The sequence below is a fragment of the Oncorhynchus clarkii genome, chromosome 7 (genome assembly GCF_045791955.1).
Source record: "Oncorhynchus clarkii lewisi isolate Uvic-CL-2024 chromosome 7, UVic_Ocla_1.0, whole genome shotgun sequence".
NCBI lineage: Eukaryota > Metazoa > Chordata > Actinopteri > Salmoniformes > Salmonidae > Oncorhynchus > Oncorhynchus clarkii.
In genome coordinates this window covers 59,063,122-59,135,210 of record NC_092153.1, presented here as the reverse complement: position 1 = coordinate 59,135,210, position 72,089 = coordinate 59,063,122, and the positions used below count along the sequence as shown (strand labels likewise).

Here is a 72,089-nt window from a genome sequence, read left to right as displayed (position 1 = left end):
CTGTTGGTGCGGTATGCAAATTGGAGTGGGTCTAGAGTTTCTGGGATAATGGTGTTGATGTGAGCCATGACTAGCCTTTCAAAGCTTCATGGCTACATACGTGAGTGCTACTGGTTGGTAGTCATGTAGGCAGTTTACCTTAGTGTTTTTGGTCACAGGGACTATGGTGGTCTGCTTGAAACATGTTGGTATTACAGAGTCGGACAGGGAGAGGTTGAAAAAGACACTTGCCAGTTGGTCAGCGCATGCTCGGAGTACACGTCCTGGTAATCTGTCTGGCCCAGCGGCCTTGTGAATGTTGACCTGTTTAAAGGTCTTACTCACATCGGCTGCGGAAAGCATGATCACACAGTCGTCCAGAACAGCATGTTTCAGTGTTACTTGCCTCGAAGTGAGCATAGAAGTTATTTAGCTTGTCTGGTAGGCTAGTGTCACTGAGCAGCTCTCACTGAGCAGCTCTCTGCTGTGCTTCCCTTTGTAGTCTGTAATAGTTTGCACGCCCTGCCACATCCAACGAGTGTCAGAGCCGGTGTAGTACTTTTCAAACTGAATCCTGTATTGATGCTTTGCCTGTTTGATGGTTTGGCAGAGGGCATAGCAGGATTTCTTTTAAAACAGTCCTGTAATTTAGCATCTACTTCATCTCACCACTTTTTTATAAACCGAGTCACTGGGCTTCTTGCTTTAATTTTAGCTTGCAAGCAGGAATCAGAGTTATGGTCAGATTTGCCAAATGGAGGGTGAGGGAGAGCTTTGAACAGGTCTCTGTGTGTGGAGTAAAGGTGGTATCGATTTTTTCCCCCACTGGTTGCACATTTAACATGCTGATAGAGATGTTGTAAAACTGATTTAAGTTTCCCTGCATTAAAGTCCTAGGAGTGCCGCCTCTGGATGAGTGTTTTCCTGTTTGCTTATGGCGGAATGCAGCTCATTGAGTGCGGTTTTAGTGCCAGCCTCGGTCTGTGGTGGTATGTAGACAGCTACAAAAAAATAGAGATGAAAACTCTAGGTACATGGTGTGGTCTATAGCTTATCGTGAGATACTCTACCTCAGGCGAGCAAAACCTTGACTTCTTTAGATATCATGCACCAGCTGTTGTTTGCGTATATGCATAGGCCCTCACCCCGTGTCTTACCAGAGGCTGCTGTTCTGTCCTGCCAATAGAGTGTATAACCCGCCAGCTGTATGTTCTTAATGTCGTCGTTCAGCCATGACTCTGTGAAACATAAGATATTACCGTTTTTAATGTCCTGTTGGTAGGATATACGTGCTTTCAGTTTGTCCCATTTATTTTCCAGCGATTGAACGTTTGCTAGCAGAACGAAAGGCAAGGGCAGATTAGCCACTCGTCGCCTGATCCTCACAAGGCATCCTGATCTTTTTCCGCGAAACCTACGTTTCCTTTTCCAGCGAATCACAGGGATCTGGGCCTGGTCGGTGTCTGTTGTATATCCCTCGCGTCTGACTCATTGAAGAATAACCCCTGGTCCAATTTGAGGTGAGTAATCCCAGTTCTGCTGTCCAGAAGCTCTTTTCGGTCATAAGAGATGGTAGCAGCAACATTATGTACAAAACAAGTTATGAATAACGCGTAAAAACAAACAAAATAGCATGGTTGGTTAAGAGCCGATAAGACCCTCCTGCGCCATCTTTAGATCTCGAACACAGCTACTCTTTCCATGACATAGACTGACCAGGTGTATCCAGCTGAAAGCTATGATCCCTTATTGATGTCACTCGTTAAATTCATTTCAATCCGTGTAGATGAAGGGGAGGAGACAGGTTAAAGAATGATTTGTAATCCTTGAGACAATTGAGACATGGATTGTGCATCTGAGGCATTCAGAGGGAGAATGGGCAAGACAAAATATTTAAGTACCTTTGAATGGGGTATGGTAGTAGGTGCCAAACATAGGGGTGTTGTGGTGATGGATTCAAGACAAGGTCGTTTTTATTGATCTCAGATTCTTAGTTTGTCAGTGTCGAAGTAGCCTGTCATTTCGATAATTTGTGCGATATTAAAAAAGACTTTGCCTGTCTCCAGTTATCTAAAATGACTTGCTTGAAATGCGTTTATATAAGGACACATTTTTCCGGTATCCTAGGCTACTAAAAATGTTCCCCATGTGTGTAACTTCTGTAAGTGCCTTAACTCTACTGTTCTATGCCATTATGCAAATGCGATGATATGCATGCAATGCTTCATTATAAAGGAGATTTTTTTTAAATCATGCATTCCGCTCCCCAGGTCACCCCCCTCTTGAGCTCACTTTTTGTTAAAACATTCTTGTCTTAAAACTTCTTGATTCTACTTGAGACGCATATGTCTCAAGTAGGCACCTGGAAATGCAAATGCGCTACGCTAAATGCTAAATGTACTCGTTAAAACTCAAACCTTGATCAAAATTCACAAGCAGGGTATTGAATTAAAGCTACACTCGTTGTGAACCTAGCCAACAAGTCAGATTTTTAAAATGCTTTTCGGCGAAAGCGTGAGAAGCTATTATCTGATAGCATGCAACACCTTAAAATGCCTGAATGCGACGTAAACAAAGACTCTGCTTATCCGACGCAGCACAAAACGCAGAAATAAAAGATAAAACATTCTTTACCTTTGACGAGCTTCTTTCTTGGCAATTCCTATATGCCCCATAAACATCACTATTGGGTCTTTTTTTCGTTTAAATCGGTCCATATATACCCAAAATAGCTTTCTATGGAAGCTGTGTCATTCAGAAAAAAACATTGTTTTTAAACGCTGCGTCATTTTTTAAAATTAAAAAAGTCGACGATAAACTTTCACAAAACACTTCGAAATCCTTTTGTAATCCAACTTTAGGTATTAGTAAACGTTTATAATCTATCAAAATGATTACAGGGCGATGTATATTCAATAGCTCCTCGTCTGCAAATCAATGGCTGCCAATGTCCAAATTCCCAGCATCCTGGTGGAGACTGGAAGAAACGGAAGCCAGATAGTTGGATTTTCCAACAAAAAATTCAATTGAAAATGACGACAATGGCGACATCGTGTGGAATTTGTATGAATTGCATGCAGGTCGATATTAAATTTTGTCCCCTTTTAACAACCCATGGAAGTGACTTATGGAAATTATTTTTAGCTTTCAGAGAGCAGTTTTTCTTGCGTTTTTCAATGAAACACACAATCTGTTATAGTCACAGCCGTGATTTAACCAGTTTTAGAAACTTCAGAGTGTTTTCTATCCACACATACTAATCATATGCATATACTATATTCCTGGCATGAGTAGCAGGACGCTGAAAAGTTGCGCGATTTTTAACAGAATGTTCGAAAAAGGAGGGGGTAGAAGCAAGAGGTTTTAAAAAAGTATTGTCTCATAGCTGCAACTCCCGTACGGACTCGGGAGAGGCAAAGGTTGTGTTCAAAAATGCTTTCCAGTCTCTCTGATTCACCCATTGATGCGCAGCTCACTCGCTGGTGATGGCCGATGCGTATGTGGCAAAAGCCTATCTCGCTCTTCTTTTACTTAAAACAATATTTGGAACTTGATCAAAAATGTTGGTAGCCTACAGCTTAAGGATTAGAGTCTTCTCTTTTCAGCAGGAGTCATTGCTTTTCAACCTGTGTTTTCCCGCGATTGTATTTGAACTATTACCTGTTTTGTCTGCATGCTGTTCACTTACTGATTTTCACATTATGTGTCAGGAGGACTACTGGAGAGGCAACTCGAATAAACTTAGATTTGCTTTATTATAATTTTTACATTGCAAAAAGTGAAAATTATTTTTCATGTATTGTGAGGTACGGGATCCGGCCAAATAGATTCTGGAACGAAACAGTCCAAAACGGAGAGGTGCAGCGACCTGTTCGGCAGGATCCGGCTCAAGTAAGTACTGGTAAAGACAAGATCAAATTGAGAATAGTCTGAATGGTGAGAATATTATCACTTGTGGATGATACACAGCCCATGCATTTCTTTTGTGACTTTTTCAAATCATAGTCATCATGTAACCTAGCCCATAAGCCTATTTGTTTTGCTACGGTTTGTATCACACCTGAAGTGGCCAAATAACTCCAAACGTAGCCTATAGGCTCAAGACCTCTGGAACATGGTTGGAGAGCCCATAGCCTGCAACAGTGTTTTCCAAACTCGGTCCTGGGCTCACTTTTGTTTTTTGCCCTAGCACTACAGAGCTGATTCAAATAATCAAAGTTTGATGATGAGTTTGAAATGGCTGTGATTAGGGCTTTTGTGGTGATGGTATTACCACCACACCGGCGGTCACGAATCATGCAGTCAAATTCCATGTGACCTTTTAGTCACAGTAATTAGGCTTCTTTAAGATCTGATGCTGATGGTCATTAGTAGCCTACCAAATGTGATAACTGCCTGATACTCAGCACTCTATTGTCTCTAATCACTGTGACATCAATGCAAATGTATTCGAAAATCTAATCAAACACTTCATGAGAGCCCATGAGCTCATGTTGTGCAACATTTCAATAAGCTATGCAATTGCACAAGAAAACAGAAGGATGGCCTCTACTAAAAAGAGGAGGATCAGCTTTCTATAGGCTAAGCCTACTATATTCATGCTACCTGGCTGGCATGAAAATACACCACAGGGAAAAGTGTCCTCCTGTCACGCACTGGCCATAGAGAGGCTTTTATTCTCTATTTTGTTAGGCTAGGGTGGGCATTCTATGTTCCTTTTTCTATGTTTTTGTATTTCTTTGTTTTTGACCGGGTATGGTTCTCAATCAGGGACAGCTGTCTATCGTTGTCTCTGATTGAGAACCATACTTAGGTAGCTCTTGCCCACATGGGTTTTGTGGGTAGTTGCTTTCTGTTTTGTGTTTTGCACCTGACGGAGCTGTTTCGGTTGTTATTTTTGTTACTTTGTATTTAGTGTTCAGTTCTATTTATTAAATGACGAAAACGTGCCACGCTGCGCTTTGGTCCTCACCTTCTTCCACCAACAGCCGTTACACCTCCATTTGCCATTTAAGTGCATATATTTTGTTCCCGCCACCCGTTTAGATACAGGTGCATGATAATGGTCAATTCTAAATCAAAACAAATTTCCCACATATATTATTTAATATATGTAAAGACAAGATTAAATCAAGAATAGTCTGATGCGTGACAATATTAGCCTATCAGTTGTGAATGATATATTATCAATGATTCCCAGCATAAGAAACAATGCCTTTTTCCCCAACTTTTTCAAATCATAGTCACACACCTAATGTAGCCTGGCTCATAGATCTAAATGTTTTAATAAGGTTTGTATCACAACTAAAGTGGCCAAGTAACTTCTTAAAATTAAGCAAATTAATCAGCTTTACAAAGGGTGTAGAGCCTAACTGGCATACATAAATAGCGTGTGAGATTCAAGTTTTGGGAAGATCATTTTCACCATAAACATGCACCTTTATAATAAAAGCATTACATGCTAAATTGCATTATCATTCACTTTTGATAATGTTTTTTTCTGCTAATGGAACATTCACACGTATGTAATAATTTCATGCCAAAATGCATATCAAATTAGATTTTGTTTTACTACAATGTAAAAACAATTTAAACCTGCCATGGTTTAAAAAGCTGACTCTTCCAAATGAAAATTGATCACTTGCGTATAGCTGCACTAATAATGTGAAGAAATAGACAAATAGTTTATCAACATTTTAAGTTAAACGTTCTGATCTATTGCGTTAGCCACATTGCGTAAAAACATTTTTTTTTTATGCTAGTGGTTGTGTTCCTTTGGGATCTATCGCATCCCACAACTGTGGAATATTTGGGATATTTATTTCTCGCACAGAATAGAATATGTCGACCTTTGTACTATGGGGGATAGTAGATTGACATAGGCTAGTGCTTTTGCTGTTTGTTAGGCCTCCTCATCTTGTTGGCTGACGAAAAGTAAATGTGGACAGTTTTTTCCGATATCTTCAATATGCACCTCGGAATTGCATAAGGACACGGGTAGTTGCGTCCCTGATGTGTCGGTCTTTACTTTGTAACCTGTGAGAAAGACCCGATCACCTGATGGAGCGCACAGCACTCAGGGAGAAGGGCACAACCGCCACTGGCCGCAAACAGCATGGATTTTTTTGTTGTTGCATGCATGCATTACCGCCACACAAAGGGGATGCTGCTGTGAAATTCTAGGCATTATCAAGTTACTGTCAAATTGTGAATGAGTGACTAATGTAGTGTGTCACACCTGCTCAGAAAACAAAGCAGAGCTCATGCCTTTCAAATTACATCATTAGAGTCGCATCATGCAGCCCTACAATGTATTAAAAATCAGAACATATAGCCCAACGTTTGTACAACAACTAAAGTTACATTAATAATACAAAATTAAACATATAGGAATACCTATTTCTTTGTTAACCGTTTAACACAGAGTACAGAACACAGAATGTGCGCACTCACTCAACTCATTTGGAGAAAATGTCATTTTTATTTTATTCAGCTATGTTCAATTGTATTCTTCATACTATAAAATAATGCCACGGAATTCTAAGCACATCCTGTCTGCTAAATGAACTAGTGTAGCCCACAGCCATTTGGCATAGCCAGATCCGGACCTAACATAAGGACATCTAAGAGTATGCTATTCTGTTCTTCTGAAATCAACTACATTTTCTTTAGAACTGTCTAAAATAAATAATGGATTTATTGTGATGGTGTAGGCTATATAACATGGATTTACTAGACTTTTTAAAATGAAGATGTTCCAAAGATCTGCATCAGCGGCTTGTAGGCTAGGTGTGGAAGCCAGGAGATGCTAAATGTGTTTGTGTTAATTAACGGTCATTTACCGTGAGACCGACAGTGACAGTACCAGTCAAAAGTTTGGACACACCTACTCATTCAAGGGTTTTTCTTCATTTGTACTATTTTCTACATTGTAGAATAATAGTGAAGACATAAAAACTACGAAATAACACAAATTGAATAATTTAGTAACCAAAAAAGTGTTAAACAAATCAAAATATTTTTCATATTTGAGATTCTTTAAAGTAGCCACAATTTGTCTTGATGACAGCTTTGCACACTCTTGGCATTCTCTCAACAAGGTTCATAAGGAAGTCACCTGGAATGCATTTCAATTAATAGGTGTGACTTATTAAAAGTTCATGTGTAATTTATTTTCTTCTTAATATGTTTGAGCCAATCAGTTGTGTTGTGACAAGGTAGGGGTGGTATACAGAAAATACCACTATTTGGTAAAAGACCAAGTACATATTGTGGCAAGAACAGCTCAAATAAGCAAAGAGAAATGACAGTCCATCATTACTTTAAGACATGAAGGTGAAGAAATGTCAAGAACTTTGAAAGTTTCTTCAAGTGCAGTCGAAAAAACATCACGCGCTATGATGAAACTGTCTCTCATGAGGAAAGGAAGAGGATAAGTTCAGAGGATACAAGTTACCAGCCTCAGAAAATGTAGGCCAAATAAATGCTTTACGGAGTTCAAGTAACAGACACATCTCAACATCAACTGTTCAGAGGAGACTTCATGGTCGAATTGCTGCAAAGAAACCACTACTAAGTACACCACTAAGAAGAAGAGACTTGCATGGGCTAAGAAACATGAGCAATGGACTTTAGACCCGTGGAAAACTGTCCTTTGGTTTGGTTAGTCCAAATTTGAGATTGTTGGTTCCAACCGCCGTGTCTTTGTGAGACGCAGAGTATGTGAATGGCTAATCTCCACATTTGTGGTTCCCACTGTGAAGCATGGAGGAGGAGATGTGATGGTGTGGGGATGCATTGCTGGTGATATATTTAGAATGCAAGGCACACTTAACCAGCATGGCTACCACAGCATTCTGCAGTGATACGCCATCCCATCTGGTTTGCGCTTAGTGGGACTATAATTTGTTTTTCAACAGAACAATGACCCAACACACCTCCAGGCTGTGAAAGAGCTATTTCACCAAGAAGGAGAGTGATGAAGTGCTGCATCAGATGACCTGGCCTCCAAAATCACCCGACCTCAACCCGATTGAGATGGTTTGGAATGATTTGGACCGCAGAGTGAAGGAAAAGCAGCCAACAAGTGCTCAGCATTTGTGGGAACTCCTTCAAGACTGTTGGAAAAGCATTCCAGGTGAAGCTGGTTGAGAGAATGCCAAGAGTGTGCAAAGCTGTCATCATGGCAAAAGGTGGCTACTTTGAAGAATCTAAAATATATTTTGAATTGTTTAACAGTTTTTTTGGTTTCTACATGAATCCATACGTGTGTCATTCTGGAATTTTCCAAGCTGTTTAAATGCACAGTCAACTTACTGTATGTAAATGTATGACCCACTGGAATTGTGATACAGTGATTTATAATTGAAATAATCTGTCTGTAAATAATTGTTGGGAAAATTATTTGTGTCATGCAGAAAGTAGATGTCCTAACCGACTTGCCAAAACTATAGTTTGTTAACAAGAAATTTGTAGAGTGGTTGAAAAGCTTTAATGACTCCAACCTCAATGTATGTAACCTTCCGACTTTAACTGTATATATTTTTTTAAATATATTTTCCTTCTTTATTATTTCCCCCTAACCCTGCCACCCTTACCCTATTTGGAGTAAACTAATGGACCACAATACTTCTACTTCCAGCTTATACATACTATACATTTTACAGGCACACTGTATTTTACATTAGTTATCTTTTGTTTGTTTTTAGTCCCAGCCTTCAGCTACCCTCAACCCCTCCCATTTATCTCTGAACACCATCCAGTTTTAGCTGCCATATATGCTTCCACTGTGCTGTGATGTTTAATTAACACAAGTTCAGAATCTTTCTATTCTCATAGTTGCTACAGATAATAAAATAAAGATATATTTTTTTCTAAGAGTATTATTATATTATATTATATATATATATTATATATATCGATCATTGACAATGACTTTTCAAATCTTCCAACAGTGCTATTTGCAGAGTTAGCTCCAAGTTAGCAACTAAAAACAAGCTACATATGAGCAGTACCAGAACAAGTGATCTAATGGTTCAGTCCCTTCGCATTAAAATCTGCAGAGCTGGGATGGTTGAATCCCCCATATATATAGAACATTATATTGGTTGCCAGAATCCTGTATAATAATTAAAATAGAAAAACTCAAAGTTTTGAATCCGGGCATTGTTTTGTGTATCAGTTCATAAACCATGTGCCATGGAATGGGTACATCAAAAATCTCCTGCCAATTATTTTGCAACCTGTATGGCACAGCTGTACTTTTTTTGGTCCTTAAATGGAACTGGTATACTTTTTTATTTAGCACAAATTTAGTCTTTAATGCCGACAGACAAGTTCCTTACCTTCTACCCTTTCCACTTTTTGCAATAATGCTGCAATCAGTTGGTTGTAATTTTGGGATTGAGCAGACATTTCCATATATTTCTGTTAACTGCATGTGTGAGGGAATCAGTTAGTATATTTTAGTTTAACCATAATATTTGTTGTAATATTTTTTCTGTCTTTTCAGGTGGATTAAACTGAAATATTAACCAGCTTTCTATTGCTTGTTTTAAAATTGGCAATATTTTGGAGCTCATTTAATTTTCAAATAACCAAAAGTGAGAGGATGTAATCTGAATGAAGTGAAAAGGGCCAGTCTTGAACACGGGGTGAGCCATTCTTACTAATCCGCTGGAGAACCAGTTTGGATGTAAATATAGTTTGTGTATGACTGAAGCCTTTAGTTAGAGGTCCAATGCTTTAATATTTAATCATTTGTGCCCTCCAAATTCATATTCATTATATAAATATGCCCGTGTTTACATGTTATGTTTATCTTTGGTCTATTAAGGGGGCTCTCGGCACTGCTGCGGGAGGGATCCCTCTCCATACATACAGTGTGAGGAGATTTATTAGGTGATGAAAGGGAACGGAACATTGAGGTTCACATTTCTTTTGAGGGTTTGGAGACCACGCAACCACAACTTCCCTCAGAGAAATACACATGTTATAACGCAGATGTCCAGAATGAAAGTGTGAATTTGTCTTGTGCTATATTCCTATAGCCAGACCCAGGATTACAGTCAGTGATGAGGTCTAGGTTAACATTTTATGAGTGTGAAATGGATATAATTTCAAAGGTGCACAGTGGCGTGCCTGTCTGCTCTGCTCGTTGGACTGGCTGAGTGCTGAGCTGAGCGCTGACAAGACCTGATGTGTATTAAAGAGACCTGATTCTTTCCCATCTCCATAATTCTATTCCTGTCTGTGGAGCCATAAGGAGCCATGTTGGGTCCTGTGACAGAATGTGAAATGGAGAGGGTGAGATATGTTTTTAACGGACCTCTCTGATTAGGGCACCTCCAGTTGTCATGGGGATTGTAAAGGAGCGTAATAAGATGAGGGATAAAGGAGCCATCAGCACTTTTGTGAATTAGTATTGAACCGAACATGGAGCCTGTAATAATTCCAATGGCTGGGAAATTAAATGGGTCGCTGGCGACAGCACATTATGTTCACAAAGTCGAAGCTGCTTAACTGCAAGGCTGCTCAGCTCACCAGAGACAGGTCCTTATAGTGCTGTGTGTTCTTACTATGTAATAACCACTTTAGCTCCTTCACATGTTATTTACTGGATTAGATGCCAGCACTATATAATTCAAGAGGAGGGAATGAGATGGGCTAAGAAAGATTGAATTTCCAGGACTGACAGATGATGCATGTGGTAGAGGTATAATTTCCACCTGCAAATGACTACTACTGTATATCTTCCTACTTACCACATATTAGGTGTGAAGTCACATCCGTAAATCCTCTGAACTAATATGCACCTATCAACATGCCGATGCATCAAAGCATGCAATTGACAAATCCCATGTCTTCACTGTTCACGTCTCTTTTCTCCTTTGCTTAGTTATATTCAAGTTGGGACCTCTCTCCAGCATTGAGTGACAGTTCCACTGCATATTTCAGAACAAACATCCATTCCACCATTCAGGCTGCACCATAGATATAGAAATATCATTACATTTCTATGGACCGCAAACTGGGAGCTGTACTCCTGTGGGAGGTTCTAACATTCCAGTCAGAACCTGAGGAATGCCCCAGGGTGGAGTTTCCCGGACTGGACCCGCAGTTAGGCTTCCGTCCCTGGGCTTTGTTGGGCCAGACATCCAGCTACAGGCTGTGGAAGTCTCTTCCACTGGTCTGACTACAGACGGATGTAGACAGAGTTGTAGGATAAACAGTGCAGACAACATTCTGTTAGGCCAAATGTTCTCTGCTGCATGCTGCAGTGCAGCAGAGCAAACGTTCCTGGCTGTAGCGGCTGGTCCGGAGTTATTACTGGCCTCTGTGGGCCTCATTAGCACCTCTGAAATGAGCCCCATTACCTTTACATTTTCACTCTTTACACCCTCTCACTCTCTCATTTTGATATGATACATATCACCTCCCTCTGCCCCTAGGGATGTGTATCCATGTCCACAGCCAGTTTCCATGTCAAACTAGCCAACTCTGCAGGGTCACACTGGCTGCGGACATGGCTCTCTGGTGACAGAGTATGGATGATGACATTCCTCATCCATCACGACTGGCACTGATGATGGACCGTAAGGGCTTTGTTATCTTTAGGAAACACAGAGTACGGGGGAGTGGTGGTGTAAAAGTCCTTTAGTCCCATATGAAAAACTAACATTCATTCCAATTTCCTATGGGGGTATATACTGTAGTTAAAGAACCCACCCTCCTCTTTCATTTGTACTGAGGAGGCCAGGTGAATGTCATTTGTCATCATAGTGCTATATCATCCCATTCTTACAGGCAACATGGGATAGAGAATACACATTAGTGTGAGAGAATATCCGGGATAACATCCATGATCTCAGTCACATGGGATGTACACTCAAAAGAAAATGTTCCTGAAGGCACCTTTAGGGGCTCCTCAGATTGCAACACCGGCAGAACCCCTAAAGGTGCCTTCAGGAACCTTTTCCCTGAGGAACCTTTTTAAAAAGGTTCCTCATATAACTTTCTAGGGTTTAACATTTCTGTAGGAACCTTTTATGTCCCGTGTATTCTATTAATAATAACAATAATACTTAACAATAATAATACAAACATTGAGAGGCAAACTTGTAAAGTCACAAATTAATTGTATTAACTTTGAAAGTGACAGAAATCCAAATATGCAATCAATAAATAAAAACACAATAACAATTATTGTTATTAACTTTCCCAATCAAAAGACCCCATCTTACAGATACAAATGATATGTTTAGATACATAAAAAATATTTCACAGGCCAATAATAAAACCCATGTAGAGACACTAAAAGCATTAGCACATTGAATAACAGCTTCTAAGTGGTTTCTAATTTGAGTAGTTTGGCTGTTACAACTGACCTCCCTTACTTCGTGCTCTGGTCTCCCCTATCCCTTTCCGCAGCAAAAAGTTTGCCATTCAACTTTTATTTAGCAAATTTACCTCCCTCATCGATTCCCACAGAACATTTCTGAATGCACAGCATAGTGCTTTTCACTGATGCTGCATACTAAATATGAAAAAGGAAATGGACCCCCATTGCCAGTCCCAATAATATGGAGATGTCCTCAGGCTCTTCAGTGAGTAGCTCCTCTCCATCCAGGAAGACTTGGACGTGGCTCTCATCCTCAAAGGGATTCCCAACTATTCTTATGGTAGGTGATGGGAACTTTACACACTGTAAGAATAATAAAAAATATATAAGATTAAGGTTGCTCAAGTCATATTTCTAAGTAAGTTAACAACGTAGCACATCGAGAGCATCCTGACTGGTTGCATCACTTTCTGTTATGGCAACTGCTGGGCCTCTGACCGCAAGGCACTACAGAGGGTAGTGAGTATGGCCCAGTACAACACTGGGGCCAAGCTTCCTGCCATCCAGGACCTCAATACCAGGCAGTGTCAAAAATTGTCAAAGACTCCAGCCACCATAGACTGTTCTCTCTGCTACCGCATGGCAAGAGGTACCGGAGCGCCAAGTCTAGGTAAAAAAAGGCTTCTTAACAGTTTCCACCCCCAAGCCATAAGACTCCTGAATAGAATCAAATGGCTAACCAGACTATTTGCATTGCCCCCCCCTCCCCTCTTTTACGCTGCTGCTACTCTCTGTTTATTATCTATGCATAGTCTGCATAGTATATAGCCTCCACATTGACTCTTTACCGGTACCCCTTGTATATAGCCTCCACATTGACTCTGTACTGGTACCCCCTGTATATAGCCTCCACATTCACTCTTTACCGGTACCCCCTGTATATAGCCTCCACATTGACTCTTTACCGGTACCCCTTGTATATAGCCTCCACATTGACTCTGTACTGGTACCCCCTGTATATAGCCTCCACATTCACTCTTTACCGGTACCCCCTGTATATAGCCTCCACATTGACTCTGTACCGGTACCCCCTGTATGTAGCCTCCACATTGACTCTGTACCGGTACCCCCCTGTATATAGCCTCCACATTCACTCTTTACCGGTACCCCCTGTATATAGCCTCCACATTGACTCTGTACCGGTACCCCCTGTATATAGCCTCCACATTCACTCTTTACTGGTACCCCCCTGTATATAGCCTCCACATTGACTCTTTACTGGTACCCCCTGTATATAGCCTCCACATTCACTCTTTACCGGTACCCCCTGTATATAGCCTCCACATTGACTCTGTACTGGTACACCCTGTATATAGCCTCCACATTGACTCTGTACTGGTACCCCCTGTATATAGCCTCCACATTCACTCTTTACCGGTACCCCCTGTATATAGCCTCCACATTGACTCTGTACTGGTACCCCCTGTATATAGCCTCCACATTGACTCTGTACTGGTACCCCCTGTATATAGCCACCACATTGACTCTGTACTGGTACCCCTGTATTTAGCCTCCACATTGACTCTGTACTGGTACCCCCTGTATATAGCCTCCACATTGACTCTGTACTGGTACCCCCTGTATATAGCCTCCACATTCACTCTTTACCGGTACCCAATGTATAAAGCCTTGCTGTTATTTTACTGCTGCTCTTTAATTATTTTATTTTTTTTACATAAAAAAAAAAAAACGTATTTATTATTTACTTAACACTTATTTGTTTTTATACTGCATTGTTGGTTATGGGCTAAAAATTAAGCATTTCACTGTAATGGTAATACCTGTTGTATTTGGCACATGTGACAAATAAAATGTTACTTGATTTGATTTGACCTTACACAGTATTACTTCTAACTTTGCATTTGACCGAGGTCAGAGGAGCAGACTCAGTCAATTACATAGCTTGCGATTGTCTCGTTATGCTGCTAAAAATGTGATGGAATAAACAATGTGAGAAGAAAAAATCCAAACCAGCACATTATGATCTGGGTAGGCACAATGTGGTGTAAAAAGGTTATTAGTGTGTGAATAATGTGAGAAGGACAATTGAAGAATTCTTACAAATCCCTTCACCTTGTGGTCTCTCAACGAGGAGTACTTCTGAATGAGTGCTGTGCACACATCCATGTATTTCTGGTTAGAGGGGTACCTAAAGCAAAATAGAAAAATATAAGATTACATTTAGACTAACAATTATGTTTGGAATACAAATGACATTGTTTGATGGCGTTGAGTATTATCAAGTAAAAGTTGAATATGTGCTATGCTATCAGCTGCAGTGATTATGACAAGACAGTATGGAGAGGAAGAGTATGGAGGACAGAGACAAGAGTAACATAATACACAATAATTACACTGTAAATACATTCTTTCACCATTCAGTTAGTATTGGAAAAGACAAAGGAATAACACAGAACACACTTTAATCACACTTCAAATACATCCAAAGACTTCACAGAGGCTAACCTGTTTGAAGATCCATAGTGAACTTTAAGAATGGTCTTGTTTTGGTCTGAAATGCAGAAGACAGAACAGGCCACCCAATACACCAACCTGAAAGGCATCAATAAGAAATAAACACAACATAAACAACATGAGTATTCAATATCAAATGCATTTAACTAATTTGATGTGTTTTATTTATTCTTCTTTTTGTTAAGTTGAACATAACATTGGGTCATCGCTCTCTGTATGCATGTATGTACTGTGCATTTGGAAAGTATTCAGACCCCTTCCCTTTCTCCACATATTGTGACATTACAGCTTTGTTCCAAAAATTAATTTAAAAAAATGTTTCCTCATCAATATACACTCAATGCCTCATACTGAAAAAGCAAAAACAGGTTTTTAGAGATTTTTGCAAATGAATGTACTAAATAAAATTCCCAGAGATGGCCTCTTTACATAAGCATTCAGACCCTTTGCTATGAGATTAGAATTTGAGCTCAGGTGCATCCTGTTTCCATTGATCATTCGTGAGATGTTTTTACAACTTGATTGGAGTCCACCTGTGGTAAATTCAATTGATTGGACATGTTTCAGAAAGGCTCACACTTGTCTATATAAGGTCTCACAGTTGACAGTGCATGTCAGAGCAAAAACCAAGCCATGAGTTTGAAGGAATTGTCCGTAGAGCTCCGATTCAAGATTGTGTCAAGGCACAGATCTGGGGAAGGGTACCAAAACATTTCTAAAGATTTGAAGGTCTCCAAGAACACAGTGGCCTCTATCATTCTAAAATGAATTAAGTTTGGAACCACCAAGACTCTTCCAAGAGCTGGCCGCCCGGCCAAACTGAGCAATTGGGGGGAATGGGCCTTGGTCATGGAGGTGGAAACATCATTCTTTGGGTATGCTTTTCTGCAAAGGGGACAGGACGACTGCACCGTATTGAGGGGAGGATGGATGGGGCCATGTATCGCAAGATTTTGGCCAACAACCTCCTTCCCTCAGTAAGAGCATTGAAGATGGGTCGTGGCTGGGTCTTCCAGCATGACAACGACCCAAAACACACAGCCAGGGCAACTAAGGAGTGGCTCCGTAAGAAGCATCTCAAGGTCCTGGAGTGGCCTAGCCAGTCTCCAGACCTGAACCCAATAGAAAATCTTTGGAGGGAGCTGAAAGTCCGTATTGCCCAGCGACTGCCCCGAAACCTGAAGGATCTGGAGAAGGTCTGAATGGAGGAGTGGGCCAAAATCCCTGCTGCAGTGTGTGCAAACCTGGTCAAGAACTACAGGAAACGTATGATCTCTGTAATTTTAAACAAAGGTTTCTGTACCAAATATTAAGTTCTGCTTTTCTGATGTATCAAATACTTATGTCATGCAATAAAATGCAAATGAATTACTTAAAAATCACACAATGTGATTTTCTGGATTGTTGTTTTAGATTCTGTCTCTCACAGTTGAAGTGTACCTATGATAAAAATTACAGACCTCTACATGCTTTGAAAGTAGGAAAACCTGCAAAATCGGCAGTGTATCAAATACTTGGTGTTCATTGACTACAGCTCAGCATTTAACAGCATAGTACCCTCCAAACAAAGCTTGAGATCCTGGGCCTCGACCCTGCCCTGTGCAACTGGGACCTGAACTTTCTGATGGGTCACCCCCAGGTGGTGAAGGTAGGAAACAACATTTCCACCTCGCTGATCCTCAACACCGGCGCCCCACAAGGGTGCGTTCTCAGCCCTCTCCTGTACTCCCTGTTCACCCATGACTGCGTGGCCATGCATGCTTCCAACTCAATCATCAAGTTTGCCGACGCACTAGAGTGGTAGGCCTGGTTGCCAATAACGATGAGTGGTGAGGGACCTCGGAGTGTGGTGTCAGGAAAATAACCTCTCACTCAACGTCAACAAAACAAAGAAGATGATCGTGGACTTCAGGAAACAGCAGAGGGAGCACCCCACCCATCCACATCGACGGGACAGAAGTGGAGAAGGTGGAACGTTTTAAGTTCCTCAGCGTACACATCACGGACAATCTGAAATGGTCCACCCACACAGACAGCGTGGTGAATAATGTGCACCAGCACCTCTTCAACCTCAGGAGGCTGAAGAAATTTGGCTTGTCATCTAAAACACTCACAAACTTTTACAGATGCACAATCGAGAGCATCCTGTTGGGCTGTATCACCGCCTGGTACAGTAATTGCACCGCCCTCGACCACAAGGCTCTTTAGAGGGTAAACAACCTGCCCTCCAGGACACCTACAGCACCCGATGTCACAGGAAGGCCAAAAAGATCATCAAGGACAACAACCACCCGAGCCACTGCCTGTTCACCCCGTTGTCATCCAGAAGGCGAGGTCAGTACAGGTGCATTAAAGCTGGGACTGAGAAACTGAAAAACAGCTTCTATCTCAAGGCCATCAGACTGTTAAACAGCCATCACTAACATAGAGAGGCTGCTGCAAACATACAGACTCAAATCTCTGGCCACTTAAATAAACAGACTTAATAAAGGTATCAGTAGTCACTTTAAATAATGCCACTTTAATAATGTCTACATATCCTACATTACTCAACTCATATGAATATACTGTATTCTATACCATCTACTGCATCTTGCCTATGCTGCATGCCATTGCTCATCCATATGTTTATATGTACGTATTCTTATTCATCACTTTACATTTGTGTGTACAGTGCCTTGCGAAAGTATTCGGCCCCCTTGAACTTTGCGACCTTTTGCCACATTTCAGGCTTCAAACATAAAGATATAAAACTGTATTTTTTTGTGAAGAATCAACAACAAGTGGGACACAATCATGAAGTGGAACGACATTTATTGGATATTTCAAACTTTTTTAACAAATCAAAAACTGAAAAATTGGGCGTGCAAAATTATTCAGCCCCTTTACTTTCAGTGCAGCAAACTCTCTCCAATGATCCAATGTTGACCTAAATGACTAATGATGATAAATACAATCCACATGTGTGTAATCAAGTCTCCGTATAAATGCACCTGCACTGTGATAGTCTCAGAGGTCCGTCAAAAGCGCAGAGAGCATCATGAAGAACAAGGAACACACCGAGATACTGTTGTGAAGAAGTTTAAAGCCGGATTTGGATACAAAAAGATTTCCCAAGCTTTAAACATCCCAAGGAGCACTGTGCAAGCGATAATATTGAAATGGAAGGAGTATCAGACCACTGCAAATCTACCAAGACCTGGCCGTCCTTCTGAACTTTCAGCTCATACAAGGAGAAGACTGATCAGAGATGCAGCCAAGAGGCCCATGATCACTCTGGATGAACTGCAGAGATCTACAGCTGAGGTGGGAGACTCTGTCCATAGGACAACAATCAGTCGTATATTGCACAAATCTGGCCTATATGGAAGAGTGGCAAGAAGAAAGCCATTTCTTAAAGATATCCATAAAAAGTGTCGTTTAAAGTTTGCCACAGGCCACCTGGGAGACACACAAAACATCAGATGAAACCAAAATTGAACTTTTTGGCAACAATGCAAAACGTTATGTTTGGCGTAAAAGCAACACAGCTCATCACCCTGAACACACCATCCCCACTGTCAAACATGGTGGTGGCAGCATCATGGTTTGGGCCTGCTTTTCTTCAGCAGGGACAGGGAAGATGGTTAAAATTGATGGGGCCAAATACAGGACCATTCTGGAAGAAAACCTGATGGAGTCTGCAAAAGACCTGAGACTGGGATGGAGATTTGTCTTCCAACAAGACAATGATCCAAAACATAAAGCAAAATCTACAATGGAATGGTTCAAAAATAAACATATCCAGGTGTTAGAATGGCCAAGTCAAAGTCCAGACCTGAATCCAATCGAGAATCTGTGGAAAGAACTGAAAACTGCTGTTCACAAATGCTCTCCATCCAACCTCACTGAGCTCGAGCTGTTTTGCAAGGAGGAATGGGAAAAAATTTCAGTCTCTCAATGTGCAAAACTGATAGAGACATACCCCAAGCGACTTACAGCTGTAATCGCAGCAAAAGGTGACGCTACAAAGTATTAACTTAAGGGGGCTGAATAATTTTGCACGGCCAATTTTTCAGTTTTTGATTTGTTAAAAAAGTTATATCCAATAAATGTCGTTCCACTTCATGATTGTGTCCCACTTGTTGTTGATTCTTCACAAAAAGATACAGTTTTATATCTTTATGTTTGAAGCCTGAAATGTGGCAAAAGGTCGCAAAGTTCAAGGGGGCCGAATACTTTCGCAAGGCACTGTATTTGTTGTACTCAACAAGTCTAAAGAAGCCCAGTTGTATTACTTCTTCAATCAGCACAACAGTTTTCAGCTGTGCTACCATAATTGCAAAAGTGTTTTCTAATCATCAATTAGCCTTTTAAAATGATAAACTTGGATTAGCTAACACAACGTGCCATTGGAACACAGGCGTGATGGTTGCTGATAATGGGCCTCTGTACGCCTATGTAGATATTCCATTAAACGTCAGCCATTTCCAGCTAACGTAAACTCACCCCATTCCATACAAATGTGCGCAACCGCAACATTAAACGAGGCTACAAAGAAAACTAATGGGACTGTAGCGACTGTGTTGACTTCAAAATCAGGGGTGTGAATTAGGTTTCTATTCAAGCGTTGATCAACATGGTAATGGCTCTACAGTATTGGAGAAAAGTTCCTCCTTTACATCTAGACATGTTATGTCGTAACGTTCAGCACGCATAAAGCAACTATTTCTGTCTTACAATCTCTCTCCACCAGGTGTAGCACTTCTCTCATCCTTTAAAAACAAGAAATGGACAGTGACGGGGGTAAAGGGGGTGATACCTAGTCATTTTTTGCACCATCATTGCATGCGATCATCATTCTCAAAGCTGCTGTTAACTTCTAAGATCACTTTAGCACCGCCCTAAAAACCCGATTCAAATTCGACACAAACCTTCAAATAGGTATGTAATGACACATTATATAAACTCTTTATAGTGTTTTATTTACATTTTAGAGGCGCTAAGGTGATAAGTTGGACAGATCAAGTGAAAAAAAGCAATTTTCCTACACAACATCTCTCCTTCTCACTATCGCGCATTAGTTTCGCTTCCCCACCCGCCATTTTTAAAAGACGGGGCTCATTGCCTGCTTGAATTATGCAGAAACGGGCAGCGTTTAGGTCATGTAATTGATTCTTTTGGAAAGGGGAGAAATTGTGCTTTACAATGGTTTTGACATTACAGTTGATCTGGAAGTATTATGTTTTGGGGCGCTAAGAACCTTAAGGTAAATGTTTTACCTTAAAATTTCCAGAAGGATCCTGCAGGAACCATTTCTTTTTAGAGTGTAGTACAGGTTTGTGCAAATTTCATTAAAGACTAACAGCAACACATTGGCACTAAGACAAAACATCAAAAGAAGCGGAACCGGCATTGTCTTTCAAAATGCAAACTGAAATCCAATATGCCCAGGATTTCTCACTTTCTTCCATTCCTTTTGGCAGCAAAGCAGTTTTCATTAGTCACAGATCATATTGAATGTTTTATTTTATAACAAACAGATTTCTATCAGATTAGCTGTGTAATGGCTTCAGTTTCACAGTCTTACCGTTCTAAGAGTTTCTGAAGTGGTTTTGATAAAGCTATCATTTTCAAGCCATCCCCAATTCAATTTCGACTCAACTGTTGTAAATAATTAAACGCCCAATGCAGACATATTTTTTTTTTTTTTTACATCCATATCAAATAATTTCTGGCTAACAATGAAGTACCTTATTGTAATAGATTTTCATTAAAATGGGCATAAATACTGAAAACTAGATTTTATTGGCAGAGAGGTTGGGAACAACATTTTTATTGGTCTAATAACCAATTTACCGCATGGTGATGTAACCATGGAAAGCTGAACCTCCCGCCCATGAAAACCTGCTGATTAGAAGGTCCTGTGTATATTGTATTTTCAACCAGAAACTAACAGGACATTGTTTCACACTATCACAGTGTTAGTTTCATCAGCTCCTGTAGAATATTATACAAACACAGGAAAAAAATATTTTGACTGCACTGGGTCTTTAATCGTGTAGCCTGTCAAAAATATGCTGAATTTCCCAGTGTAATGGAAATACCATGGGTTAGAAAGCAGGAGGTTTTGTCAAACAATTTTCCTGCGAATTAGAAATGGATACTTTCTTTCTAGAATGTTCTTATGACATTGCGATTTGTCTTTTAAGTCGACAGTATTTTCAATGGTTTGAACATCCTATCCTCTGCCTGGTCATTCAAGTATCAATGGAAGATAAATTGTGCCATCCAGTTGTCACACAGTATTACGTTTACTACTTTTAGACTTCTACAGTAATGGTCAATGTCATTGCCAGACATGTTCTTAGTGGAGCCGCTCTGACACACTCGTTCTATCCTGTCATAGAGATTGCATGTAGCTGATTGGGACCCATAACATTGAATTTCACTTTAGTACTCTATCACTTGTTTATGTTCCTTTCTGTGTCAAACCAGTTTTTGATAACTCACTTATGAACCAGATTTCCTATTACAAATAGGGCCTTGAACATTTAAGAACACCATGTTTACTTGATTGATTAAGTGCTCTTCATTATCCTGGCATGACATAATGCGTCAATCTGAAAAGTCCATTAACAATTGCCCATCATGTAAAGAGTATCAATGTAGACGATAATCTGAGCAAACTCCATATTTGAGCATGCACCAAGCTTGGCTGTTTTCTACAGGTTGATGAGGTATTTCAAATGTAGACCTGCAGTTCTGTTTTTTTTTATCAGCAACTGTAACATCCAACGTAATCAGTGCTTTATGTTTCAGGTAGACCACTACATTTGCCTGGAATAAATCTAAGTAATCACAAGGAATCTAATCTAGTATAATCTTATTTGAGGTCCATTTTATAGATTATACAGTGAATTAAAATGATCTGGCAAGCTGCAAATCAGATAAATGATCAAATAGTTGCTTTATAAAATCACAATTACACTGAGATCTACTTTAAGATCTCCTGTGGGGTCTTAAATTCCAACCTCTGATCAGAGTACACACAGTGCAGTACAGCACATTATAAATGGTAACTAAATATTAGTGTCATGGCCAATATTTTCTTACTTTTATTCCTGTCAGATTTAGTTCAATAGATTAATTTTATTGTATTTGATAGAATTCAGTGATAAAGTGAGCCTTCAAAGTCTAAAGCCTTCAAACTCAACTCTGGACCGCGAAGCCAGTTCCCCTGAATCATTTTATTGTTTCCCTCTAATCAGGGACTGATTTAGACCTGAGACACCAGGTGTGTGCAATTAATTATCAGGTAGAACAGAAAACCAGTGGGCTCCGGACTTCGTAGGGTAAGAGTTGAATACCCCTGGTCCTGAGTCTCTGTATTTTCTCCTGCTAATTCCTCCGATTACTTTCTTGGAGTTCCCGACACGTTTGACCCATGTTGCATCCAAGCAGGATATTAGGGAAAGTTATTTAGTTCATCTCTAACATCAGTGCATAGGCATTAATGTATTTTTATTTGATGGGATCCTCTTCATTGAACTGATATCATGTCCTGTAATCCAAATTGGTCCAGTAATTGGAGAGGCTATGTCTATGGCGACCGACGGGCGTGGGCAACCAAGACGAGCACCGTGTGATAACAAACATTGCCTCTGACGAGACCCGGCGTAGAGGAGAGAAGGAACAAACAAACAAAATAAACAATAATAGGAGGACAGGGAAGTGAAATGGGATTAGTAAACCAGACAGGAATGTTGGGTGAAACTGAAGAGGAAGAGGAGAAACTGGGAAGGATTAAACACAGACAGCTTCAAAGCATCACCTTGGTTGGGACTGCCTGACAAACCGTCAGATATTTTCTTCATCTGAAGAATCCCCTTTACTCTCATTCCTTTTCTAGAATCAACTTCCTTGTGTCTTGTAAAGATTGAAGGAGAAGCTGGAGTGAAAATGGATTGACTGGAGTTGCCTTCTCTGTAGTCAGATAACTGCCCAGCTGTAACATTGCCTGTGAGGTAATGCCTTGGGCATGTAACAAACCACTGATTCTATCTCACTATGTGGTTATTTAGCAGTAGGCTATGCATATAAGGTATATTATTATTTTCTCTCACCTGTAAAGTGTGAATGGAGTGAAAAACTCAAACTAGCTTGACAAATGTTTGTAGGCTGACCGACAAACTGAACAAAAGAGCAGGGAGAGTTTTAATGGGCTCACCCTGCCTTACTAATAAGCTACATTTCAAGAGCTAAGAGGATTATGTTTTGTTTCAAGTAAATGAGATTTATCAGACAGTGATTTCATGCTCTTGGTGCTGAGATTGGGAGTGGGGCAAAAGTTCACTCCTGTAGTTCCCACCTACTGCCCAACAATAACATAATTAAACTCTTATGACTTCTGACACATGCAGAGGCTTTTGAGCTACAGTTCTTTCTTAAAGCTACTAAGAGCAGTCTCCTGCACGCTATGGCTTTCTGCAACTGTATGAGTGTTACGCAAGCTTCCGCAATCTGCTAGGCAGATATCATCCATCTACAATCTAAACAGCCCATGGATTATTCAAAAGAGCTTTTTTGGATGTACCTTACTGTTAAGTTTTGTTCTTAACCTTAAAATATGGGGAAATAGTTTTATATGAGCCTATAAATTTTCATATTTCCCATTATCTGACATTTCTGTATAGTCCTCCTGAGGCCTTCTGTCTCTTACCTCACCGTACTGTCAAAACAGTTGAACAATAACCTTGTGGAGAGGTGAGGTGAGAGGGATTGAGGGATAATAATACAGTCTCAGGTGCTCCAGTGCATTGTGGGCCAAGCCAAACCTTCAGATGCTTCCTCTGAACTGACAGCACTTAGTCTATTCATTCCATCTATGGCTGATCAATCACAATCTGTCCACAATCCAATGGATTTTAGTTTGATTGAAAAGAAAGTGTACTGTGTTTTTTATGTTCCCTCTGTTATTTCATTTTGTCTTTATAAGAAGCTCTGCTTCCAAAATCAGTGAAGTGAGAAACGTCTTTATGATGCAGCCATAGCAAATTTTGCCTGCTGGGATACGATAATGACTAGCATTTTTACCAACTTCTTTCCCATCCTAACTCAAAACATAAACATGCTAAAACATATTTCTCACGAGAAAGAAACATAACTGGAGTTGTTTTCCTGACTGTGAGTTCCCTTGTGGTATGCTAACTCACCATGACGTTGTGACAGATAGCAGAGTTGGTCTGACATGAATTAAATCTGAAATGAGAGCCAAAAGCTAAACCCTTGCCAAAGAGCAGAGCCTTGGACGCCGTCCCGCTGGTGTGAAATATGAGAGCCCCAACTAACCCCCTCCAGTCCACACATACCCAACCCCACAGTGATCAGTGACCAGTGACCAGGTGTATTGGTCATGATAAACACAAACACATTTTTTTTGTCACAATGGACAGATTTTTCACATTGTTGGCTTGGGTATTCAAACCAGAAACCTTTTGGTTACTGGCCCAACTCTCTAACCACTAGGCTATGTGCCCCTTCTGGGAAGGATGATTATCCTCCCATACTCTTGCACACACACAAGCATACACACACATACATATACTATACACACACAAGCATGCTTCTGTTGGGTCTGTTCGGACTTATAACATGGGAGTCCAATAACCTGTTTCTTATCCTCCTCTCTACATTACCTGAGTAGTGATGGAGAGCAGTTAGATGGTAGGACAACAGTTGGGCTGGACAATACCTTTTAAATCCTAATTTAGAGACTAAATATGAACAGGGTAGAGCAGTCTTACCTTGGTCACATGGACAAACTCTAAATTAGTCCAAAAAATATAAACATCATTCAGTAATCATGACTTATTTTTGTCTTCCCACATCAATGCAGTGCATTCGGAAAGTATTCAGATCCCTTGACTTTTTACAATTCTTTTTAAGTTACAGCCTTCTTCTAAAATGGATTAAATCGTTTTCCCCCTCATCAATCTCCACGAAATACACGTTTTTTTTGCTAATTTATCAAAAATAAAAATTGATATCACATTTGCATAAGTATCTGACCCTTTACTCAGTAATTTGTTGAAGCACCTTTGGCAGTGATTACAGCCTTGAGTCTTCTTGGGTATGACGTTACAAGCTTGGCACACCTGTATTTGGGGAGTTGCTCCCATTCTTCTCTCTGAAGATCCTTTCAAGCTCTGTCAGATTGGATGGGGAGCATCGCTGCACAGCTATCTTCAGGTCTCTCCGGAGATGTTTGATCGGGTACAAGTCCGGGTTCTTGCTGGGCCGCTCAAGGACATTCAGAGACTTGTGCCGAAGCCACTCCTGCATTGTTTTGGCTGTGTGCTTAGGGTCGTTGTTCTGTTGGAAAGGTGAACCTTTGCCCCAGTCTGAGGTCCTGAGTGCTCTGGAACAGGTTTTTATGAAGGATCTCTCTGTACTTTGCTTTGTTCATCTTCCCCTCAATCCTGATTCCCAGTCCCTGCCGCTGACAAATATCCCCACAGAATGATGCTGCCACCACCATGCTTCAACGTAGGGATGGTGCCAGGTTTCCTCCAGGTGTGACACTTGGCATTCAGGCCAAATAGTTCAATCTTGGTTTCGTCAGAGAAGTCCTTTAGGTGCCTTTTTGGAAATCTCCAAGCGGGCTATCATGTGCTTTTTTGTGTGCTTTTTTTTACTGCTTTTTTACTGAGGAGTGGCTTCCATCTGGCCACTCTACCATAAAGGCCTGATTGGTGGAGTGCTGCAGAGATGGTTGTCCTTCTTGAAGGTTCTCCCAACTCCACAGAGGAACTCGGGAGCTCTGTCAGAGTGAGCATCGGGTTCTTGGTTCCCTTCATGACCAAGGCCCTTCTCCCCCTTTTGCTCAGTTTGGCCGAGCGGCCAGCTCTAGGAAGAGTCTGGGTGGTTCCAAACTTCTTCCTTTTAGGAAAGACAGAGGCCACTGTGTTCTTGGGGACCTTCAATGACGCAGAAATGTTTAAGCATTGAAGGTCCCTTCCCCAGATCTGTGCCACGACACAATCCTGTCTTGGAGTTCTATGGACAATTCCTTCGAACTCATGGCTGTGTTTTTGCTCTGACATGCACTGTCAACTGTAGGACCTTATATAGACAGTTGTGTGCTTTTCCTAATCATGTCCAATCCTTTGAATTTACCACAGGTGGACTCCAATCAATTTGAAAAAACATCTCAAGGATGATCAATGGAAAGAGTATACACCTGAGCTCAATTTCGAGTTCCATAGCAAAGGGTCTGAATACTTATGTAAATAAGCTATTTCTGTTTCAAATTTTGGATAAATTTGCAAAAATGTCTGTTTTCGCTTTGTGATTATGGGGTATTGTACACACAAGATTGATGAGGAAAAAAGTTATTTAATCCATTTCAGAATAAGGCTGTAATAAGGCTGTAATAAGGCTGTAATAAGGCTGTAATAAGGCTGTAATAAGGCTGTAACGTAAAAAATGTGGGGGAAAGGAAGGGGTCTGAATACTTTCCGAATGCACTGTAGCAATTACTGCTATAATGACTATGTTTTTGGCTGGGCAATTTTCATAACCATTAACTTCAATTTAAGAAACCTTGATTTCCCTAGTGATAGTGGAATGTCCATCTCACAGTGCATGTCTCTCTGCTGCCAGTCAGTTTGCTGTGAATGTGACATTGACAATCCAGTGGTGGTGAGTCAGACTCTGTATCATGTGACTTTAGAAGGGTATCCAGTCCACTCCCGATCAGGGCCACAGTGCCCTTGGCTCAGCCTACACACGGTCCATTAGCAAGCATTACAGCCCTACAAGGCTCTTGCAGCTCCCTCCCAGCTCCTAGCCTATCCTTGCATTAGCTTAGGCTTCAAGGTCCTTCTGCTTTTACAGACAGAGGAGAGCCCTGCTTAGAATGGTGGTGTTCTGAAGGTCAACCTGCACTTCATTGATTGTTCAATGTTATTGCACTGGATGGATTGGATTCTAACTTTTGAGCTGACGCTGGTCCATTGTGGGGAAAAAACATACATTTATCTGAAATAAAGGTTCAGAGGGTAGAGCCTACAGCTCTCTAACATAAATCAGTAATTTAATTCATTCATTAAAATGTATAATCCCAGAGTGGTAATGGGAAAGAGAGATTATTTCTGAAGCAGACGAACAGAGCTGTGTGTGATTGTCGATAAAGACAAACAACATTAAGCTGCCAGGTGTGATAGGGTGATCCCTAAACCCTGGCTAATGTTGATACTAGACAGGTAGAGGACCAGTGGCTGAGACACGTGTGGCTATTGACTGGACAGGATCAGTCATGAGCTATAAACTGGTTTCCACAAGACGGCTTCACTTCCAAGGCAGTTATAGTCAATGAACTAATCACTGATCATAATCTTCATGTGATTGGCCTGACTGAAACATGGCTTAAGCCTGATGAATTTACTGTGTTAAATGAGGCCTCTCCTCCTGGTTACACTGGAGACCATATCCCCTGCGCATCCCACAAATACGGAAGTGTTGCTAAGTTTTACGATAGCAAATTTCAATTTGCCTCCCAAAAAATTACTGCGTTTTTGTCTCTTGAACTTCTAGTCATGAAATCTATGCAGCCTACTAAATCACCTTTTATAGCTTCTGTTTATAGGCTTCCTGGACCGTATACTGCGTTCCTTACTGAGGTCCCTGAATTCCTATCAGATCTTGTAGTTATGGCAGATAATGTTCCAATTTTTGGTGACTTTAATATTCATATGAAAAAGTCCACAGACCCACTCCAAAAGGCTTTTGGAGCCATCATCAACTCAGTAGGTTTTGTCCAACATGTCTCTGGACCTACTCACTGTCACAGTCATACTCTGGACCTAGTTTTGTCCAGTGGAATAAATATTGTGGATCTTAATGTTTTCCTCATAATCCTGGACTATCGGACCACCATTTTATTACGGTTGCACCTACCCAAGGACGTCAGAGTACAAAAATTGGTTAACTACCTAACTGAGGAACTAAATTTAACCTTGCGTAATACCTTAGATGCAGTCGCACGCCTAAAAACAAAAAACATTTGTCATAAGAAACTAACTCCCTGGTATACAGAAAATACCTAAGCCCTGAAGCAAGCTTAGAGACATTTGCAACGGAAATGGCACTACACCAAACTGGACTGTCTTCCAACATTTTTTTCACTGCTGCTCGATCATCCTATTATTTTAATTGAGGAGAATAAAAAACTCCTACATTTATTTTTGATACTGTCGCAAAGCTGACAAAAAAGCAGCATTCCCCAAGAGAGGATGGCCTTCAATTCAGCAGTGATAAATTCATGAACTTCTTTGACGAAAAGATCATGATCCTTAGAAAGCAAATTACGGACTCCTCTTTAAATCTGCATATTTCTTCAAAGCTCAGTTGTCCTGAGTCTGCACAACACTGCCAAGACCTAGGATAAAGGGAGACACTCAAGTTTTTTAACACTATATCTCTACACGGACAAGTTCTGGCCTGGTTTAGATCTTATCTGTTGGAAATATATCAGTTTGTCTCTGTGGATGGTTTGTCTTCTGATAAATCAACTGTACATTTTGGGGTTCCTTAAGCTTCCGTTTTAGGACCACTATTGTTTTCGCTATATATTTTACCTCTTGGTGATGTCATTTGGAAACATCATTTTAACTTTCTCTGCTATGCGGATGATACACAGCTGTACATTTCAATGAAACATGGTGAAGCCCCAAAATTGCCCTCCCTGGAAGCCTGTGTTGCAGACATAAGGAAGTGGATGGCGGCAATTGTTTTACTTTTAAACTCGGACAAAACAGAGATGCTAGTTCTAGGTCCCAAGAAACAAAGTGTCATGACTCCTACCGAAGGTGGCTCCCCTTCCTGTTCGGGTGGCACTCGGCGGTCGTCGTCACAGGCCTACTAGCTGCCACTGATCCCTTTTCTGTTTATTAGTTGCACCTGTGTTTAGTTTAGGATAATTGGTTGGGTTTTAGGGTAGCGGCAGGGTAGCCTAGTGGTTAGAGCATTGGACTAGTAACCGAAAGGTTGCAAGTTCATATCTCCGAGCTGACAAGGTACAAATCTGTCGTTCTGCCACTGAACAGGCAGTTAACCCACTAGGCTGTCATTGAAAATAAGATTTTGTTCGTAACTGACTTGCCTAGTTAAATAAAGGTAATATGAATAAAACATTTACCAGCCGGCCCGCGGGATTGTTTTCAGTGTACATGTTGTACACGGCTGTAGGTCACTGTTGTCCGTGTATTTTGTATTTTGCTGGACTGTTTAAGTTCCTGGTGTTTGGGGCATTTGTTTGGGTTGGCGTCATTTCACCGTTGTGGTGCAAATAAAGTAGCGCTACCCTGAACTCTCTGCTTCCTGCGCCTAACTTCTTCCTCCACTACACCCCGGGCGTTACAGAATCCCGCTCCATTAAAGAATGGAGTCAGCAGGAGCAGCTGCCAACCCCCTCCCATCGATGGAGGAACGTGTCCTCCACCATACCACCGTCCTCCATCGGATAGGATCTGCGATGGACCAGATGATGGAGAGATTGGACCGATGGGAGAGGAGTGGTCTCCTCTCTCCACCTTCGGTTCCTCCAGCTCTGGATCCCCCTTCTCCTCCCTCCCCCTCCGGCTCCAGCGCTCTCCGTCTTGCGCTCCCGAGGGACTATGATGGAGCGGCGGCAGGGTGTCAGGGGTTCCTGCTCCAACTGGAACTGTACCTGGTGACCATGAGGCCCACTCCCTCGGGAGCGGAGAGGGTGAGTGTCCTCGTCTCTTGCCTGACGGGTCGTGCTCTGGAGTGGGAAAACGCAGTCTGGAATGGCCCAGACTCGGCGAAGGAGCACTACCCGGAATTCACCCGCCGCTTTCGTGCCATGTTTGATCACCCTTCAGAGGGCCGAGCGGCGGGTGAGCGACTGTTCCACTTTAGGCAGGAGAAGAGGAGCGCACAGGATTACGCGTTGGAGTTCCAGACCTTGGCCGTTGGGGCTGGGTGGAACGACAGGGCCCTGATAGACCACTACCGGTGTAGTCCGCAGGGAGCTAGCGTGTCGGGATACCGCTCTCTCCCTTGATGAACTCATCGACATGTCTATCCGGCTGGACAATCTGCTGGCTGCCCGTGGGCTTTCGGGGAGGGTCCTGTTTGTTCCACCACCCAGCGCCCCCGCTCCCATTCCTATGGAGTTAGAGGGGGCCGTGCCGAGGGGTCCCGGAGGAGGAGGCCCGTCTGGGAGTCGAGAGGGCAGGCGGAACGGTCACCCCAGGTGAGTCAGCACCAAACTCACCCAGAACCCCCTGTTGGTCACGTATGTCTTGATTTTTTTCCCTTATGTTTTTCCCCTCTTCCCAGCATAAGGCGCTAGTTGATTCAGGTGCAGCTGGGAACTTTATGGATCGCGGACTCGCCATCAAGCTGGGTGTTCTGCTCGTGCCGATTGATTCTCCCTTTCCCGTGCACTCCCTAGACAGCCGGCCGTTAGGGTCAGGGTTGGTCAGGGAGGCCACGGTTCCACTGGACATGGTGACGCAGGAGAATCATAGGGAGCGAATTAGTCTGTTCATTATCGATCCACCTGCGTTTCCAGTGGTGCTGGGGATTCCCTGGCTGACTAGTCACAATTCTAAGATTTCGTGGAGACAGGGGGTTCTCCAGGGGTGGTCAGAGGAGTGTTCTGGAAGGTGTCTGGGAGTTTCCATCGGTGCCACGTCGGTGGAGAGTCCAGACCAGGGTTCCACGGTGCGCATCCCCCCTGAATTTGTCGATTTGGCAATCGCTTTCAGTAAGAAGAGAGCGACTAAATTACCACCTCATCGACAGGGGGATTGCGCGATAAATCTCCAGGTAAACGCTGCGCTTCCCAAGAGTCACATGTACCCATTGTCCCAGGAGGAGACGTTGGCTATGGAGACATATGTCACAGAATCTCTGGGGCAGGGGTACATTCAGCCTTCCATCTCACCCGTCTCCTCAAGTTTCTTTTTTTGTGAAGAAAAAGGAGGGAGGTCTGCACCCGTGCATTGATAATAGAGGTCTAAATGCCATCACAGTGGGGTTTAGTTACCCACTACCGGTCATCGTCACCGGCCTGCTAGCTGCCACTGATCCCTTTTCCCCCTTTTCTGTTTATTTTCTGTTGCACCTGTGTTTAGTTTAGGATAATTGGTTGGGCTTTATTTACCAGCCGGCCCGCCAGCTGGTTGTGCGGGATTGTTTTCAGTGTACATGTTGTACACGGCTGTAGGTCACTGTTGTCCGTGTATTTTGTATTTTGCTGGACTATTTAAGTTCCCGGTGTTTGGGGCATTTGTTTGGGTTGGCGTCGTTTCACCGTTGTGGTGCAAATAAAGTAGCGCTACCCTGAACTCTCTGCTTCCTGCGCCTGACTTCTTCCTCCACTACACCCCGGGCGTTACACAAAGAGATCTTCTGTTGAATCTGACAATTAATCTTGATGGTTTTACGGTCATCTCAAATAAAACTGTGAAGGACCTCGGCGTTACTCTGGACCCTGATCTCTCTTTTGACGAAGGACAGCTTTTTTCCATCTCCTTAACATGGCAAAACTCTGAAACATTCTGTCCAAAAATAATGCAAAATATATCCATGCTTTTGTCCCTTCTAGGTTAGACTACTGCAATGCTCTACTTTCCGGTTACCCCCATAAAGCACTAAGTAAACTTTAGTTAGTGCTAAACACAGCTGCTAGAATCTTGACTAGTCTAGTCTACTACTCTGGTCAAGGTCTCAGGGTACTACTCTGCCTTGTCTCAGGGTAGTAGGTTGGTGGTTGAATATATCCCTCTAGTGGTGTGGAGGCTGTGCTTTGCCAAAGTGGGTGGGGTTATATCCTTCCTGTTTGGCCCTGTACGGGGGTATCGTCGGACAGGGCCACAGTGTCTCCCGACCCTTCCTGTCTCAGCCTCCAGTATTTATGCTTCAATAGTTTGTGTCGGGGGGCTAGGGTCAGTCTGTTATATCTGGAGTATTTTTCTCCTGTCTTATCCGGTGTCCTTTCTGAATTTAAGCATGCTCCCTCTAATTCTCTCTCTCTCTCTTTTTCTATCTTTCTCCTTCTCTCTCTCTTTCTCTCTCTCTTCTCTCTGAGGACCTGAGCCCTAGGACCATGCCTCAGGACTACCTGGCCTGATGACTCCTTGCTGTCCCCAGTCCACCTGGTCATTCTGCTGCTCCAGTTTCAACTGTTCTACCTGCGGCTATGGAACCTTGACCTGTTTACTGGACGTGCTACCTTGTCCCGAACCTGCTGTTTTGGACTCTCTCTCTACAGCACCTGCTGCCTCTAACTCTGAATGATTGGCTATGAAAAGCCAACTGACATTTACTCCTGAGGTGCTGAGGTGGAAGCAATCACAACCACTGTGATTATTATTATTAAGATTATTATTATAATCTATGAACGTTTGAACATCTTGGCCATGTTCTGTTATAATCTCCACCTGGCACAGCCAGACCCCCTCCTCCCCTGGTTCCTCTCTAGGTTTCTTCCTAGGTTCCGGCCTTTCCAGGGAGTTTTTCCTAGACACTGTGCTTCTACATCTGCATTGCTTGCTGTTTGAGGTTTTAGGCTGGGTTTCTGTACAGCACTTTGTGACATCGGCTGATGTAAAAAGGTCTTTATAAATACATTTGATTGATTGTCAGCTGGTTGACTTTGTACTCAGGTGTAACTGGACAATAACACTTCCCTCTCGTGCAGATCCATATTGTCTGGTCAATGAAGCATTAGAGTGACTCACAGGCGCAATTAGGGTTTAGCGCCTTGCGCAAGGGAACGTCGATAGATTGTTCATCTTATTTGACCCAGGAATTCGAACCAGTGACCTTTTGGTTATTGGTACAACACTCTTAACCACTAGGCTACCCACAGTGGGGTCTGAAATGATTGACACCCTTATAAAGATGAGCCAAAATTGACTGTGTAAAATATATAATTCAAATACTAAGCTTTATTCATGCAACATAAAAAATGTGAAATTATATTATTTAGTACTAATACAATTACTCTGAGAAAAATATTTTGTTGAACAAGTAATAAAATAAAATCTCAAAAAAGGTAAGTGTCAGATTATTGACACCCCTGTTTTCAATATCTTTCAATACCTCACCTTGCGAAGATAATGACACTGAGCCTTTTTCAACAACAAGAAAATGAGTTGGAGAACACACTGGGAGGGATCCTAAACCATTCCTCCATACAGAATCCTTCCAGATCCTTGATATCCTTCGTCTGCGCTTATGGACTACCCTTTTCAATTCAAACCACTGGTTTTAAAATGGGGTTCAAAGTCCGTAGAATGAGATGGCCATTGCAAAACGTTGATTTTGTGGCAAATTAATCATTTATTTATTCTCTTGCTGGAAGATCGACTTGCAGCCAGGTTTCAGCTTCCTTGCAGGGGCAACCAAGTTTTGGGCTAAAATATCCTGGTTACTGGGTAAAGTTTATAATTCCATTGACCTTACCAAGGGCCCCAGGACCAGTGGAAGCAAAATAGCCCCATAACAGCATAGATCCACCACCATATTTTACAGTCGGTATGTTTTTTTTTCTGCTCATGCATTCTCATTTCGACACCAAACCCACCACTGGTGTGTGTAGCCAACGAGCTTAATTTTCATATTATTTAAAAAATGGAAATACCTGGAGTTTGCTGAATGACATTGGCACTTTGATTGGTCAGCTGACATGAAAAGAGAGCTCTTTGGCCACGCACACCAGTGGTAGGTTTGGCATCGAAATGAGAATGCATGAATTGTATTAGTATAAAATAATATAATTTTCCCATATTTTGAGCATACAACATACAGTAGCTCAGTATTTGAAGTATTTATTTTATACAGTCATTTTTATTCATCTTCATCAAGCGTGTCAATAATTCTGGACCCCACTTCATATCAAATCAAATCAAATCAAATCATATCAGTTTGTTTCTTAAGAATAAAAGTATACTTATTTCTGAAGTATGAAGTAATACAGTTGGTAAAGAAGCTGCAGCACAGCTGCAAGAGGAGAGGGACTACCCACTGGGCACACACTGGTTGAATCAACATTGTTTCCACATTATTTCAATTCAATTACGTTGAACCAGTGTGGAAACATTTTTGAATTGACATCTGTACCGAATGGGTCCATAAACTGTTTCTTGTTGAATATGTATTGGAAAGAGAACCTGACAAGCCGCTGTGTATTCTTTGGTCAAACTAATGAGGAGCTAAAAAAACAGTTATATTTAGCTTTTTTTAGGACTGTTGCCGATAAGATTGTGAATTCAGAAAACCCAATTATTCCGGTCTGACATCGACTCCACTTGTAATGAAAAGTGGATGAAAATAACACCTCGAATCACTGTGTTCTAGCTGTTTCCATCTTTACTCCTCCTAGAACTAGAGAAGCATTTCCACCTGTTATGATCCACCTATTATGATAATGGATGTTTTCATCATGAAGACGGGACAAATGTGAATTACTAGTAATTGGTTGCTCAGTTAACACTGGATGCAAATACAGGACAGCAGCAGCCTCGCTTGTTGTGTTGTGTTCCATATGATCAGGACATAATTCTCTGAAATGAAAGATGGATATTGTTGGACTTGTTAGTTTCATTTCCCCCTGAGGAGCGGCCAGGGTTGACCACCCCTGCCCACGCCGTGCCCCTCAGACTGGGCTAGCCCAAATAAACACCTCTCCCAGAGGCACTCCACAGACACCACGGGGAGCTTCATCCTGCTATGGTTTGGGAGCGAGAGGGCTGGGGTCCTGACTTTACAAACAGACTGAGTCAGGCTCTGAAGAGACTCTGCTGAGGCTGTCAGAGTGGGCCACTATTTGTGGCCAAAGCATAAATCGGAGAAAAAATACTTCAAACACCCCACCTCAAACTTGTATTTAAACAGACCGTTTAAAAAATGCTTGCTATTTCGTCACAGAACATGTCATGTTGGCTCATAGGCTGAGCTGGCCAATCAGCGGTCTACTAACATTCTCTTATTGGGGTGCACCCACACCATTCTAACATAGAAAAGCTATTTTTTAAACATAATTACACATTTTTGGAAGGAAAACCATTTCACTCATATTGTAATTAATTATTATGGGTTATGTTCATAAAAATCTGGAAACACAGAACAGTTACGTTAAAGGGTAGAATCACAACACACATCCTGTTAGAATGTGTAACCTGGGTCTGCTGGCCATGTGCCTCGACTAACAGAGAGGTGAAGAGAAGAGAAGGGTCTGGGCCCCGGGGTGTGCTTATGCAACCAGTGATCCTTTTGTTAGTGATATCACCATCCTCATCATCAGGGCTATAGAATAATTAACTCCGTAGCTGGCCCCTGCGTCAGTGGGAATTCCACAGCCACTGGAATCTGTGGGAGAATGTAGAAGTGACTGGGATGAGCTCCGGGTAGAATGTGGGATACAGTAGATTTTGGGAGTGATATATGTCACATAGTTGAGTTTTCTTAAAGTTGACCCTGGAGACTCAATGTGGATTCTACAGCGGGGCATAAAGTGGGGAGAGCCAAGTTAGGGAGCTTATGTAAGGTCCACCATCATTCATCATTCATTACCACAATTACTAGTATAACTATAATGAACTATACTGAACAAAAATATTTCATCAGCTGAAATAAAAGATCCCAGAAGTTTTCCAAATGTTTACATCCCTGTTAGTGAGCATTTTTCCTTTGCCAGGATAATCCATCCAGCTGACATGTGTGGCATATCAGGAAGCTGATTAAACAGCATGATCATTACACATGGGCACTTTGTGGTGGGGACAGTAAAAGGCTATAAGCCCACTGTCGTTTTAGAGAATTTGGCAGCCCTTCCAACTGGCCTCACAACCGCAGACCACATGTGGCCATGCCAGCCCAGAGCCTCTAAATCCGGCTTTTTCACCTGCGGGATCATATGGGGGGGGTAATAAAGACCTTTTATTGGAAAAAAAATATTCTGATGAGCTGCGCCCGGCTCCCCCGTGGGTGGGCCTACGCCCTCCCAGGCCCACCCATGGCTACGCCCCTGCGCAGTCATGTGAAATCCATAGATTAGGGCCTAATTAATTTATTTCAATTGTCTGATTTCCTCCTATGAACGGTAACTCAGTAAAATCTTTGAAATTGTTGCATGTTGTGTTTATATTTTTGTTCAGTATATCTTAAAAAATGCTTCCTATGACCATGTAAACGTCCTCTGTCTAATAAATGTGTATTTCCCTCCCTCTGCTGGTCGGGTGCATCATTAATTCAATTTATATCACTTCACTGCAACTTTAGGTTAGATGGGCATTCCTTAGAAAAAAATGTATCCAGCTCGACTGCTTCACAGCACAGACATGGCAAAGCAATCGCTGAATTTGTTCGAGCAAGGCAGATCTAAATACATAACTTTCATATAACTATAATAAAGCATGCAATCTACACACTTCCTTAAATCTAAAATAAGTAAAGAAGTAATTTTGTGTGGAAGTCAAACATTTGTTTTACGTGTGAGGCAGACACATTGCAGAATTACAAAACCCAGCCCATCTCCCCTTGTCTATAGGACATGCTGTTTCAATGGCCCAAATGTTGATTTAGACATTCACAAATTTAACAGATTTTGACTATCACTAATGTAATGCACTACTACATTAATCAAATGTTGCCATCTTGCAAGATTGATGACTTAAACCATAGTGAAATAGTGCAAAACGGCTGCCAGATCAACTGCTTATAAGTGATCTACAATGGAGATCTCCTAATTTTGTTCTGTTAAGCGACACCATTCACTAATTATGAAAATAAGCCCCTTTAACCTTTGCCATGTTTTAAACTAATGTGTGTGACATAAAAAGCAGCAGCAGTGTCGAAACTAATGGCATGTAAGATCAGCGTGTGGGCCGATTGACCTGCAGTCAGGAAGCAAAGGAGCAGTAACTAGGCCTCTAATAATGTTCTAAGACTAGGCCAAGACAAGTCAGTCCACACATAGTAATCTATTCTAAGGCTATCTGCATAGTATCTCATAGGCCGACTTCTTCCTCAATAATCGTCCAGCAACCCCATACTTCTTAGTTCTTCTTATGGCTCGTTATGGGAACTTGTTGACTTTTAGAATTCAGAAGAAGTTTGTCTACTGGCCTGGGGGACTCGGATGCAGGCGAGCTCATTCCTTTCAGTGGCTGAGGTAGTGCGGTGTGGTTCATCACAGGCATACATAATAGATTTCTGTGCCGAAAGGCTTTGTAAAACATCATCAATGAGACAAATATGCCATTTCAAGGTTATGCATGGCATGGATGTAGTCAACATTTGTATTTACAACCATCCTAAATTCGATCAATAATTTAGGCCTACCTACCTGGAGCAGCAGGCTGCCGATGGAAAGGACCAACTGGGGCACAAATTAAACTTCTATTCCACGTTGGTTCAACATCATTTCATTGAAATGATGTGGAAACAACATTGATTCAACATGTCAGTGGGATAACATTTTTTCCACAATTGTTTCAGAGGCATTCATGGAATTAAATGGAAAGTTGCACTAGACATGCCATTTTTTATAATTATTTGTATTTCACCTTTATTTAACCAGATAGGCCAGTTGAGAACAAGTTCTCATTTACAACTGTGACCTGGCCAAGATAATGCAAAAGTAGTGCGAAAAAAACAACAACACAGAGTTACACATAAACAAACGTAGTCAATAACACAAAATAAAATTAAAATTAAAAAATCTATGTACAGTGTGTGCAAATGTATTAAGATTAGGGAGGTAGGCAATAAATAGGCCATAGAGGCTAAAATAATTACAATTTAGCATTAATAATGAAGTGATATATGTGCAGATGATGATGACTTGCAAGTAGAGATACTGGGGTGCAAAAGAGCAAGAGGGTAAGTAATAATATGGGGATGAGGTAGTGGGGTGTGCTATTTACAGATTGGCTGTATTGTAGCCAAATCGACTGCTGTCGACTGTAGCTAGTGTCCATATATTTCATCTCTAGTGTGAAGTTATTTAATTAGCCATTTATTATATGATTGTTTGTTATGTTTGTCATTATATGCTTTTAGTTGACTAGGGTAAATGATGATGATGATGACCACTTCGTTTTCGGAAATAGGACAGTTTTCATTTCAGATGTTTTCATTTCAGATGGAGTGAATTGTTCAGTACTAGGCCATCATCTATAAGAGTGGCGCACATGGACACCTAGTGGAAATAATGTGTAAATCCATTTCTCGTGTGTCATCTTGGCCAGGGATACCAGTGGTATAAATATCATGATACTGGCCATTCTGATCGCTACTAGTGAGGGAGGCTCACTGGTTTATGAAAAGAAAAACACTGTGGCGTTCCAGTATTCTATTTACAAGACAGCGGGTAAAGCAGATTCACATGTAAGTAGTCTACATTTACATTAGGAAAACCCATCATAATAGGCTATTTATTACGTGTAGGCTATGTTAAATTATAATTTGGATGTCTGAAGAATATGCATAGACAATGTGTTACACATTGGTGAGCCTCTATCAATAATTTATTAAATCATATTATTTGGTTCTATTCCTTTTTCGTTTAAAAGGGGCTATCTACATTTCAAACAATAACAAAGCAGACAGAGCTATGAATACAAAGACCTTCCATGCTATCAAAATTATATTTTTAACCATATTTGTTTTACTGTAAAATGTTTGTTTACAATTAAATGAGCATATATTTTGGGTTCTGATGGGGTTCGACAGTTGAACTAAGCTCATGAGGCATGTATAAGGTGTATTCTTAGGAGCCACGGGTAGCCAAATCGCATAACATTTTAAATTACAAAAATGGATGCACCAATCTCAGATTGCCCCTTCAATTTGGTATTATATAATTTTATTGTTTTGAATGAAAACAAGGTGTTTATGTGTTTCCTCTATTTCCTCTCCTTCAGTGTCTGATCCTATTCGGATATGAATAAGAAATAAGGCTTCAGCGCAAAATTGCGATTACATTTTCCCACGTGCGTAAAAGGTAACAACACAGCTCCACACTAGGACGCTTTGCCTTGCCACCTGTTAACGAAGAGCCAAAGAATACGCGGTACTTTAAAACAACCCTCCACTGTTTAACGGTGGCTGAACATTGCTGCAATTGCATTTTGGGCGTCGCACGAGGACTGGCAGAGGATACGATCAACACAATGGAAAGTACCATATTAAATGAGCAGGACTTTTGGTCATTCAACAAATCCTGGAGGAACTCAACCCTTGGCAACGGGACCACCGGGGGAAACCAGACTAACCCCCTGAAACGGAACGACGAGGTTGCTAAAGTGGAGGTGACCGTGCTCGCCCTGGTCCTGTTCCTTGCCCTGGCTGGGAACCTGTGCGTTCTGGTGGCCATCCACACCACCAAGCACACCCAGTCCCGAATGTACTACTTCATGAAACACCTCAGCATCGCGGATCTGGTGGTGGCTATATTTCAGGTCCTGCCACAACTTATCTGGGACATTACTTTCCGTTTCTATGGACCCGATATCCTGTGCAGGTTGGTGAAATACCTTCAAATCGTCGGAATGTTCGCCTCTACCTATGTGCTTGTTTTGATGTCCGTAGACAGGTGTTTGGCGATTTGTCAGCCGCTTCGGTCTCTGCACAAGAGAAAGGACCGCTTCTATGTGATTATATCGTGGGTCCTCAGCCTATTGTTCAGCAGCCCACAGATGTACATATTTTCTCTGAAGGACGTTGGAGCCGGAGTGTATGACTGCTGGGGTGACTTCGTGGAGCCCTGGGGTGCCAAAGCGTATATAACTTGGATTAGCCTTACCATCTACATCATACCAGTGGCCATCCTGAGCCTTTGCTATGGACTAATAAGCTTTAAGATATGGCAAAACTTTAGAATGAAAACCAAGAGGGACCAGTGCATGAGCCTCACCCCGAAGACTTCGAAAGGCCATGCTCTCGCCCGGGTGAGCAGTGTAAAGCTCATCTCCAAAGCGAAGATAACCACCGTTAAAATGACATTTGTCATAGTCCTGGCGTATATTGTTTGCTGGACACCTTTCTTCACCGTGCAGATGTGGACGGCTTGGGATCCAGCGGCGCCCCGGGAAGGTAAATTTAAACTCCACCTCGAAAATAACCATTAAAATGCAGTGTGGTGAGATTATGTGCGTAATATGAGCTACTTTAACGATGGGCTTCGCAATTCTAGACTGAAGCAATTATAAACATGTACATTTTAAAGTTAAACCACAATGAATGTCCATGGTTAATTTAAAACGCTCAGAACGTATTCTGCCGTGGGGTTTATCATACGGCGTGCGTAATGTTGCATGCGGTGTAGTATTATTTATCAGACTTCGGCATTCTGTGCAGCCCACAGCTCCAGTAATGGTGTACGTAAATACTTTAATAATTACGAATAGCAAATAGCCTCGATGATAATACAAATATACAAAGATACACTATACAACCTTTGCCATTGACAGTCAAATGAAATTCGCACAATATTGGACACTGCACTTTTACCCAGGAAATGTTGGCCAACCTGAGGAACATCAGAGGATGTATGCCATTGTAAGATTAGACGCATCATATGGAGTAGCCGCCCACCCACACAGGCAGTGGATAAAATGACAATTTAAGCTTAGATAATTTCGCAGCATCTCATTATATTCCTCCAGCCAACCAAAATGCCATGTTGCAAATTAAGCTCTGCCCACCTATCGAAATGTATTGTGACTTGTGGAGACGCGGGTTCAACGATCCGAATATGTATGGAATAATGTTACATTTGCAAAAAAAAACATTATTCATTTTATTCATTTCATATAGGCCTATCAACATATCCTTCATTTTTGAAAAGTTTTGAATTTGACAATGGTTGTCCAGAATTGGTACAGTTTGTTTTATGAAGACAAAAAAAACAAACACCACCACCGTCCATTTGATTCACTCTCTGTAACGAACAACAACAACATTGACAACAGTGATCTTATTAGGCTATAACACCCCTCCACTGAAGCGAAGCAAATTATCCTACCCACGATAATTTACATGCTACCAAAATAAATCACTGGAAGCAGTCTTTCATGAGTGTAACCTGCGTGGTTTGCGTGCATCTCTGAGGCCCAACCTCCCGAGCCTGCCTGCAGTTAATCATTAGTCTGAGTGTACATGTAAGGCGAGCTATTGTTACCTGGGAGGCACATCGGCGCGCATGAGTGGGGCCACGCATGTCATCTCCTCAGTCCAGCACACAGGGCAGCGGCACGGCACGACACCCTAGAGCTCTTGGATGGATCAGCAGACAGTCCACTGTAATTGATCTCTTAATGACCCGCTTTATGGCCACATCCAATGTTATACATTAATTCATTGGTTTTCGTCAAATATGATATTGCTGTCGGCAGTGGCGATTTTAGCATATCAATCTTGGTGGTGCAAAAAAAAAAAAAGAGTGGGATGCATGCCAGCAAAGCTAGTGCACAACACAACACTAAACAATACATTAACTGCACTATAACGGTGACAAACGGTGCCCACAAACAGTTAGGGCCTATATAAAGCTCTCCCAACAGCAGAGTCCCAATAGCATTTCCAACACCTTACCACTGCTACACCTGGCTATCAGCAGAGCCTTGTCTGGCAGCAAAACAGTTCATTCAGCCTCATTTACTGTCTTTAAAAAAAACATAGCTGATATGGCTGACTTGCTTAAACAAATGTGGGTTCTACTGACAATTGAGATGTACAAACTATGGTATAAGGGGACAAAAAGCAAATAAGAGGAAATCCGTAATTTTGATGAATTAATGAGAGAGCTAGGACAGACATAGTCAATATAACTATTTGTTCAACACTTTTGAAATGAACAGCGAAAGAATTCAGAACATGGGCCGTTCTTACAGTGTTCTCCCTGTACACCAAGTCAGAACCATAAGATAAATAAATGGGGCGTATAAGCAAACAATGAAAGCTCTTACAATATTCTCATCTTGCCTATGCCGTTTGGCCATCGCTCATCCATATATTGATATGTACATATTCTTATTAATTCCTTTACACTTGTGTGTAAAAGGTAGTTGTTGTGAAATTGTTAGATTACTTGTTAGATATTACTGCATGGTCGGAACTAGAAGCACAAGCATTTCGCTAGACTCACATTAACATTTGCTAACCATGTTTATGTGACCAATAAAATTAGATTTGATTTGATGATTACATTTCTCAAAAACAGGTTATAGGCTACATGTGCACCACCAAGTCAGAACAGTAAGCAACATTTTAAGAGGTGAAAATAAACCAAATTATTAGAGTGAGGCACATGGGCTACTAACAGCTTACTACATAACATAGACCGAGTATTACTTTCTTAGCTACAGTATACATAACCCTCTGGCATATTACATAATTTATGCAGATGCATACAATACATTTTTGGACCCACCTTGTTGTGCTGTGCTCACTTGAACAGGAAGGTGGTCCTTTTGTGGGCAAATTTTGTCATCAAACTTTGTCATCAAAGCCTGGCATTCTCTGGATTTATGGTGCTTTCAGGAGAACTGGGAACTCGCAGAAAAAAAGTTTGAATCATGATGACGTCAGTGATCTTCAGGTCATAGCTCTAGAAACAGGCCCAAGTTCCCAATTTACAATTCCAAGTTTTAAAAAAAGTTTAAAATGTATTTTTCCAGTCGTGGCTCGTTTTTCCCCGAGTTCTCAGTTGTCTTGAACTCACTAAAGTCAGATTTTGCAGTTCTGAGTTAACAGTTGTTTTGAGTGCAGCACAAATCATGCTTCATTGACAGCATGGCCAATGTTGAATGTTTATAATTTTAAACTAGGAAAATAGACCCTTAATCTTAGACTTGGGACCATACAGCCACTCCACTGAACAGCAAGCTAGTGATTGCTTTCCAATGCTTGCAGTTAGCCACTGATTCCTTCCAAACCACGCATTGTTGAAGTTGCGATTTCCTACTTGTTGTGTGTTAATGTTTATGTCCAATGGCCAATGAGCACAGATACATTTGATCTATAATTTCTATTCATTATTTCTCTTCATATGACAAGTATTAAAAATGATTTGCCAGTAGATTGTTGATTGTCGATTCATGATGATGACTGCTAGCTAAGATTGTGAAAGTATGATGTTGACATGATCAGTCCAATCAAAGCTAATGTAGATAAAACATGATTTGATGTCATTTTTTCTGTGGCCAATGACCTTAGGCCTTCTTGGTTGGGCACTTCTAATGTAACTCTATGGCAGCACCCAAGGGGGCTTGAATTTTTGAGGTGACATAGTATCCCCATGAGTGACAGAACACTGAGCCTGTGAGGACTGACACTAGAGTAGAGAAGCAGGTACGGGGAGTCAACATTTAATTAGGAACAGACATGGAACAGGACAGGAACAGCGTCAGAACCGGGTAATACACAGATGTAAGACAATTAATGCAGCAGAGGAGAACAGAGCAGGGAACTGACAAATATAGGGGAGGTAATAAACATGTGATTGAGTCCAGGTGAGTCCAATAAATCACTGATGCGCGTGACAAGGGGGCGAAGAGCGTGAGCAGGCGTGACAGAGCCAATCACGGCACAACGCTCCGTATTTTCTGCTGGCTTGCCCCACCATCATAGAAAGCACTGAGCTAGGCTGAAACACCTACATTTTGGAGCTGCCTTACTCAAGAAAACAGAAAAGAGACCATGTTTGTATGCAGCTTTATTAATTCAACAATATATATATTTTTTACATTGTTTCCAAACTAATATGTGACACATATTAATGCCAAAATAACATGCAAAACAGGCAAGCCCAAAATGTACTTTATTTATTTTTGCTAAAAATGTGGAGCTCGAAACCAGTGGGGCTCTGCCCTGAATGACAGGTCGTGGCTGGCAGTTCGAGTTTTGCATGCCATTTTTGTTTACATTCCTTTCCAACCAAATTGGCCTATAATAACTATCCAGAAGCCATACACATTACACCAAGGTTAACCTCAGGTCTCCCCACTGGAAGCCTGAGGTAGGGGGAGCGCGGAATCTATGAAATAGTGCACCTCTAACTTTGTACAGTACTAATGCAATTAGCAAAATCAGTCACACTACGAAATGCTACCAAATAAACCACAATTCATTCATAATATTGTGAAAATATAGTTTCACAGACATATTGTTGCATTTTTTCTGGGTTGTGTGAAATCATTAAGAACAATATAAAAGCAGTCTGCACACCACCAAGGTGAATTGGTTTAGTCTTGACTCTTGGTTGACAGTGTTGGGGAATGGGTGGGGAATTTGGGAATTTGTTTCTATTTGTCTTTGTTACTTCTTTTTGATATTTACGAGTCTTATTTTTGTATATATTTTTTATATTTATATAGTTTTAAATGTTATGATTAATTATTTGTGTTGTTCCAAATGTCTGAATACAAATGACATTTACTGCACACTGGTGCTTTGTTGTTGGTGGGGTGCTGAAGGCTGCTTCACCCTGGGAGCGATAGAAGCTAGAACCACCACTGGCCACATTAACGTTAAGAAAGGTACTACGTGGCACAGGTGGAAGATCACACCTCACCACCCATTGAATTATGTTGTGTGCATGGTTCTTTAAACATCTTTTCCAGTTGTGGATCAGTGCTCAAGATGTGCCAGTGTTTTTTAATGTGGTCAAACTGTTTACCAGGTGGGGAGTATTGAAGGGAGTATTGAACGCTTTGGTTGGGAGGGCGAGGCGGTGTGGGCGTGAGACTGTCATCCTGGGTCATATTTTTATAACGTTCCCTTGCGTCATGCAGCCATTCCTCTGGGTAACCCCGTTGTCTGAAACGCTCATCCAGATAGTCGGCTTGTTTGTCATAGTCACTTTGTGTAGTACAAATTCTGTGTATGCGACTGTATTGGCTAATTTGGAGGCTATTTTTTAGGGGTGTAGGGTAGTAACGGTCTCCACGTAACAGGGAATTCCTGTCTGTCTGCTTCCTGTAAAGATCAAATCAAATCAAATCAAATGTATTTATATAGCCCTTCGTACATCAGCTGATATCTCAAAGTGCTGTACAGAAACCCAGCCTAAAACCTCAAACAGCAAGCAATGCAGGTGTAGAAGCACGGTGGCTAGGAAAAACTCCCTAGAAAGGCCAAAACCTAGGAAGAAACCTAGAGAGGAACCAGGCTATGTGGGGTGGCCAGTCCTCTTCTGGCTGTGCCGGGTGGAGATTATAACAGAACATGGCCAAGATGTTCAAATGTTCATAAATGACCAGCATGGTCGAATAATAATCAGGCAGAACAGTTGAAACTGGAGCAGCAGCACGGCCAGGTGGACTGGGGACAGCAAGGAGTCATCATGTCAGGTAGTCCTGGGGCATGGTCCTAGGGCTCAGGTCCTCCGAGAGAGAGAAAAAAAGAGAGAAGGAGAGAATTAGAGAACGCACACTTAGATTCACACAGGACACCGAATAGGACAGGAGAAGTACTCCAGATATAACAGACTGACCCTAGCCCCCCCGACACATAAACTACTGCAGCATAAATACTGGAGGCTGAGACAGGAGGGGTCAGGAGACACTGTGGCCCCATCCGAGGACACCCCCGGACAGGGCCAAACAGGAAGGATATAACCCCACCCACTTTGCCAAAGCACAGCCCCCACCACTAGAGGGATATCTTCAACCACCAACTTACCATCCTGAGACAACAAAGACCTCCGCCACGGCACAACCCAAGGGGGGGGGGGGGCAACCCAGACAGGATGACCACATCAGTGAATCAACCCACTCAGGTGACGCACCCCCTCCAGGGACGGCATGAGAGAGCCCCAGTGAGCCAGTGACTCAGCCCCTGTAATAGGGTTAGAGGCAGAGAATCCCAGTGGAAAGAGGGGAACCGGCCAGGCAGAGACAGCAAGGGCGGTTCGTTGCTCCAGAGCCTTTCCGTTCACCTTCCCACTCCTGGGCCAGACTACACTCAATCAAATGACCCACTGAAGAGATGAGTCTTCAGTAAAGACTTAAAGGTTGAGACCGAGTTTGCGTCTCTGACATGGGTAGGCAGACCGTTCCATAACAATGGAGCTCTATAGGAGAAAGCTCTGCCTCCAGCTGTTTGCTTAGAAATTCTAGGGACAATTAGGAGGCCTGCGTCTTGTGACCGTAGCGTACGTGTAGGTATGTACGGCAGGACCAAATCAGAGAGATAGGTAGGAGCAAGCCCATGTAATGCTTTGTAGGTTAGCAGTAAAACCTTGAAATCAGCCCTTGCTTTGACAGGAAGCCAGTGTAGAGAGGCTAGCACTGGAGTAATATGATCAATTTTTTTGGTTCTAGTCAGGATTCTAGCAGCCGTATTTAGCACTAACTGAAGTTTACTTAGTGCTTTATCCGGGTAGCCGGAAAGTAGAGCATTGCAGTAGTCTAACCTAGAAGTGACAAAAGCATGGATTAATTTTTCTGCATCATTTTTGGACAGAAAGTTTCTGATTTTTGCAATGTTACGTAGATGGAAAAAAGCTGTCCTTGAAATGGTCTTGATATGTTCTTCAAAAGAGAGATCCGTGCTTCCACCCTACACCCCTAAAAAATAGCCTCCCCATTAGCCAATAATGTGGTTGCTCCACTAAAGGTTTTGCAATTTACGCTGTGGGACTTCATTTGTGGTTTAGTACAGTACCCTGCGTCACTACTTCATTGCTCCAGACCAGCGCAAGGGGGTGTTAGAGCACTGATTATGCTTTTGGGTCCCAAGGTGTTACTGTGTCTCTGTAGTACTGCAGCCTACTCCCGACCAGTCATGTTGTACAGTACAGTGCCTTAGTGGCGCAAAGGTCTAAGACACTGCATTGCAGCGAAAGCTATGTTGCTACAGATGCTGGTTCAATCCCGGGGCTGTCCTTGACTGGGAGATCAAGGCTGACTGTAGGTTTTTGGTTTCTCTCCCTCTAAAAACAGAAAGAAATCATTCTAAATAACAAACTGGCTTTATTTGCAAATTTGTAACAATGTCTCACCCCAAGTTCAAGAATGGCCTTTTTCTCACTAATTTTACGCTATTTGAAAACAAAATAATCTCCAAAATATTGTTATTTTTTAAACCTAGCGATTATTATTATTAATTTAGAACTATGTACGGGCGGGCAAGGTTCAAGGCACGAGGGCAGGGGGCACGGGATGGGCCACAGAGCTGTGCACAGAAGACGGACCTACCCCATGGGGAAATGGGGAGGAGGAAGGGAGGGGTAGCTGGGTAGCTGGATAGCAAACGGCTGGACAACGGACCGTACCGAAAAAACACATGGTTGCCAAGAAAACGCTCGTTTTGCTAGATTCTTAAAATGTATACGCAGCATTTGTATGTTGGAGTCACTTTTAATTCTTAATTGATCAACCGTTTCTATCATAGGCCACTGTAATCGAAGGGGGCTCAGGGCAGTAGCATTCTGCTCATCTGATGAAGGTGCACATGGATCAGATTCAAACTTTGAAGACTGAGATCGAGTCATTGAAGACAGACCAGCAGAAAGAGAAACATTATCTGAGGGCAGAGATAAGGGCGACAGCTGATGCATTGGTCCAGAGCCAGGCGGCATCGGCATAGAGTCAGGCGGAGAATAACGCGTTGAAGAGGGCGAGGATCCATGCCAAGCACACTTGTGAGCTCTGGAACTCCACCTCCGACAGGCAGAGTCAACATACCTGGTGGGTTCATCAGGTCGTCGGTTCACCCTGACATTTCTATTCCTCTTCTGACAACAGAACTTGACCAACTGCTCACTAGGCACAGCAAGGGCCGTCTGGACCATTATGCTGTTCTGCTACAGCCTAATAAATAAATGCAGGTGGCTTATATCTTAAAAATCCTTTAATGCTTTATTATACAAATGTAAAAACATATACTGTACAGTACTGTATTTCCTCATCATCATATTTATGCTTTCGTTAATAAAATAATGATAAAAATACTTTTTAAAAATGCTAATGTTTATTTAGTTATGGATCCATAATGAATTACTATGGGAATAAATATCACTGAATTAGAGAAATATCCGAACAATGTTGTCTAATGAAGGTTAACAAATTGTTACTTACTGGAAAATACTCTTTCAAACACACATGGTCACGTTGTACATCGCCATTATGGCTATTCAGATTACAATCACTCACTGTCGTTTTTTAAAAAACAAAATAATCTAAAATATCGTTATATATAGCCTACCCGCTGTGGATGACTGTTTCAGTACCGTTTCGCATTTCTCTGAGACAAGCATGGAGAAACAAAAATGTTCAATTATATTCCATGATATTCTTAAAATATGTGTTGACTGAATATAAGCCAACATCTCTCTGTATTTTGATACATTGTGGATGGGGCCTCTCGAGTGGCGCAGCTGTCTAAGATACTGCATTGCAGTTCAAAATGCGTTGCTGTAGATGGAGGTTCAATACCTGTGCTGGCTGCCTCCGAGAGACCCATGAGGTGGCTTTTGGTTTTAATTAAGAATCCTCCAACCCTCTATATGTAATTATTGGCACACTTTATCAATCACACTTTACATACTGTATCCCATTAGCCAGGCCTATCCACATTCAGATTCTGGTATGCAGGGGAGGGAGATTGGACAATCTGCGCTGAACTAAATACAGTAGATGGCCTACTGTTTGGGGTTGCCATGTTGTTTATGTTCTATCCTTTGAAGAGGTATAATATATCATTTTAGCTGTATTGCTGTAAACAGCTAAGGAGCATGGTAAATCAAAGTGAGACCATCCATCCATTGGAAATACATCAGAGGTACAGCACAGCACTATGTATTCAAATCAAATTCAAACAAATCAAATGTATTTATAAAGCCCTTCTTACATCAGCTGATATCTCAAAGTGCTGTACAGAAACCCAGCCTAAAACCCCAAACAGCAAGCAATGCAGGTGTAGAAGCATGGTGGCTAGGAAAAACTCCCTAGAAAGGCAAGAACCTAGGAAGAAACCTAGAGAGGAACCAGGCTATGAGGGGTGGCCAGTCCTCTTCTGGCTGTGCCGGTGGAGATTATAACAGAACATGGCCAAGATGTTCAAATGTTCATAGATGTCCAGCAGGGTCAAATAATAATATTCAACACAACTGCTCTCTTCAGTTCTGTTCCCTTCTGATTCCCAAAGCAGCAGCATCACAAATTATTTCCCAACATTTCAAGGCAAACACCAGGAAATAAAAGGAGGTGGTAAACAGTTATTAGAATCCCCAAACAATCTTGCATTACAAGTGTATGGAAAACTATAGAAATAACAATTATCTTTTTTTTTAAAGTAGAGTAGATGTCCGCTCCCCAATGGAAATATAATTAGCATAATAAAATAAAAAATCCACCTGTTTAAGCTAGAGATAACAGTTTTTGCATGGCCTGCGTCTCAATCCACCTGTTTAAGCTAGAGATAACAGTTTTTGCATGGGCTGCTTCTCAATCCACCTGTTTAAGCTAGAGATAACAGTTTTTGCATGGGCTGCGTCTCAATCCACCTGTTTAAGCTAGAGATAACAGTTTTTGCATGGGCAGCTTCTCAATCCACCTGTTTAAGCTAGAGATAACCGTTTTTGCATGGGCTGCGTCTCAATCCACCTGTTTAAGCTAGAGATAACAGTTTTTGCATGGGCAGCTTCTCAATCCACCTGTTTAAGCTAGAGATAACAGTTTTTGCATGGCCTGCGTCTCAATCCACCACATCCGCCAATGGCAGCCTTCAACCTTATGCGTTGGAAGGTTGCCAAGCTACAGCTGTGTTTGTCAAACCATGAGACATCCCGAAAATCGTTCTTGTCACGGAAACGTCTGTAGCGTCAGAACGGTTTGGCCTATAGACGAATATGACCACTCCATGGAAAGATGAGACTTGTTTTGCACCAGCCTTACAAGACTCATCTGAAGGAAGTACAGTATATATGGAAGTGGTTTAGTGCCCCCAAATATTTTGTATGGGCAAAATAATAAATAATAATTACCTGATCTTTCTTATATAGAACAGACACATTAAAAACAACTTCCCTTTGATTTATTTTTGGACTATGTCACGTGTGCTTATGTTTATTGATGAAATAATTCACTCCCTGGACTTGCTTCCCGACTCCCAGCGCACACGTTACAGAATAACGCCTCACCAAAGGGAAGTATCAGGGGGTGGTTTTTTTGTTTTTGTGTTGGAGGTGATGTCGGGTTCGGGTGTCAGTACCGGAGCTACCAGCGAGGCCTCAGGCGGTTCGTCGGACTCTCATGCTTCAGCTGGCTTGACAGGTTCCCATGCCTCGGCGGGTTCGACGGGTTCCCCTGCCTCAGCTGGATCGACAGGTTTCCATACCTTAGTGGGATCGATAGGCTCCCATGCCTCAGCTGGGTGAAAAGGTTCCCGTGCCTCAGCCGATGCAACCAGGGAGTTTTCAGCTGGGTCATCAGGATCTCACGCCTCAGCCACTTTGTCAGGTTTCTGCTCCTCGGCGGAGGCAACCGTTCCGCTCCTGTTCCCCGGGATCGTCCCTTTGGTTGGTGTCCTGCGGCTGGAGCCTCGTGCCAGGTAGGGGATACTGTCACGTGTCCTCCCTCTTCGGCCTCTAGGTCACCAGGCTGCTGATTATTGCGCACACCTGCCACCATCGTCACACGCATCAGCGCCTAATGACATTCACCTGGAAGCCATCACCTCCTAGATTACCTGCTCTATTTATGTCACTCCCTTTGGTTCCTTCCCCAGGTGTTGTTGTTTCAGTTTCATGTCTGTGCGTTGTTCGTGTTTCTTGTTTTGTATTATGTTCCATTTATTGATTAAATGATTCACTCCCTGAACTTGCTTCCTGACTCCCAGAGCGCACGTTAGACTATCTGTTGTTCTATGTAGTGAATATTTTATTTGTTGAGTTTCTATGGGCTAACAGCAGTAAGGCCAATGCAGTTATATTGCCATATTGGGCATGGGATGCAACATGGTGCAAATAGTTTATTTTCACTATATGTTTCCATAAAATACAATTGGAAAATCCATTATATATTGGCTTTAAAATGGAAAGAAAGTAGCTTATAAACTATTTGAAAGCAGCCATTATGGAAGAGAACCTGGCTGCATGTGGCTATGGAGAGATAAGGTATCCATTAGCTAGCAGCACCACAGCCAGCAGAGTGAGCCCAGACAGCCGTACAGACTAATGGCTATTACTGAGGAGGCCATTAGTAACACATGCAGTACTTTGCTAATGTTTGATAAGGACCACATCACACTGCCTATTACCTCCAACATGGCAGATAATGATGTCAGCATTACACCTATTCACATTCAGATAACAACCTATCAAGACACACTTGTAATACTATTCTGATGAAACTATAATGTAGGATTTAAGTCATGACACTTTATTACAGAGCAGATTATTTGACATACCCCTTGATAGAGCTAAGATAACCCGTAGCTTCCTTTTCTTGCCACAGAGAAGCTAAACTATAAATTGAAAACATCCGTTAGTACAGAATGGTTGTCAGTGGTGTTTTTCCTCCTCGAAAACCGTTATACATTGGCTCCCGAGAGATGGGCTCAAATAAGAGAATTTTCCACCACTCTCGCAATAAAATCAAACTGCAAACACAAAAGTTCAAGTTCTCTGTTTCCTGCTTTCCTTGAAAAGGGGTGAACTCAGCAGAAACATGATTCCCAAACACAGCAACCCACAGCAATATCATTGATTTAAGCTTCATGTGGACCTGTACTTCTTCCCTTTTTCTACACAACAGTACCATAGCTGAAATTTAAGGGATTTAGGACTTGATTACCTTCTCATACTCATATTAACAAACACACTCTAGAGTGCACACATGTAAATACATAATCACACACACACACACACACACACACACACACACACACACACACACACACACACACACACACACACACACACACACACACACACACACACACACACACACAGTGTACAAAACATAGACTAACCAGGTGAATCAAGTCAAATGAAATCAAGTGTTATTTGTCACATGCGCAGACCTTACCGTGAAATGCAGGTGAAAGCTATGTATGTGACCTCCTGGGGGTACAACTCAATATTAGGAAGGTGTTCTTAATGTTTTGTACACTCACTGTATAATATATACATATCGTAATACTACAGTACTATAGTCTTTTTTCATGTGGGTATTTTGAGCTTGTTCCTGTGGCTTTAGCACTATATTGTCATTTGTTTTGAATGGCAACATAATGAAGAAAACTGGTTAAACCGTAACATTTTTTGACCAAGACAAAGTTTGCTGCCTATGTTGTCTCAATATTGATTATCAGATGCTGATCTGCAGCATCCCATCTATGAGTTGTGTCCATGCCCATCCATACCTGAGTGTACAGCCTTCATACTCCCCAAGTTGCCTCACCCTCTGCTCTGCTGTGTGATGCTGACTGGCAGTGACTCCATCAATCAGCATTCTGTGGTAGAAATTCTATAGTAAGAGAGACTGCAGATATGCAGGGAACAGAGTTGTTAAAAGTCATTTAGCTCGTCTGTGTAGATCAAGATAGCTGATATTGCCACCATTCTCTGTTCCTCCCAGGAATTCCCACATAGCTAAATTCCTGCCGATCGCAAACACAGGAGGTCACATACTACGGTCGCACCCAAAACGTTTGTACCAGTAAAAAATACTAGCATGCAACAATGGACAATTATTTAAATAAAAATCAGTATGTCTAATAAACAGTTTAGTATGTAATGAATATTCATTTCCTCCACAAGTCTGCCTTGTCACCATGGCCACGGTGTGCTCCTCCCTGCATTTAAAGAAGCTTTTGAGACACCAAGCCTCATTATTGTTATTGTCATTCGAAAAGTAACGTTTTTTATTTATTTATTTTTTTACCCCCTTTTCTCCTCCAATTTCATGGTATCCAATTGCAACTCCTGTACAGACTCGGGAGAGGCAAAGGGCGAGAGCCGTGCATCCTCTGAAACTCAACCCAACCACTGCTTCTTGACACAATGCCCACTTAACCTGGAAGCCAGCTGCACCACTGTGTCAGAGGAAACACCATACACGATGGGACAAAGACATCTCTGCCGGTCAAACCCTCTCCTAACCCGGACAATGCCGGGCCAATTATGCACCGCCCCATAGGTCTTCCGGTCACAGACAGCTGCGACAGAGCCTGGACTCAAACTCAGAATCTCTAGGGGCACAGCTAGCACTGTGGAGGCCTTAGTAAAGTGTTATTAAATATCATGTTAGATGTGCCTTTTTATTAAAACACGGAAGTCCTTTTCAGTTGTGTCGACTCAAACAATCATGTGATCAGATACTAAATAGAGAGTTATTGTACTAGCTTCCATTTAAGGAATTAATAGTGTAGTGCAACTGCTGAGAGCCAAAACAGAGTCTTGTTTTGGAATTCTACTGCTTAGCTTCTCTGGCAGTGAATCATCTGAAGTGCAGTCTTGATATTAAACTCAGATGATTGTAAATAATTGTCTTTCTTAGAAGAGGAAATAAAATAGTTTGATGTTGTGTCAGCCTTTATGAATGTGCTAAAGAGCCTAAAACGTGGCCACCAGTCCATACAGCACCTGACAACAGATTTACGAATCAAGGGAAAGATTCTAATTTGCCAGTTTAGTGTGATTGATCGTCTCCTGGTAAACGGCACCATGAGCTAATCTACCAAAGGTTATTTATCATCATAATTCCTTCCTTAAAATGACATCTTGGCCCCATTCTCACCCGTGCTCCACCTTTTACAAAGCCATAAAACATTTTTATAGACATGATCTGGCAAGACATTTTTTTAACTAGGCAAGTCAGTTAAGAACAAATTCTTATTTACAATGACTACCTACACCAGCCAAACCTGGATGATGCTGGGCCAATTGTGCACCGCCCTATGGATCTGTCAATCACAGCCAGTTGTGATACAGCCTGGATTTGAACCAGGGTGTCTGTAGTGACACCTCTAGCACTGAGATGCAATGTCTTAGACCAATGCGCCCCTCAGGAGCCCAATATACTGAATGCTATTTAACATGGCATACAGTATATATTGAATGTACTGTAGCATATACAGAACATTCATTTACATTTGGATCATTATTATTACTGGTAAATACTTCCAAACACGGAAGCTCTGGCTTTGCCTAACATAGTTAGATCAAAAAAGCTGTGTGTAAGTGTTAGAATGTGTTTGTCTGTTTGACTGCTGCTTAGTGCCCCTTGTGGTGTCTCTGGGACTCAACCACCTGTCATGCCTCAGTGAAAAGATAATCGATCCAATGCCAAGATGCATTCATTCATATCCTTCCCTACCTCACATCTATCCAAGAGCAAGGTTATGAATGTGAGAGAGGAAAGGTATTAAGTTATTAATTCATCTATCATCATTGTGTTCCTTTGAGATTTAAGTTGTGTCATTTTGTGACTCAAAGTAAGCTACAAAGCAATGGAATTAAAGAGTACCTACTTTACTAGCTGCAGGACATCCTAATGCTGCAGGACATTCTAATGCTGCAGGACATCCTAATGCTGCAGGACATTCTAATGCTGCAGGACATCCTAATGCTGCAGGACGTCCTAATGCTGCAGGATGTCCTAATGCTGCAGGATGTCCTAATGCTGCAGGACATTCTAATGCTGCAGGATGTCCTAATGCTGCAGGACGTCCTAATGCTGCAGGACATTCTAATGCTGCAGGACATCCTAATGCTGCAGGATGTCCTAATGCTGCAGGACGTCCTAATGCTGCAGGACATTCTAATGCTGCAGGACATTCTAATGCTGCAGGATGTCCTAATGCTGCAGGACGTCCTAATGCGGCAGGACATTCTAATGCTGCAGGATGTCCTAATGCTGCAGGATGTCCTAATGCTGCAGGACATTCTAATGTTGCAGGATGTCCTAATGCTGCAGGATGTCCTAATGTTGCAGGATGTCCTAATGCTGCAGGGCATTCTAATGCTGCAGGATGTCCTAATGCTGCAGGATGTCCTAATGCTGCAGGACATTCTAATGCTGCAGGATGTCCTAATGCTGCAGGACATTCTAATGCTGCAGGATGTCCTAATGCTGCAGGATGTCCTAATGCTGCAGGATGTCCTAATGCTGCAGGACATTCTAATGCTGCAGGATGTCCTAATGCTGCAGGATGTCCTAATGCTGCAGGATGTCCTAATGCTGCATGACATTCTAATGCTGCAGGATGTCCTAATGCTGCAGGATGTCCTAATTCTGCAGGACGTCCTAATGCGGCAGGACATTCTAATGCTGCAGGATGTCCTAATTCTGCAGGACATTCTAATGCTGCAGGACATTCTAATGCTGCAGGACGTCCTAATGCTGCAGGATGTCCTAATGCTGCAGGACATTCTAATGCTGCAGGACATTCTAATGCTGCAGGACATCCTAATGCTGCAGGACATTCTAATGCTGCAGGACGTCCTAATGCGGCAGGACATCCTAATGCTGCAGGACATTCTAATGCTGCAGGACATCCTAATGCTGCAGGACGTCCTAATGCTGCAGGACATTCTAATGCTGCAGGACATTCTAATGCTGCAGGACGTCCTAATTCTGCAGGATGTCCTAATGCTGCAGGACATTCTAATGCTGCAGGACGTCCTAATGCGGCAGGACATTCTAATGCTGCAGGACATCCTAATGCTGCAGGACATCCTAATGCTGCAGGACACCCTAATGCTGCAGGATATCCTAAATGCTGCAGGACGTCCTAATGTATTGGCAATTTGTAATCAATAAAAATCTAAGTGTGTGTGTGTGTCTTGTTTCCCCAGCCATGCCCTTCATCATCTCCATGCTGCTGGCCAGTCTGAACAGTTGCTGTAACCCATGGATCTACATGTGCTTTGCGGGCCACCTGTTCTCAGACCTGAGGCAGAACTTTGTGTGCTGCTCGGCCCGCTACCTCAAGTCCTCCCAGTGCCACTGCGAGCGTGACAACGACTCCAGTCGCAAAAGCAACTCCTCCACCTACGTTATCAAGAGCACCAGTAGCCAGAGGAGCGTCACACAGACCTCCACCACATGAGACGCCCTCACTTCCCACAATGGTACCCCCCCAGTCAGAACTGTAAACCCCTCACACACACCCTCCACCACTGCCCCAAACCCACGTTTCTCCTTCCCCTACTGTTGTCCCGCTCCGGGGGAGGCTCACCTAAAACTATTGCACTGATTTTTATATTTCGTCTCAGACATGGTTTGTCAAGAGTAAATTGAACAATTGATTGTTGTACAGATGGAGATTTATTTGGGGACATGTTGAACGTCTCAACTTACAGGCAAATGTCCTGTCGCAGTTCAGAGTGAGTCATCCATTGATTGTGTTTTCAGACTGATGGATTTACATATTTGGTCCGTGGAGGAGGACAGGAGATGGTAAATGAAAAATTAAGCACTGACTGTCACTCCCAACCAAGGAGAGGAGGGAGCTGTGTTCTCCTCACCATGGACTTAAAGTCCATTAACATAGGCCTCCCATGCCACAGACTTTGTGTCAATCAGATCTGTAATGGTGGTTTGGATTGTGAATACTGACCAAGACAGTGACATTTCTTATTAATTTTGTCAGCCTGAAGGTAAAGCTACTCTCCTCTTGCATTGCTTTGCACATATTGACATATAGGAAGTCTCCTGTGCTATGTTGCTCATGTCTGTTGTATCACACCATCCTTTAGGTCACACACACAGTACGTTTCAATTATTACACAGTTTGTGAAATGACAACTGCCATATCTGTCATGCTGTAAATGTTTACTTACTTAATTTTACAGAAGGCAACTCAATAAACTAGCTACCATTTTCTTCTAGGATGAACACAAACATCCAAATGTATTTCTATGAAGATTGTGGTGTACTTTGGCAAAAATGTTCCTACGTAATTACTCTGTCTGTACTTTTTGAGTGGTAGGCTGACGTCTTCTTCATTGCAAAATAGGATTGAGAAAATGGATTACACACACTCAGAACACTCAGAATTGGGAGAGCAATTCCATGAATCCTGCTTTGATCTATCTGGATTATTCAGTGTATTTTAGAACCAATTGCATAAAGAGGGTGACCTGCCTTAATTATGAATCTACTTGAAACTGTGTTCCTTGTGCACATCACAAATGGCAGTATTCTTTTATGTTACTTTTTACAAAGTTGGCTTCTGCTTGTACTGTAAACGTCTTGGTTTTCGATCCTTAAACCTACTGAACATTTAATAGAAAACATCATTTCCTTATTTGCATTTAAAGTACATACTGTATGTATCTCTTATTTATTTGAAATAAATTGTTTGTGTTCTATCAAGTGAGTCTGAAATGATTTTTTTTGTGTGCATCAAATGGAGTTGAGCCTTTTGGACCTCATAACTTAACTTATTTTAAAAAAAGTTATATTCTATGATAAAAAAGGACATGTTTGACTTTTAGTAAAACATACTAGTCAAGCTCATGTACTTTTTTTTGGGGGGGGCATTAATTAATGTGGTTTAATTTTACAAAGGGGCTATTTTCTTTATTGGTAAACTACAACAAACTAATACGGTTGAAAGTGATATCAGGGGCACACAGCAAATCTTAAACAAAATCATAATAAATACAATAATCATGAAAAAAATATTAATGATGATAGAGAATTTAACGAGGACTATAAAACAAACATATTATTATTTTAATGCTTATATTTCTTGTGGAAGTTGATGAATAGAATTGTCCAGCACAAAAAGACAGTCGTGAAGAGGGCACGACAAAGCCTATTCCCCCTCAGGAAACTCAAAACATTTGGCAAGGGTCCTGAGATCCTCAAAAGATTCTACAGCTGCAAAATAAAGAGCATCCTGACTGGTTGCATCACTGCCTGGTACGGCAACTGCTCGGCCTCTGACCGCAAGACACTACAGAGGGTAGTGCGTACGGCCCAGTACATCACTGGGGCTAAGCTGCCTGCCATCCAGGACCTCTACACCAGGCGGTGTCAGAGGAAGGCCCTAACAATGGTCAAAGACCCCAGCCACCCCAGTCATAGACTGTTCTCTCTACTACCGCATGGCAAGCGGTACCGGAGTGCCAAGTCTAGGACAAAAAGGCTTCTCAACAGTTTTTAATCCCCAAGCCATAAGAATCCTGAACAGGTAATCAAATGGCTACCCGGACTATTTGCATTGTGTGTCCCCCAACCCCTCTTTTTACGCTGCTGCTACTCTCTGTTTATCATATATGCATAGTCACTTTAACTATACATTCATGTACATACTACCTCAATTGGGCCGACCAACCACTGCTCCCGCACATTGACTAACTGGGCTATCTGCATTGTGTCCCGCCCCCCCACCACCCGCCAACCTCTCTTTTACTCTAATGCTACTCTCTGTTTATCATATATGCATAGTCACTTTAACCATATCTACATGTACATACTACCTCAATCAGCCTGACTAACCGGTGTCTTTATGTAGCCTCGCTACTTTTATAGCCTCGCTATTGTACATAGCCTGTCTTTTTACTGTTGTTTTATTTCTTTACTTACCTATTGTTCACCTAGCACATTTTTTAAACTATTGGTTAGAGCCTGTAAGTAAGCATTTCACTGTAAGGTCTACTAAACCTGTTGCATTCAGCGCGCGTGACAAATAAACTTTGATTTGATTTGATAACACCCAGAGACAAGTCAAAAACGCCTATATCCACTGAAAAAAAGTGTTCAAAATGCATAGAATTCCCTTTCAAGATCCATATATTTGTGTTTTTTAAGGTAAAGGACACCGACCTTCCACATTTTACACTAAATAAGAAGTGATATTTCCTGGGGACAGAAAAGGCACCACATTGTAGGAATGACCCAGCTCATAAAGTATGTTGAACTTCTGTATCTTACATTTAAATTAATGTGCACATACATGTCATAGAAAGATAGGAAAAATATTTGGGATGGGATAATGCTACTTTTATAGGCATGGCCTTACGTGTCTGGATCCAGACCACTGGTTCTCAATAGGCTTTTCTGTCCTTACCTTCCAATGAGAATGACTGGTCCACCTAGTTACAAAAATATGTTTATAATTTCCACTTTAAAATTTCAGACTTGGTTTTCCCTCACGAAAAATGTATCAACCCCTACAAAAATGTATTATAATCCACATAATAATTCAAAGTTTCTGTTGCTGCAGGATTATTTTTACTGCTGTAGTAAACTGGTTCAAATTAAGATCCTACATCTACAGAGGCCAAGAGGATAACAATAATCTGTGATATCAATTCAAAGAAACCCAAATACTTCTCTGGAATATTTATAGCCACAGTCTTATCCATCAAATAATTATGTGCAAATGTTGATAGAGCAAATTCCCCACAGATTAGGTTAGGCCCCACTCATCATAAATCGACAACAGATATTTGTACTTCTCTTTCTCAATCAATATATGAACAAATGCAATAATACCAATGTCGTATATCTTTAGTGAGATAATTGGCGTACACTCTAATGCCACATACTTGGCTGAATTGTAGGACCTGCAAATAGTCTCATTTCTTTCTAACATTCTTACAGTTTCAACAGCCACACAGTCAATTTATTGGTAGCTTATGTGAAAGAAATGTGAAGCAAAATGTACAATTTACAATGTGTTTAATCAAAATGATTCAGTTGAGAAAATGCATCTTATTGACTCTGTAAAAGGTGATATAATCTTGTTGAAGCACTACAATTCTCTTTTCTATTGTACAACATCAACTAGTTTATCAGCAGGCACAAAATGCACGCACACACACACACACACACACACACACACACACACACACACACACACACACACACACACACACACACACACACACACACACATCTGACTGTTTAATATACTGTATATCAATTCAGAATTGGGCTCTCCAACCCTGTTCCTGTGAATTACCCTCCTGTTGGTTTTCGCTCCAACCCTAGTTGTAACTAACCTGATTCAGCTTATCAACCAGCTAATTATTAGAATCATGTGTACTAGATTAGGGTTGGAGCGAAAACGTACAGAATGGGAGCTCTTCAGGAACAGGGTTGGAGAGCCCTGTGTAGGCAGTATTGTCGTACAGGCACTGCAATGTCGTTAGAGTAACTGGGGTGTTTATGTCATGTGACCGAGAAGCTACTGTCCTCAGCATCTCAAGATACATTCCATGGCTGCCAGCGCTCTATTCCCTCAATGAACAGGCAGCTCTCTGCCTTCCAACGGAGCCAGATCTGTCACCCAACCATGCTGCAGCTATCACATAGCCTCTAATGGCGCTGGTCGCTCTGAGCATGTCAGGACTCAAAGGGCAAGATGGACTGGGCGGGGCCCAGGGCTCCGGGCGGGGTGAGGGTAACGGGGAGTGTCTTGGGAAATATGAGGACACCAGGACTGGTCATCTGGTCTGGCATATAAAAAGGGTGCAACATTTCATCCAAACACATGTAAACACTGTGGTGGGTGTGAGTCAGTGGTGGCTGGTGACACTTTAAATGGGGAGGACAGGCTTACAGTAATGGCAGGAACAGAATAATGGAATGGCCTCAAACACATTAAACACATGGCTTTCCATGTGTTTGATCCATTCCATTGACTCCATTCCATTCATTATTATGAGCCTTCCTCCCCTCACCAGCCACCTCTGGTGTGAGTATCTAGACCTCTTTGCGCAGGGCCACTTTCACACTGCTGAAGATTTTGCCCAGGGCTTCAAAGAAGGGGTCACAGAAGGTCTGGATGCAGAGGGAGTAGATACGACTGATGCACTGTGACTCGATCAGGCAGCTCTTGATGCAGGGCACCACAGCCCAGATATGACAGAATGAGATGCAGGCGAAGAGGAAGCCCCAGAGCAGAGCCACGGGGATGCCGAAGATGGCTGAGAGGATGCGGTAGCACCAGTACTTGGACACAGTGAAGGTGGTGTAGCTGAGCTTCCACACCCCATCCAGACTGTGTGTGCCGTCAGGCTCTGCGATTACATCCTCAAACTCTACCTGCAGGGAAGGAATACCATGGACGACGTTAGTGAATTCTCACTGATGAAAGGAAGTCTAGTGTTTTCTGAGTACCTAACACCAGGGCCAGGATTTAATCAATGACGTGTTGTCAACAAACCCATTGCACTGTCGACAATATGCCTTTGGAAGGTCATTTTCTTAATATTCACGGAAAAGTAATGGTAAATGCTGTGAATGTTGGCACAAGTGTAAATTCCCTTTTAAAGTCAAGAACAATGTGCTTAGCAACAGTGCACCCTTGATTGAATCCTTGCCCAGTTTCCTCACAAATCAATGGTGATTATGCATTATGATTATGCAAAAATACATGTGTTATTATGACTTAACAACATTACTGTTATCATTAGTAGGGCCTGGGATACATAGTGGATGAAATAAACACAACTATACTGAGGCCCTATACCACACTTCAATCTGTTCTGTGTACTGTACTAACAAATAGACCCCTTTCTGTGTTTGCAAACATTGCCACACTAGGGACACAGGGAGTTCTCATAGACCGCTAGCAAAAAAGCCTCCATTTACATGTTGCTTATGAGTGCATTTCCCACTACCTTGGATTATGATTGGATTGTAAAGCTTGTATGAATGACCTGCTTATTATAATGTGTGTTATCGTTGCCCATCAACAGCATTATACGTTAACATTTTTTTTTTAAACACTTCAACTTCAACTGGTAAACATACCCTTCGCTAACTTTACTACAGACTATATCTGTCACGCCATGGTCTAAGTATTTTGTGTTTTTCTTCATGTATTGGGTCAGGCCAGGGTGTGGCATGGGGTTTTTGTATTGTGGTGTGTTTTGTCTTGGGGTGTTGGTGTGTATGTATTGGGATTGTAGCTAGTGGGGTTATCTAGCAAAGTCTATGGCTGTCTGGAGTGGTTCTCAATCAGAGGCAGGTGTTTATCGTTGTCTCTGATTGGGAACCATATTTAGGCAGCCATATTCTTTGAGTTTGTCGTGGGTGATTGTCCTTAGTGTCCTAGTTCCTGTCTTTGTTAGTTTACACAAGTATAGGCTGTTTCGGTTTTCGTTACGTTTTTGTAGTGTTTGTATTTAGATTTGTGTTTCGTTTGTTGAATAAACATGGATCGCAATCTACACGCTGCATTTTGGTCCGACTCTCCTTCTACCGAAGAAAGCCGTTACAATATCAATGAGCGTTAACTACTGAATCCAAAATAGGTATTTGGCAAAGATCACAACTAAATATACTCTTAGCAACTGCTCAAGCAATAATCAAAACAACATTGTAAGCATATGAGAACCCCAAAGACGTGTTTTGTTTAGAAGTAATAACTACAGGATGTAAATGTGGTCTATGTTAAATGGGCGCAGATGGTGATGGCTTTCATTTTCTGCCTCCAAAAGTCAGTGTGTGACATCATTGTGTTGTGTACTGAAAAGGGGCTGAAACCCAGCATTTCTTCACGTAAAATGCAAGTCTATGATGGCCCAGTTTGTAATTGCTTGTTGTGTTCAGTATCCAGCACCTGGTCCTTACATAGACATCTGCAACTCAACCCTGAATGGTAATTAACTTGTTACACTCAACAGATGCAAACCAATTTCTAGAATTTGAAATATTACTACTGAATCACAGTCTATTCCTTTTAATTATCACAACTTTAAAATTGGTTGTAGGCATGCTTTCCAAACTGAAAAGTGGTGCGTGCGTATGTATTCACCCCCTTTGTTATGAAGCCCCTAAATAAGATCTGGTGCAACCAGTTACCTTCAAAGGTCACATAATTAGTTAAATAAAGTCCACCTGTGTGCAATCAAAGTGTCCCATGATCTGTCACATAATCTCAGTATATATACAACTGTTCTGAAAGGCTCCAGAATCTGCAACACCACTAAGCAAGTGGCACCATGAAGATCAAGGAGCTCTCCAAACAGGTCAGGGACAAAGTTGTGGAGAAGTACAGATCAGGGTTGGGTTATAAAAAATATCAGAAACTTTGAACATCCCACAGAGCACCATTAAATCTATTATAAAAACATTTGAAAGAATATGGCACCACAACAAACCTGCCAAGAGAGGGCCGCCCACCAAAACTCACGGATAAGGCAAGGAGGGCATTAATCAGAGAGGCAACAAAGAGACCAAAGTTGACCCTGAAGGAGCTGCAAAGCTCCACAGCGGAGATTGGAGTATCTGTCCACTTTAAGCCGTACACTCCACAGAGCTGGGCTTAATGGAAGAGTGGCCAGAAAAAAGCCATTGCTTATTAAAGGGGAAAAAAGCAAACACTTTGGTGTTCGCCAAAAGGCATGTGGGAGACTCCCCAAACATATGGAAGAAGGTACTCTGGTCAGATGAGACAAAAATTTAGCTTTTTGGCCATCAAGGAAAAATGCTATGTCTGGTGCGAACCCAACACCTCTCATCACCCCGAGAACACCATCCCCACAGTGACGCATGGTGGTGGCAGCATCATTTCATTGGCAGGGACTGGGAAACTGGTCAGAATTGAAGGAATGATGGATGGTGCTAAATACAGGGAAATTCTTGAGAGAAACCTGTTTCATTCTTCCAGAGATTTGAGATTGGGACAGAGGTTCACCTTCCAGCAGGACAATGACCCTAAGCATACTGCTAAAGCAACACTTGAGCGGTTTAAGGGGAAACATTTAAATGTCTTGGAATGGCCTAGTCAAAGCCCAGACCTCAATCCAATTGAGAATCTGTGGCATGACTTAAAGATTGCTTTACACCAGTGGAACCCATCCAACTTGAAGGAGCTAGAGCAGTTTTGCATTGAAGGATGGGCAAATTTCCAGTTGTTAGATGTGCCAAGCTTATAGAGACATACCCCAAGAGACTTGCAGCTGTAATTACTGCAAAAGGTGGCTCTACAAAGTATTGACTTTGGGGGGAGGGTGAATAGTTATGCAGGCTCAAGTTTTCTGTTTTTTTGTTTTATTTCTTGTTTCACAATAAAAAACATTTTGCATCTTTAAAGTGTTAGGCATGTTGTGTAAATCAAATGATACAAACCCCCCCAACATATATTTTAATTCTAGGTTGTAAGACAACAAAATAGGTTAAATGCCAAGGGGGTGAATCCTTTTGCAAGCCACTGTAAGTAATGAAAATACTGAGCTATAGCATACTCTGAAAAAATATCTAAAATATCAAAAATATTTATCTCAAAAATATTGACACCCTGAAAGATTCTTAGAAATAAAGTAGTCAAAAGATTAGTATTTGGTCCCATATTCCTAGCATGCGGTAACTACGTCAAGCTTGTGACTCTACAAACGTTTTGGATGCATTTGAAGTTCATTTGGATTGGGTTTCAGATTATTTGTACACTATAGAAATGCAAAATAATGTATTGTGTCCTTCTGGAGTCACTTTTATCGTAAATAATGGGTTTCTAAACACTTCCACATTAAAATGGGGGTGCTACCATGACTACAGATAATCCTGAATGAATCGTGAATAACACAGAGGGTCTAAGATCACACCCCCAAGACATGATAACCATTATCAATAACAGGAAAGGTTAGCATGTCTTGGGGGCTAACCATTATCAATAACAGGAAATGTTAGCATGTCTTGGGGGCTAACCATTACCAATAACAGGAAAGGTTAGCATGTCTTGGGAGCTAACCATTATCAATAACAGGAAAGGTTAGCATGTCTTGGGGGTACATTGCAATCTTTGACCCTCTGTAATTTTCTCACTCATCATTATTCATGATTCTTTCAGGATTATCTGTAATCGTAGTAGCATCCACATTAATGCAGAAGTGTTTAGAAATATGGTTTACTCTTATTTAGAAAAAATGTCACTCCAAAATGACTAAATACATGATTTAACATTAATTTATGTTGAGCACAAAATCATCTGAAACATAGAATATAATAATATATATAATATAATGTAATGTTTTGCATACAATATAGTTCAGTATTTACATATTTTATTTTATACAGTCATTATTGCTCATCTTCATCAATAATTTCTGACCCCACTGTACATGCTATACTTAACAGATGACTCACTCAAGTCAATAAAAGTTTTTTCATACGCCCTGTTTAGCCAGGCAGTAGACTATCTCCTTCCACGCTCTCCTGAGCTCTGGGGAAATATAGCGCATGATAGATTTCACTGTATGTAAACTTGACGACAAACACAGGAAAAGCAGCTATAAAGCTCTGAAAAGAAACCACCTCATAATATCCCTGTCTGTCACAGCGCTTTAGCCCCATTCCAGAAATAAACGTTGGGTGCCGTGCTGGGGCATAAGGAACAGGCCTGGGACTATTTTGGGACATTCATGGCAGCAACACAGCAACATACTGAAGTGTTCAGTGTTGGCTTTAAGTTTAGACTTTAGACTTAATTTTAAACTAAGGTTTAAAGCTTGTCTTTCCTTACTTGAGGCAAAACAAGTTCAACCTGTAGATTCAGTGTGCGTGTGAGTGGGTGGCGTCGTCATGGTTTACCTACCTTGATCACATCCTCATTGATCAATTTAGGGTCTCTGTTGATCAGGTCGATCTCCTTGGTGTGGCTGTCTTTCACAAATTTCTCCTCGTTGGTGTTGTACTGGTACTGGTCGGCCATGGTGGCGCCGTGGGCCTGGGCTGGGGCAGAGGCAGGGAGAGTAGTGGGGCGTGGAGGGCTGGGGCAGAGGACAGTGAGTGTGAACCCACTGAAGCAGACTGCAGGCAGCCCCCTCAGTCACACTGATCCTCCCTGTTACTACTGTGACGACACGGCTGAAATTCCCGTGGACAGCTGCTGCCCCCACATGCGCGCACACACACACACACACACACACACACACACACACACACACACACACACACACACACACACACACACACACACACACACACACACATATATACACACACCTATACACATACACCTACACCTGCACACACACTTACACACCCACACACCTAGACTCACACACCTAGACACACACTCACAGCAAAAGCATGTCTGAAAGGGGACCCCAGAGCCGTGTCAAATTTCACACTGGGCTGTGGGGTCAGCAGGGCAGGGCTTACATGGTAGCATGAATTTCCACTCTAGGGTGATGCAGTGACGCCTCTCCTACTCCTGCTCCCACTAACACCAACAGTTCACTACAGTACCATCGGTGCTGACCAACAACTTCCAGACAGGAAGAATGTAGGACTTTGTCATAAACAGTAATCCACTGTATTATGCTTAGTCAACAAAGTATATGTGAATGCATAGAACATTTTCACAACAAGATACTTCATTGATAAAGGGTTCAAGTAAAGAATGAGAATGTATACATATTGGATTTACCAGATCATTCATCATTCATCCATGTTTTGTTGTTGTATGATTTGTTTTTGTTTTTATAGAGGCCAAAAGTCATTGAATGTTGTTTGACTGTGTAACAGTCCTCAGCCCTCTGGTCACTAGCACAAGGTTTATGTTGTAATCCCAGATCGGTGTCTGTACCTCTTCCCTTCATTCATAAAAGGTGAACGTGATCCTCTCTCTGTATCCTCACCGGTCATTGAAGTAAAACTCGTCCACCTCTACTCATCAACGTATTGATGAAAGCACAAGAAAGCATACTGTAGTTCAGCAGGTGTTGATGCATACCTACATTAACAATTAGAAACATGCACTTTACATATGCATTTTTTGGAATGTAATTACTTTTAATAAGCAATGGATGATGTGCATTTCAGCTGTGAACTGACCATCATTATACAATGTCAAATGAGTTTCAGCTAGCCCTGTAGACAAATGCCCTCTTGAGGTGCTCATTTTCAGTCATCATTAAGCTGTCACCCACTGTGATAAAAAATATATTTTATTGAGAATCTTGTCTAGCTTTATATTGATAAACTACCGCTGACATTGCAAATGTTACAGTTAATAAGCAGTCAGTGACATAATTGACAACTTCCATTATGTCTATTAACAAATTCTATGGGCTGTACAGCGAGCAAATAGAATAAAAAATAAATGACATTTTCATTTATGAGTCAAGCCTCACTGGTGGTAGAACACTGTGCAGTGTGTCACTGTCTCAATATGTCCACTATAAAGTATTTAATTTAACCTATGGCATATTGCTGGACAGCACATAGTAGTGAGTCAGTGCCAATGCAAGACTAGTTACTGTAAAACAGATTTTTTTTAACTAGGCAAGTCAGTTATGAACAAATTCTTATTTTCAATGACGGCCTTGGAACAGTGGGTTAACTGGCTGTTCAGGGACAGAATGACATATCTGTACCTTGTCAGCTCGGGGATTTGAACTTGCAACCTTGCAGTTACTAGTCCAACACTCTAACCACTAGGTTACCCTGCTACCCTCACACCCTGGCCTTGTGAGTCTCAGGGCAAGACAGAACAGAACAAGAGTGACCATAGAACATTTCTGGAAAACCAGGGAATTCATTCAATTTACCCAGAATTTTGCAACCCTAGTTAGTAGTAGCTGATTTCATTGACAAATCAAAATCAATATTAAATTAGAGTACTTTGGAGACAAGAAATTGAGTGTTTTATCCCATGGCTCCCGTCATCCCAGGCACATCCATCTTCTACCAGGGAAAGAGCATACTCAAACTCGTCATTGTACTGTAGGTGATAGACGCTTTGATGGTATGCATTCTGTATGAAGAAAGCAAGAGCTTGTCATTGACTTCATATAAGCCTGTATTATTCATGAATTATCTTTATCATCCTTAAAAGCTCTACTAACTCACCAGTGCATTTTGTATCTATTTTGTATTATAAGCCTGCACAAATGATCTCTACTTCTTATGGACATGTGTTTTAGTGGTATTTTAAAGTAGATATTATGGCCTCGAGATGGGAAAACTGGGTCCATAAACTCAACAGAACCACAGTGACTCTCGACCCCTCCTGCCTCCAGTATTTGTGCTGCAAACGTTTATTTTGGGCGGCTAGAGTCAGTCTGGAGTATTTCTCCTGTCCCCTCTCTCTCTCTCTCTCTCTCTCTCTCTCTCTCTCTCTCTCTCTCTCTCTCTCTCTCTCTCTCTCTCTCTCTCTCTCTCTCTCTCTCTCTCTCTCTCTCTCTCTCTCTCTCTCTCTCTCTCTCTCTCTCTCTCTCTCTCTCTCTCTCTCTCTCTCTCTCTCTCTCTTTCTGTTTCTCTGTTTCTCTTTCTCTCTCTCTCGGAGGACCATGCCTCAGGACTACCTGGCCTGCTGTCCCTTGTCCACCTGGTCGTGCTGCTGCTCCAGTTTCAACTGTTCTGACTGCGGCTATGGAACCCTGACTACTTTTTTCGGCTCTCTCTCTCTACCGCACCTGCTGTCTCTAACTCTGAATGATTGGCTATGAAAAGCCAACTGACATTTACTCCTGCACCCTCTACAACCACTGTGATTATTATTATTTTACCCTCCATTTGAACATATTGGCCATGTTCTGTTATAATACCCCTATAAAACGCAATACTCTCTCAAAATAAATGTATCATCTGATTTAGGATTCCTTACAGTTGTCACGATCAGTCATTACATCCTATATTTACTTGTTGCATAAACAAGACCATATAAACATTATGATGATATGGAAAAGAGGAAGGAGAAGAGGAAAAATAAGTGTTAGCTAAGCAAGCAACAGTAATAGCAGTGTATCACTATTGTAAGCCTGTTGCAATTTATCTCCACCAACAGACTGCTGTCCAGTAGCATGCAAAAAATACTGTATTGAGTCAAGTGAAGTGTGTCTTTAGGGAAGAGCAGTGGCTTGATCATGTTCCCTGTACCAGTTCCCTTTGGGCAGAGAGACAGAAAGTGGGAGAGATGGAAACAGGGGGTGGGAGAGAGGAAAGGGGAGTGGTGGAATGGGATCAGAGTGTGGGCTGGGGTCTGGTGGGCTGGGGGTCGGGGCACGGAGAAGGAGGAGGGACAGAAATAGATCCCTGATTGTCACGGAGGGCATGCCTGTGTCTCCTGTGTGTGTCAATGCTGTAAACTGCAGTGGGTCCTGACTGGCAGACTGAGCCAGACAGATGGCACCCCAACAGATAGACCGAAGACTCCTAGATGTTTTGACATTGATGTTGACTTCTTTACTGAACAGTAGGGTCCACCAGACAACTTAAAAGGGTTTCTTACAATCCCAGAGAAATTGAAGAATGTATCCTTGTGGTATAGGCAAGGTTCACTGCAATTTCCATTGAAAATGAACTGTATCACAAAAATAGTTGCTTCAGAAGTTTGTCCCTTTCCCCTGCTGTATCTTTGCACAACTACTAGCTCCAGAGAATGGTAGTGTATGCATGCTAAGGGTCAGAAATCCCAATGATTAGTATGGTAGAGTGCATTAGCATCTCACAACAGCTGTGCAGTGCTTTTAAAGTTTGCATAATTTGAATTGCTGGGGCAACTATAATTGCCTAAGTCTATTTAGGCTCCAGAGACAAGTCTGTAGCTCATTATGTTTTATCTTAATTGCTAACACATTTCTTCAAGCTATGGTTTAGAGATGAAACTGACTCCAATGAACCAATAATAGTTCTAAATTAGTATTTTGCACTAAAATAAGAAAAAATAAATAATATTATTTTTTAGATACGGTGTAATATAATTGAACAGATTTTACTAAATAAATATGACAAGTTCTACTTTTTAAAATCCATCCTTTGCAGAGTAAAGGTTGCAAAGTAATTTGTTCTTTGAGAATAAGACATGACTGCAAACAACCAGTGCCAATGTAGTGTGCTTCAGCCCAGCCCACTCCCTCCATCCTCCCTCCCTCCCTCTTTCCTTCCCTCCACCCTCCCTCCACCATCCCTCCACACTCCCATAGAAGGTGGCAGAGCCAAACATCAGTCCCTGACTAGTCGGACGATGATGCTACCACAGCACTTTCCCATACTCTTAAAGAAGGGAGTGATGGTGATGTTTAACACACTGCTCCAAACGGTCTGAACCCAGTGCATGTTGATCAGGAAGAGCTGCATCCAGGGCATGATCAGCCTAGGGACGGACAGGCAGACAGACAGACTGAGCATTAACAGGCCAGTGCAATATCTCTTAAAGCAAGTTTACACTATACACAATGCATTGAAACAACGGGCACATCATTCGACTCCATCAATCACCAACTGAAGACATTGGATGGGCCACATCAGAGGAGGTCAAAGGTGAGAGGACCCACCAGATGTGTAGGCAGCTGAGGACAGCGAAGAGGATCCCTGCTACCAGAGAGACGGGCACGGCCAGGAGGATGGAGATGAGCAGGTAGCACCAGAGACGGGACACTTCAAACAGGGCGTGGCTCCACAGCCACACCTTATCGAAGCTCCGCACCGAGGGGGGCTCGGCTATCACGTCCTCAAACGTCACCTCAGGAGACACAGAGGACAGTCAGGTCATGGCCTGGTGGGAGCTCTCTTTAGCATGGGACTTTAGTGAAGTTCTATGTATAGGGATGGTCAGAATAAGGAGGTTGGGAGGTTAACAAATACTTTATATTTTTTATTTATTTAATGTGATGCAGAGAAGCCACAGACATGAACTGAATCACACTCACTGCAATAACCACATTACAATGGGACTGAATCATCACTTATAATATGGTCACGGAGCGAGATGAAAAACAAGGTATAGTTCAAACTGTGTCCACATGAGGTCAGCGTCGCTCAGCACACCAGTTTTCAACATCAGATTCTACTTTGTTGGATGCCAGATCGCCCTCTCTATTGCCTTCAGATGTATGTCCAGTCTACCATTAAAACTACGGGGTTTGAGATACATGAGTGCTCATGTCAATAAAATCCTAGCCAGTTAATCCATACCACTGAACATTGTATACATTGTATAGACATTACCTAACAAGTTTACCATTAATGACTCATGGTGTACAGAGAACTATATGTAGGTGACCCAAATCCTTCCCTATCTCAACCATAACATTTCCAGAGTATCTCAGAACATCAATACGTGATTATATGCATACTGTTGCTCTTATTTCATGCCTGTGTTTAAACCTCCCCTTCCCCTATCTGGAAGTCAACAGACAGGGGATGTGGGGTATGCAGAGTATTTGCAAGCACACGCAGTGCTTTTATCTCCCACAGAGTGCTCTCTGTCTGTATAAACCTTAACTCGCTGTTTACCGGGCTGTGCAGCAGTGTGTGTCAGTTACCTTTAGACACTTGTTGACTCCCCTTGGGTCCCTGTCCTTCACCAGAGGCCTGGTGTAACTGTGGATAGAGATGGAGAGTGAGACAGAGACATCCTCTTGGGCTGGTTCCTCTGCCTCTACCTCCACTACTTCCTCCAGTAGTCCTTCTGCTGTTTGTCTGTATGGAGGGATTCCCGGGGGTGGGACCCACAGAGGAGTCTCCTGCTCCACTGTGTCCTCCAGGTCTAGCCTGGTCTTGGCTGGCGTACGCCCTGTGGCCATGGTGTGTGTGTCTCAGTGGCGTGCACCTTCACTGGGCTGGGAGGTTGACCACCATAGACCAATCCTACTCCGCTCGCCCCAGCAGCCCAGTCGCTGACACCCCAGTGGGACATAGTGGACTGGTGACTGCATCTGTGCATACTCCCTCTATGTGGAATTCCCAAATTGGCTTTCACAGGCCTGACAGGCCAAATGAAGGAGCTAATTTTGACCTGTGTGAGAACTTTCCTAAAGGAGGAGCTGTCCTCCACATTGTAATTGACAGAGTAAAATTTGCGAATTATATACAAAAAAACATCTGAGGCACACGTGTTGATTTGAGTCCATTGATAACACTGTGCTAATTATAATGATGTTGGTAATGCTGCTTCGTCCTGTAAAACATATTTTTTTCCGGATTTCAAGACACAAAATACATAGTGAGACAATGATATACACTATATATACACTGCTCAAAAAAATAAAGGGAACACTAAAATAACACATCCTAGATCTGAATGAATGAAATATTCTTATTAAATACTTTTTTCTTTACATAGTTGAATGTGCTGACAACAAAATCACACAAAAATGATCAATGGAAATCAAATTTATCAACCCATGGAGGTCTGGATTTGGAGTCACACTCAAAATTAAAGTGGATAACCACACTACAGGCTGATCCAACTTTGATGTAATGTCCTTAAAACAAGTCAAAATGAGGCGCAGTAGTGTGTGGCCTCCACGTGCCTGTATGACCTCCCTACAACGCCTGGGCATGCTCCTGATGAG

The 72,089-nt window shown here is 42.0% G+C and overlaps 3 protein-coding genes across 3 annotated transcripts; 1 reads left to right on the top strand and 2 right to left on the bottom strand.

The window, feature by feature from the left end:
* Positions 1-38,164: 38,164 nt before the first annotated feature.
* On the top strand, positions 38,165-57,201 carry LOC139413564 (isotocin receptor-like). The gene is made up of 3 exons (XM_071161070.1): positions 38,165-38,260; positions 38,797-39,967; positions 55,680-57,201. The coding sequence occupies exons 2-3, from the start codon at positions 39,046-39,048 to the stop codon at positions 55,931-55,933; spliced, it is 1,176 nt and encodes a 391-aa protein (XP_071017171.1). The 5' UTR covers positions 38,165-38,260; positions 38,797-39,045; the 3' UTR covers positions 55,934-57,201.
* Positions 57,202-59,500: 2,299 nt separating this feature from the next.
* Positions 59,501-65,869, bottom strand: LOC139413563 (caveolin-3-like). Its single transcript, XM_071161069.1, has 2 exons — positions 65,381-65,869; positions 59,501-60,885 (listed from the first exon to the last, which is right to left on the bottom strand). The coding sequence occupies exons 1-2, from the start codon at positions 65,495-65,497 to the stop codon at positions 60,544-60,546; spliced, it is 459 nt and encodes a 152-aa protein (XP_071017170.1). The 5' UTR covers positions 65,498-65,869; the 3' UTR covers positions 59,501-60,543.
* Positions 65,870-69,735: 3,866 nt separating this feature from the next.
* LOC139414358 (caveolin-2-like) lies at positions 69,736-71,318 on the bottom strand. Its single transcript, XM_071162275.1, has 3 exons — positions 71,058-71,318; positions 70,068-70,255; positions 69,736-69,886 (listed from the first exon to the last, which is right to left on the bottom strand). Exons 1-3 carry the CDS (start codon positions 71,316-71,318, stop codon positions 69,736-69,738), a joined length of 600 nt encoding a protein of 199 aa, XP_071018376.1.
* Positions 71,319-72,089: the final 771 nt, after the last annotated feature.

Bases quoted from the DNA above. Each gene is read 5' to 3' on its own strand.
- LOC139413564 (XM_071161070.1), top strand. From the start codon at position 39,046: ATGGAAAGTACCATATTAAATGAGCAGGACTTTTGGTCATTCAACAAA. The intron at 39,968-55,679 runs GTAAATTTAAAC...TTGTTTCCCCAG, and splicing joins TCCAGCGGCGCCCCGGGAAG to CCATGCCCTTCATCATCTCC.
- LOC139413563 (XM_071161069.1), bottom strand. From the start codon at position 65,497: ATGGCCGACCAGTACCAGTACAACACCAACGAGGAGAAATTTGTGAAA. The intron at 60,886-65,380 runs GTAGGTAAACCA...CCTTCCCTGCAG, and splicing joins TCAATGAGGATGTGATCAAG to GTAGAGTTTGAGGATGTAAT.
- LOC139414358 (XM_071162275.1), bottom strand. From the start codon at position 71,318: ATGGCCACAGGGCGTACGCCAGCCAAGACCAGGCTAGACCTGGAGGAC. The intron at 70,256-71,057 runs GTAACTGACACA...GTGTCTCCTGAG, and splicing joins GAGTCAACAAGTGTCTAAAG to GTGACGTTTGAGGACGTGAT. The intron at 69,887-70,067 runs GTGGGTCCTCTC...GTCCGTCCCTAG, and splicing joins CTCAGCTGCCTACACATCTG to GCTGATCATGCCCTGGATGC.